This window comes from Rhinichthys klamathensis, unplaced genomic scaffold (assembly GCF_029890125.1).
Source record: "Rhinichthys klamathensis goyatoka isolate OS25496 unplaced genomic scaffold, OSU_Roscu_1.1 h1tg000327l_1, whole genome shotgun sequence".
Classification (NCBI taxonomy): domain Eukaryota; kingdom Metazoa; phylum Chordata; class Actinopteri; order Cypriniformes; family Leuciscidae; genus Rhinichthys; species Rhinichthys klamathensis.
In genome coordinates, this window is record NW_026606842.1 from 267 (window position 1) to 52,829 (window position 52,563).

The 52,563-nt window shown below is 38.5% G+C and overlaps 1 protein-coding gene across 3 annotated transcripts; it reads right to left on the reverse strand.

The window, feature by feature from the left end:
- Positions 1 to 439: 439 nt before the first annotated feature.
- On the reverse strand, positions 440 to 45,041 carry LOC130105738 (rho guanine nucleotide exchange factor 18-like). Of its 3 annotated transcripts, none has more exons than XM_056271876.1 (31): positions 44,936 to 45,041; positions 40,819 to 40,940; positions 39,892 to 40,346; positions 39,578 to 39,728; positions 39,143 to 39,266; positions 38,662 to 38,713; positions 37,923 to 37,967; positions 34,507 to 34,584; positions 34,309 to 34,417; positions 32,855 to 33,056; positions 25,478 to 25,542; positions 25,227 to 25,281; positions 20,119 to 20,272; positions 18,926 to 19,032; positions 18,648 to 18,788; positions 18,288 to 18,538; positions 16,920 to 17,045; positions 15,773 to 15,890; positions 15,435 to 15,689; positions 14,923 to 14,999; positions 14,656 to 14,834; positions 14,494 to 14,567; positions 13,972 to 14,157; positions 13,652 to 13,798; positions 13,176 to 13,294; positions 12,235 to 12,297; positions 11,928 to 11,975; positions 10,116 to 10,595; positions 2,395 to 2,719; positions 1,244 to 1,357; positions 440 to 1,125 (listed from the first exon to the last, which is right to left on the reverse strand). In XM_056271876.1, exons 3-31 carry the CDS (start codon positions 40,056 to 40,058, stop codon positions 992 to 994), a joined length of 4,146 nt encoding a protein of 1,381 aa, XP_056127851.1. In that variant the 5' UTR covers positions 40,059 to 40,346; positions 40,819 to 40,940; positions 44,936 to 45,041; the 3' UTR covers positions 440 to 991. The 3 variants fall into 3 exon arrangements, with proteins under 3 accessions (XP_056127851.1, XP_056127849.1, XP_056127850.1); XM_056271874.1 differs by lacking the exon at positions 44,936 to 45,041 and adding an exon at positions 43,575 to 43,664; XM_056271875.1 differs by lacking the exons at positions 37,923 to 37,967; positions 44,936 to 45,041 and adding an exon at positions 43,575 to 43,664.
- Positions 45,042 to 52,563: the final 7,522 nt, after the last annotated feature.

Below are 52,563 nucleotides of genomic sequence, written 5' to 3' on the forward strand. Positions count from 1 at the left end.
AGTAATGATAATTTGAGGGTAAAATGTAATGAAAATTACATTATAACACCAAAATTGTAATGATACTCATTTTTAATTTTGGGGGGGGGGGGGGGGGGGGGGGGGGTTGAAACTCCTTGAGTTTTTGTGAATTCAATTGCGTATATTTAAACAAATTCATGTCTTAGATGGACCTTTTGATTATTTGGAAAGCTGAAAATATGGCTTATTTAACATCTGAAACATTTGTGTCCTTCAAATTAGTTTAATTTGAATGTAACCTCAAAATATTGAGATAATTTGCTCCATTCTGTTTAAAGACCTACTAATATAAAGATTAAAAACAGAATCTTGGTTTCTCTTCACGTTCGCTGCTTATTTTTTTTATGATCGTTTGGAAAAAATCTTCGACGTGAATAAAACGACCACTGAAATGGATTGAATATTAATTATCAAATAAAAATAATGTATACAGTGTACGGTCAGAAACACAATATCTTGGACAGAATAAACCAGTATGTGAACAAGTATGTGTTACTTAAATTGAAAAACGTTCAATCTATTTGTCTTTTTCCATAAGTTTTCCACAATGACTTTCCAGAGTGACCACTAACTATAATTGAAACCAAACCGAATCCTTCTGCAGAAAATTGTTGTCCCAAATACAGTGTTTGAAATGAAATGGGACATTGACGCTGTGCAAATTAGCTCACCACAACAATACGCGACCAAAAACATCCATTTATCCTTCATATCGCACGTTCGGAGCACATGCTACAGAATTCTCCATGTTAGTTAACTTCACTTGAAGCTGTCCGTCAAAGTCTTTGGGTTTTCTGGACATGCTCCTTTTATTTTTTCGCACGAATTAAAACACTTTTCCTGTTGTTTTTACAGGCTGCAATAAAACTTGTTAGTAGTTAAGACGGGATTAAAATGTGTTCGTTGTGTAAAGAATCAAGACCGGCCGAAACGTCAACGCGAAGTCTTTACGTCCCATCGGATGCTGAGCTCAGAAAAAGATGACGTCCTCCTTGACGGCTTCATCATTAACAGTGTACTGGGAGGTCTGGTTGTGGGTTTTGAGAGCGGCGGGCGCGAGGCTGGACTGGGCGTCTGTGTAAGCGTCTGGAGGGATGAGGGAATCTGCAGGGTGAGCAAACCAGACAACAGGCCTGTCAGCTGGGCCTAATAACTGTTTACACAGCGGGACACGGCCCGTCCAGGCTGAGCCGGGAATGTCGGGTGCGGTTGTTTGTCTTACCTGAGTGTGAATGTTGTGGTTGGTGGGGGCTGATGGGCCGGCGTGCTTTGTGCCCTCCATCCGAATCCCTCGCTGACAGCTTGACGGGCAGCATCTGCTTCATGTCAACAGAAGCTGTGAAAAAGTGAAGACGGATTTAGGAATCAGCAAATTCACTCCCAAAGAACATTGTTAGGTGGTCGCAAACTGACCCAAAAACATCATCTGTGACAATATTTGACAACAAAAGAGACAAACTACCTTCATGCCACAATGAACTGCTCTGTTCGGCACTAATCTTAAAATGGAACTGTCAATAATTTACCCCAAATAAAAGATTCTATTTTTAAAGAAAATAAAGCCTATTTTAGGCTTTACCTTAAACAATTGCCTTTGTTTTACCTTAAACAATGAAACATTTCCCCCCATTTCTCATTTCCGTGATGGAAAAAATAATAAAACAAAGGTTAGGTTGGTAGCATGTAATTATGCATAATTTACTGTTATTACTACAGTATAAGTACAGGTAATTATGTATATCAAGAAAACTGTCAAATAAAGTGTTACCAAAAACAATAAATAAGATAGAATTCTCATTGCTGTAATACAATAACAAAAATCTTATTTGTTCAGACAACTTTTGTATCCCCTTTTATAAAAAATAAATGTGCATTTTCTGAGAAAGCCTATTTGGATGGTTTAAATTTTGCACTGAAAATTTGCAAACAAACACAATTCCCCCCAAAGTTCTCATTAAAAAATAAATAAAGTGAAATTCTCATTACTGTAATACAGTAACAAAAAAACCCCCGAATTGCATTAATAAAACTACATTTTATTAAAAAATAAAATGCTTATTAATTAAGCATAAATTAAAAACATTAAAGTAGTTACAATTATATTTAATTTAAATGTATTCAAATAATAATAAAATGATTTTAAAAAAAAATTTCTTTGCATCACGGTAATGAGAATAAGTTATGGTAATGACAATTTGGGAGTAAAATGTAATGAAAATGCCATCGCAATGCAAAATTTGTAATGTTCCTCTCAAAGCAGCATCCGCTTCATGCCAGCAGAAGCCGTGAAACAGAAGACGGATTTAGAAATCAGCAAACTGGCCCCCAAAGAACGTCATTAGATGCTCTGACACAGACCAGTGTGGTACTGACCCAAACTCTCGGTGCGGTGCGAACTCTTGCCCTTCCCGCTCTTCTCCTTGCCCTTGCTGAGGGCAGCGAGTTTGGTCGGTATCTGCTGCTGGACGCTGCCCTGCTTGTGCAGCTGGTTGGTGGTGCTGATGAGATGGATGGGAACCTCAGTCTTGGCCGGCAGGGTGTTGCAGGAGCTCTCTCGGCGCGAGTGGACTTCAGGACGCTCGGGGTAGTCGGCGGGGGATGCTGAGAGAGTGGCCCGCAGGAGAGACTTTTGAGGAAGCGCCTGGTCCCCTGCTCCGCCGTACAGCAGTTCCCCGTTGAAGCTGGAGGAAACGGAAAGCTAAAACACAAAAGTGAAATGCAAACTTTAGCACCGCATGTGGATAAGCAATTTCAGGCAAAGGGGTTGATTAACACCTTAATTCATCGGATGCATTAGTATGAGGACAAAACTATGACAATTTTGCAAAGATAAAGAGAGCATGCACAAAAAAATGTTAGACCTCTTCAGATACAATCATAGAGAATCGCGAAACACTTGCAGGATTAACTTGTATAAATTTGTACGAAATGTGACAATTTTTGCAAGAATGGGACCATAAATCGTTGAACTGAATGCAACTATTTACACGAATGGAGTTGAACGCAACAAATTATATATGAATGTAATTATGAACAATTGAATTGAATGCAACCATTTACGCAAGAACGGATTCATGAATGATTGAATTGAATGTTACAATTTATACAAGAATGAATTTATGAAAAACTGATTTAAATGCAACAATTTATCCAAAAATGGCTTTACAATGAATTTAACCCTTCCACACGTAAGTTTAAAATATTCTAACTGACTCCCCAGCGTGAGTTTTTCAAGGCGACCGTTATTTAGAACTTGTCACTTTAATGTTTCCATGGTGACGCGTCATTGCTTGTCAACACAGCGCAACCACAACACAGCGCTGAATGAATGATGATCTGCTTTTATGTCATTTTTCCTTTTTTATCAAAAATATTCACAGATGTATTAGCTATAGCATGAAACACTGATATTCCGATTGTCAAATATGTGCAAGTGGATGGGTTTTGTTGTTTAAACATCTTTATAACGATCGCGTTAGTTGAGCTGTATGCACAATGGGTGGCGCCATTTTTGTTTGTTTTACAGTTCAGAGAATCGGATCTGTTGGATTTACAACACGTCATTTCCTCCACTTCTCACGAAATACATGAAAGTAAGTGGCCGGTGAACTGGGAGAAGAATAGGGTAAAATGTAAAGCTACTTACACAATGGGTCTCATTCATGAAACACGAGCAGAACGAATTTTTGTGTAAATCGTGTGTAAAGTGGTTCTGCCGTAAATTTTCGGATTCATTAAAATGTTCGTATTTTCCACATGTTAGTTGGTACGAAAGAAATTGACACCTGCTCCCAGCCACGCGTAAATAGTGCGCTTAACACCCGAACGTTTTGCTCATTAATAAGGCTGCATTTTAATTCACCTTAATCGGGTACATATTTGCACAGCATTTTGAAAAAATATTATATATAGTAATTACATACGGTTTTTCTTAATATGAGAGCCAGTAATAGCATCTGCGATGGTGTTCCTTCTCCAGTTTGAATACTATTTTCCGAAGTGAGCTAATTCGATTTTTGCTCTCAAGCTTAATGTCGAACCATTTTCTTCTCACTTCTGGGAATGTTCGATTAACAGATGAAACTCCATTAACTGCATCTGTAATATGCTGCCAAGCTTCCTTTTTTTTAGGACCCGATACACCACTGTGTACGCTTGAAAATAAAATGTGGCGTTTTGAATGAACTTCTGATAATAAAACTTCAATTTCTGCACCTGAGAATTTTTTTTTCATTCGCATTCATGTCATAATATGATGCCCATATATAGTTGTCAGTCGGATTTAATGGGCGGGATTTATGGTAATTGAGAATGAACGTGCACGCGCGTCCCATTTACGACTGGTTGGAATTCATTAACACACACACACGTTTCACTATCACATCTGACGTTTACGAAGTATTTGTGAATCAGGAGAAGAGTTTTCGGGAAGGTCTCTTTACGCGCAAATCACTCGCATATTTACTCGTATATTTACGAATGTTTCATGAATGAGACCCATAGTGTATCTGATATATGAATAAAACGTGTCGTCTTATTATAATGGAAAGGATTATTATTGCCGCTTCCATAGACATCAGTGTGTATTTTACAAACTCAAAATCATTGTTTTGCTAGTACTTATGTGTATTCAAATGTCTGAAACATAAAATAAACATTATGTGGTTGAAAACACTCAATAGTTGTGATATATGACATGACTGAGTGCGTCCGTCTCTGGCTCAGCGCCAGCCAACGCGCGAAAGCACGTTTGAATTTAGCAGTTGATCACGTGATGCACTGACCGTTCTAATCACACAGGTGTGATCGTACGCGTGAACAAACAAATTACATGAGAATGGATTTGCTAACAACAGAATCAAATACGACAAATTATACACAAACATAAAAACAATTTATATTGAAATTAGCATTACGCAATAATCGTTCAATCCGATCAGATCTTTGTAAATTGTACAGAAAGCCATTTTTTCATAATCTGTTGCACTGAATTCAGTGGGACAACGTACATAAAGTCGATTCATGAATAACCAAGAATTGTACCAACTGCAGAACTTCAAACAATACAGCTGAAATTGTTGATAAATCACTTGTCTTCAACTATTACTTTGAATGAAAGCATCTAGTAAATATTATGGACCAAAAAGTTTGTTGAGACTATTTAAACTCAGCTTCTGAAGAGCAACGTCCATGTTTAAGCACAGGAAATACCGAGCTAATGTGCAATGTAGGAAATCCAGTACGAAGAGTTTGGGATTTACAGGACAAAGCTAAATGTAAAACACATGCTGCTTTGCGTGCGGAACAAAGACGTCTGATGCGCAGTCAACACAGGCATAAAATGTAACACAAATTGAAGACAGCTCCACATGAAAGGTCTAAGTTCAGTATGAGGTGAAGATTATTAATGCACAACAGCCACTAACAGTTAGTGAGCGGCTCCCTCCAAGTCCTTTTCATCCAAAGGACATAGTGTGCAGTCTTTGGATGTTTGTCCACCTGGTGTAAAGAAGACTTGCTCAAGGGCCCAACAGTGATTATGCAATTCCTGGGAAGTACCTAGAAGTAAACCTTAAAAATGTGTTCAAGGAGTTCAAATAATTAACCATGACGTATCAACACACTTGGAAAAGATTGAATAATCATGTCCTGTTCTACTTAAAGGTGCGGAGAAGATGGCCAATCTTCTTCACACCTTAAGATGTGATGGAAACTAGTGCTGCCCTCCTGAATCTGTTCATCATGCTTCAGAAAGTCACAATTCCACCCTCCAATTTCCATAATTTCACCAAAAAAGGGACAAAAATGCTGTTTAGGAGAACATCCAAACATTTTCCTCTGAAATTGTCAATCATCTAGAGGTTGGAAAAGCCTGACCTTCTCCAACTTGCCCAGGGCGACATCATCTTGAACCATGTTAGTTTTCCCAAATGCTGGGATTCCAACACAGATGCTCCATTGTTTCCAGTCCTTAAGGTGCCTTCAGTAAATATAAGGTTTCCAGAGCGTAAAAATGTGCAAGGTTTTCGGCACAAAGACTTGACTGACATCACATAAACAATTAGGATTGGCTGCATTCCAGCGCTGGTATTAATGAAAGGGTGCTAGCAGGTAATTATACGTTGCGGTTTTCCCAACTCAAGACTTCCCTGGATACTTCAAGCAAATATTCATTTGGAGCAACTCTGCTGTGCACGGGCTGGTCGGAAGGGCTCGCTGCTGGAAACGTGGCTCTTAAATCATGGTGCTAAATACCTGTTTCTGAAGGCTTGTGTTGGGTGTTTTTACTTCACGATGAAGCATCACAAAGACAGACTCCTTGGAAACAGGAACGTGGAATATAAATCTTACAAAAGCAAAATATACTCGGCCATATTTAAGTTGTCTCCTTTGAAAAGCTGGACGTCAAATTTAAGGGGAATACACTACCGGTCAAAAGTTTGGAATAATGTTTTTGAAAGAAGTCACCAACTCGCTCACCAAGGCTGCATTTATTTATTTAAAAATACAGTAAAAACTGTAATATTGTGAAATAATATTACAAATTAAAATAACTGTTTTGTATTGGAATAAATTGTAAAATGTAATTTATTCCTATGCTGCAAAGCTGTATTTGGAGCATCATTACTCCAGTCTTCAGTTTCACATGATCCTTCAGAAATCATTATAATATGATGATGATTTGCTGCTTAAGGAACATTATTATTATTATTATTAACAATTTTGAAAACAGTTGAGCTGCTTCATACTTTAGTGGAAACTGTGATACACTACCATTCAAAAGTTTGGGGTAAAAGGATTTTTTTTTTTTTAAGAAAGAAATTAATACTTTTAAGTTCATCAAAAGTGACAGTAAAGACATGTATAATTTTACAAAATATTTCTATTAAAATAAATGCTGTTCATTTGAACTTTCTATTCAAGGAAAGAAAATTATCATGATTTCCACAAAAATATTAAGCAATAATAATAATGACCATTAATAAAAAATGAGTACCGATTGAGCAGCAAATCATATTATAATGATTTCTAAAGGATCATGTGACACTAAAAATTGGAGTAATAATGCTGAAAATACAGCTTTGATCATAGGAATAAATTACACTTTAAAATATATTAGAATAGAAAACAGCTTTTTTATATTGTAATAATGTTTCACAATATTACTGTTTTTACTGTATTTTGAACCAAATAAATGCAGCCTTGGTGAGCAGGAGACATTAAAAATTCTTAATCGTTTCAAACTTTTGACCTGCACTGTATGAGCGAGCGAGCGAGAGATAAGATAGATAAGCAGCACATGAAAGACACAAAATTCGACGTTATCTTAAGAGTTGAGCCCTGGTTTAACAAAAGGAAGTGACTAAGGCAGTAACAAAAGACCAGGTCTCATCCAGGTCAAACAACCCCCATTATATCAGACATGACAGCCGACACTGAGACGGATAATAAAACAAAACAGCGGATAATAAAACTAGTCCAGGAAACGGTTGAAACTCAAAACAAAGACGGACGACACAATTAGGAAAGCATAAAATCGTACTGAAACCGTTAAAACGACTTGCCAAAATGTTTTGTCCATGTGCTTAATCTGATTCATTCCAATGTTTTTAGGTCATAACAAATTCAATGAACACTCACAAGCGCTCAAATGAAACTAGAACATTCTCAATGAACCGAAAAGCATAAGCTTTGTCCTGATAAATCTCTATATATGGCATATGTTTAAACAAGGTCTGAAGCCTGGCACCATGGACAGACGGTTACTATGGACTCATAGCCGTACTAACCTGAGATAAGCCGAGATCACAGGAAATCTGACAAGGCCAGGCATGACCGGACATGCCTGCGTGACCTCAAAAACATACAATGAACAGCAGAGCTGCGGCAACTTACTGTCAGGGGGCTGTTTCTGACGACAGTTCACTTCCATAGTAGGAACAAAAAAATACTATGGAAGTCAATGGGTACCATCAACTGTCTGGCTACCAACATTCTTCAAAATGTCTTTTGTGTTCAACAGAAGAAAGAAACTCATACAGGTTTGAAACAACATAAGGGTGAGTGCATGAAGATTGGGTGAGTTAACCCTTTAACAAACCGCATACATGACTAAATAAAGGAAATAACACAGGGCTTCCTTAAGACCGAGTAGTCAACAAGTCGTTTTGACAACTCGATGACTAGTTGATTTTGAAAATATGCTTTTTCTCTGTCCCTTCATTCATTCTTCTCCACTAAAGCACTGATTCACGCTCATCTGTAACCCAGCAGTGCAAACACACGCCCGGCTGTGGCCGTTTGATTTCGGACCGTAAACTTAAAATGCGCATTCCTCCTTAATGCTGTAAAATGACTAACACTGATCGTAATTGATCCTGGCTGGATTGCATTTCGTTTGGCCACTGCCTATTAAAATCGCTAACGTCACAGCATAACGGCCCATTAGGAAAGTTCCCCGTTTCTGGAGGTTCCACAGGCCACGTCTAAACGGAGGCTGAAAGACGCCTTGTCCAGCGTTCATTTCTGAGGAATCTGTCAAAATGAAAGAGGCTAGTCATCAAGTATGCACACGCAACCGGACAGACAGGCTGTGTCGCTCATATCAGTTTAACGTGACTGAAGGAAAATCACGAAGAATTCCTGAGTTTGACCACAAACAGATGGAGTTAGTCAAACTGTTGGACAAAAATGCATGGGATGGTTTCAGTACCGAGACCTGGAAATCGCACAATATGTGGCTTTTGTTCTACGCTGTTTACAGAGGCTTTTTGTGAGCCGGATAAGACTGTTCAAACAACGCTTGACCGAGTGTCTGCTTTTTTTCCCAGAGAGCTTCTTGGGTAATCTAGCAGACTCATCAGCAAACAGGTAGGGCAGGGTGGCAGGTCGATCAGCAAAGCCACTGCTATGAAACCACACAGTGCCACATTGTTCCCATGGATTGTCCTGTACAGAGAAGCTGAAAGGAGACCGTGGGAAAGGCAGATGCTCTCAGCTGGCACACCTACACCTTGTTTTTATAATAACGTGTGGCACTGAAAGAGAGCGGAGAGGTGACATCATGCTAATTTCATGTATAATGCCATTTCCCTGAATAGCAAATATTCATGACAGATTCGAGTTAAACTTCAGCTTCAGTGTTGCTCAGTTTGATTCCTTGAGCAATCGTTTCATAAGGTTTTGCTAAAAATAGGAATATAAATTAATATTAATTTATATTAGTGTGTATTGTTATATTGGTACATAAAAACTTTTTTTTTTTTTTTTTTTGAAAAATGTTTTTTTTAAATTACATTTTACTGTATTATTTTTAACAACAATGGCTGTTTGTTTGAATTGATGGTGATCATTTCTGACAAAAAAAAAATGTCATTAAGCCATTAATAGAGATAAATATAGAATATTGAAATACTTTAACTATCAAGATTTCTTTAGCTTTAGCTAACTGCTTTAGCAGTTCAAAAGTTTGTGGTCAGTAAGATTTATTTTAAAGAAATGAATACTTTTATCCAGCAAAAATGCATTCCATTTATCAAAAGTAAATTAAAGAGTTACAAAATATTCCCATTTCATATAAATGCTGCTCCTTTTGAACTTTTTGTTCATCAAAGAAATCACGGTCTCCACAAAAATAGCCATTGATCAAATAAAGCCAGGTGAGATTAAGAAACTTAAAAAACATTACAGACACCAAACTTCTGAAGAGTAGGCCTAGATATGCAAATAAACCCGGGTCCAAACTTTCTGGAAACACGTACAACAAAGATTTCAAAACAAATCAAAACTGTCCAAAATATTTGACCATGATGCTAAACACAAAACAATTGTTTGGATGCTTAAAAATTCATTCAAGGGTGAACGTTTTTGGAGAGCGCCAAGTTTTAGGTTTAGCCTGAATATTTTGCATGTAATCTTACATTTTTGTGTCAACTAGTCGAACTGGTATGATGATAAGGAAGTATTTAGAAACCTGTCTAAAGGAACTTCAGATTGTTAAGTAGGTTTAGATTTTGTGGCCATCCAAGAGAACCAAGATTCTTATGGAGACAGACAGTAAGTATGGAAACAACTCGAGTCAGGTGGCATCTCACCTGTCCAACTTCCTGTGCGTAAAGAGCCGCAGTATTCGGCACCGTGTTGTGCTTCTTCAGCTTCCTCTGTTGCTCCAACCGTTCTCTCTCTTTCTCAACCGCACGTGTGGACTCTCTCAGCCTCTCCAGGTCTTGCTGGTACGTCTGTCTTTGCCTCTCCAGTTCTTGCCTGTCCTCGGCCAAACGCACCTCCAGCCGGCGACACTCGTCCTCCTTCTCCTTCAGCCGCTGCTGGTCTGCCTCCGCCTGCCGCCGCTGCCTCTCCCGCTCCCGTTCCCAGCGCGCTTGCTCCTGCCGATGCTGGCTCTGCAGCCGCTGGAAGTTGGCGAGCTCCTCGCGGTGCTTCTCCAGGTTCCGCTGCTTCTCCTGCTCCAGGAGCACGTCGGTGCCGCGGTTCCGGCTGCCGGGACGGTCCCGCTCGGCGGTGAGGAAAGAGGCCCGCTGGAGCTCGATGTGGCTGTCCTGTTGAGAAACTATGGCCTGAGGGGGAAGGAGACAGAAGAGACTTGATGTTTGGATAGTTGTTGAGAGCTTCCTGGTAACTAAGGCTTAGTTAAGCAAGCGGTGTGTTCTCTCAGCTGCCTGTCCTTGTATTTGCTTAAACATGATTCGTGCACTTTGGAAGGCGCTTTGGTAAGAAAGTGTCTGGTAAGAATGTAAATTCAATGCAATGAAAACAGAATGAAAGAAAGAAAGAAAAAAGGCAATTAAAGGGACAGCTGAATGAAGAAAAATACCCCCCCCCCCCCCCAGAACAAATAAAAGAATGAAAAAAACAGAAACAAAGAAACAAATAAAACCAAAAGAATCAAAGAAAAGAACGAAATTTAAAGGACATACAAAAAGTGAATTAAAGACCAAGAAAGAGCAAGAAAGAACGGACTACCATAAGAACATTCAAAACAGCAAATTAATAAAAAACTGAACAAACAAAAAAAGTAAAAATAAACAAATCAAATCAGACACGCCAAAAAATACAAATATAACAAGAGCAACAAACGAAAACGGATGAAAGACAAGATAGAAAATGAAAAGACAATTGAAAGGACACAAGAAAGAAAGAACAAACAAAATAATGAAAGGCTAGAAACAACTGACTGTCATAAAAACAAAACAATTGAAAGAACCAATAAAATAAAGAAAAAACTAAGTACAAATACAGAAAGAGCAAACAAACCAGCAAATGAGTAACAGAAAAAAATCCAGATCAAACTAAAAAAAAAAAAAAAAAGAACAAGAGTGACAGAGAACAAACAAAAAAGAAAACAGCATAAATGAAAGAGAAAGACAATACAATAATAAAAAAAGAGAAAGAGACAAACAACAAACAAAAGAAAGTAAAACGAATGAAAGAATAAACTATTGTTTGTGTGTGATATATATATATATATATATATATATATATATAACTAAACAAAAGAATAGAAGAAAACAGAATGAAAGGAGGAATAAATAAACAAAACAAATAAATCAAAAGACCACAGAAAGAACTAAGAATAAACAAATAATTTGAATGAACAAATGAGCAAATGAATGCACGAACAAACGAAAGAACAAAAGAGCAAACTAAATAAACAATTAACAAACAAAATAAACAAATGAAAAATAAAAATAAAAGAACAGACAAATGAAAGATAGGCAGCTGTTTAACTTTAATATTCCAGATGTTGTGAACATCTGAACACCCCACAAATAAATGTGGCCACAGCATGAGAGAGCTGACAGAGGAAATTCCTTTAAACAAGATTTTATCTGTCACGATTACAGTATGCGTTGGTGTGACGTTCTGAGTGCGGCATCAGTGTGTTGTACCTGTAAACTGTAGAGCCTCTGGGACAGCAGCAGCACTCGCTCATAGAACTGGTAAAACAGGAAAACAAGGGCAGCATTACTGGCAGGATGATTCAATAATCAGAGACATTATTCTCATGAGACACAATGCCACGTTTCTGCCAAATGAAGTATCGCTGCATTGACTGTCGATTAGGTGCGGTGAACGCAAAGGTTACCATCTCAGATATGTACTGGGAGGTGTGTGAGAAACGATATGTGCCTTTTATCTCATGGGAAACAAAGGGAGACATAATCTTCTCAATTCCAAATTGATTTGTGCTCTCACCTCGGATTCTGGAAATTTACAGCTGGACCACATTTTGTGGCAGCCGGGTGAGGAGGCCTCGTCCTGAGAGAGACGACAGATTAAAATGAATTAATTATATCATGTATATTAATAGTTGCAGAAAAAATCCACCACATGAAGAAAATTCAAAGATATTATCATGGTAGAAGAGTAATGTATTACTTTATTATAGTAATAGTTCATTGAAATAACAAACATTTATTTTCATATATTACTGAACCTTGGATTTTTTTTTAAATGAATCCACTATAACACATTAAACTGCCAACATAAAAAATGATGATAAAAACGTTCAAATATTATAATATATATATATATATATATGCACAAATTACTATGTCATTGATTTAATTATATTGTATATTCAATAAAAATTTTATAAACATATATATATATATATATATATATATAAATATACACACACACACAATAATATAAATTGTATTATTCATTCAGTTATACATTTTAGAATGATACAAATAATACACATTAGTGTGTGTGTGTGTGTGTGTGTTAAAATGTACACATTACTTTAGAATTTCTTTATATGTAAAATGCTTTGACTTATATTAAACTGTATATGCATAGATAAGTAATACACATTACTAAAATAAATAAATATATAAATATATATTTCAAACTATTTATTATAGTTACTATATTCTATAAATTAATTATTATATATTAACTACAATAATATACTAAATAATTTAACATCTATATTTCATATATATCATATAATTTAATTTATAGCTTGACAGTTATATATATTGACATCTTGAATGGTGTGAAAGTTTAAAACTGACAAAATTTCTTCCAAATTCCTGCCCAAAACCATATGATGTCACTCTCCTGGTTTAGTAAACATGGGCATGTTCCTGTCATGTGTTGGGCAAACGGCTGCATGTTGGTTCTCTCACCGGCTCATGCTGGTCCTGACACGTGTAGACCTCTTTGAGCAGTGGATCCGAGCTGGCCCTCTGACTCCTGTCCCTGGACCTGCCGGACGCTCCGGGAACCTTCTTCTTAATACTGCCGTCTGATTCAACACACAAATACAGCTGTTTACAAACTTACATTGGGACGGTACATAATAGAATTGCACATTAACGCCACAAACATGTCAGTGACAGAGATTGTGGGTAATTAGGCCTCAAAATACTGCATGCACACATATTTGAAGAGCATCCGGGAACATTTCAAGCACTATTTTCAATATATTATGATGTGAGACACATCTTACCAACAGCGTTGCACAGATATTTTGCGAATTGGGATGCAAAGCCTTTCAAATACGCAATGAATATAGCGATCAAACAACAATAATGAGTCTTCAGTTAATCCCCATTAATGCAACATGTATAATCAGTGTCTAATCATATGTAATGGCTCTTACTCTTAGGAAGTATGGTAGCGATGCTGTCGTATCCGCCGAATGTGTCTGCTCTGCGTGGCAGCAAACTCAAGGACGGACTCTGGTACCCTTCAGTCTGTGGAGAAGTTTCCCGAGCTCCAGATGTCAGGAGGTTCTGAAGGTTCCCCACTACAGAAAGACGAGAGATACGCTTCACTAACTACATTTAGCTCTTAAACAATCTCGTTTGCTTTCAGACGCAAGACTGCATCATAACGGCAGTGCTAAAGACATTTAATAAGTGATTGAGTTATTATTATTATTCAGGCCCTGATCCTGTGTGAGCTGCTCAGATGTGTTACCTTCAGTAATGGCTCCTTTGAGCAGCTGCTCCCCCTGCTGGAGGTCGGAGGCGTCACCCCGCAGAAGCAGACAGGAGCGAGAGCTGGCGTCTTCTAGACCGGCCACAGATTCAGCCAGCTCTGCAAACAACTGCAGTTTCTCTGTGAGGCTCTTGACGATCTGAGCGTCCTTTAATGTCAGGCGATCTACAGAAATTGAGAGTAAAATATGTAAAAAGAATTTAGAAATCTTTAAAGCAATGTCATTACAGTCAGTTTTGTGCACGCACACACACACACACACACACACACACACACACACACAGAGAGATAATAATATATATAAGCATACTTTTATTTTTCTCTTATTTTTGAGAAAAGATACAGGATTTGCAAGATTTCAATAGGAAAATGCAAGTGCGCCCTCTAGTGACAAAAGATCCTACAAAGCTCTTAAAAAGCCATCACACAACATCAAAATGAGCAGAAAAACAAAACAAATGTCATGATTTCTGAAACAAACATAGCACATGTGGCATTTACCTTGAAACTCTCTGAACCGGGTGACTCTGGCTTCCTCTTCCTCACTAAACAATCTCTCTTCTGTATGTGGACAGCTGGTGGACAGGAACCAAGGAAGAACGGTTAAAAAAATGCTGATCGAAGTAAATACTGACACTAATGTGGTGATAGACGGGGACAGACCTCTCCACGGCCTGACGGATGTGGGTGATCCACGCGTTGCGGTCTTCTTTCGAGGCCGTGTGGATTTCGTACATCTCGGGTTCGTTCGAGGAGGCACAGATGAGGAACATGGCCCGCTCCTCGTGAGCCACCTCTCGCACGATCAACTTCTGCAGTGAAATAACTGATGGCTTGTTGTCCTAGCACAAAAACAACACAGATGAGTGCATTAAGATGAACAATTTCACATCCTGTATGAACCAAAAACAAGGTGCATATCGTACTCACCACTGTTGAGAACACATATCTCTGATCCTTTTCTTGCAACAAGACGAGAACATCTGTAAGAAGTATAGCTAGAATATCTGCAACGGAAGCAAAGAAGGATCTCAAATGTCAATTGTGAACCACACAGGCTTATATATGCAGTTGCGTTCCCACCATGAACCTTTGCGTTCGCTTGGAAAACGTTTGAGTTCTCTCGCTGAAGTATTGCGTTCCCTCAAGAACATTTGCGTTTACTGACAAAACATTTGCGCTCTCTAGGAAAAAGTATTGTGTTCCCCCGAGAAACTTGGCATTCTCTCGCAAATCATTTGCGTTCTCTCACAAAGCTATTGCGTTCTCTCAAGAAACAGAGAAATAATATGAGGTGGGAGGAAAAACTATCACATAAGATTTGTGAGCAACCGCAAAGTTTCTCAAAGAGAGAATTTAAAAGCATTTTCCTCCCATCTTATTTTTTTTACCAGCACCCATGGCTTTGTACCTATGTATGCGAATTATCATTTTCATAATACCTTTGAGGCGACCAGATGCGGCTTTCCAGTTTACCAAGCCCTCGTACAAGAGCTTGCGGCGGCCCTGAGAAAGGTCCTCCTTACGAAAGACACGTCCATCTTTGATTTTCCCGTGGGACTTGGGCTCCATCTTGGAAGCAATTTCTCTTAGCCGGGCATCCTTCTCGTAGAGATTGACATGGCCGTCCACCTGACCTATGGTGTCTTTGATTAGACCGAGAGCTTGTGCTAATCCTTCATGTTCCTCTGTCCCGGCTGGAGTGAGAAGAAAGTGTTTATAACCTTGCCCATTCATAATGTTTCATAATAGATATATTTACGGCACAGTAATGACCAACCTTCAGTGTTTTGCAGGATGCGCTCCACAAGAACAGGATACTTGGTGATTCGTTGTGTCACCAGCAAGATGCACTCTGGAACACCTAACCGCCGCACTATTGATAGATTACTTATTTTCTGAAAAACATTAAGGTGAGAAAATTATTCAAAGCAGTGCTGAGGACAAACTAGCAAATGTTAGCAACATTGAGACGTATAAGATCTCAACCAGTGGTGGAGGAAGTACTGAATCTCAGTACTTAAGTAAAAGTACAAATAACCAGAGACATATTTACTTTAGTGAAAGTAGAAGTACCACAATGACAACCCTACTTAAGTAAAAAGTACCTGATTTTAAATGTACTTTAAGTATTAAAAGTAAAAGTACTTGCATAACAATTTATTCTCTTAATGTCTATATTCTAATGATTAATAAAACAGTTAATTCTAACTCATTCAACCTAATACTCATATAATGATGTTCAATATGATGGAAAAGCAGTTATATTTTAAGTTTTTGTCACCATTTCTGAACAAGCTTGCAATTAGGCAATATACACATCAAGCTTACTATATACCCTTACTATATACGGTATATATATATATATATATATATATATATAAACACACATATGTTAAAACGCCGTATATGACGGCGTTTGGCTGTAAACGCGATTCATTTATGGCGTAATTCTGAACCTCTTGGCTTGCCTTACTAATCCTAACCAAACGTATAATACACACGCACCCCACATCACTACTAAACCTACCAATGCGTTTCCTATGCATGTAAAAACTAATTTTCGCGTATAAATTGCACGATAAACACACTGCGTGCTATAGAGACGCATTTAGTGTGACCGGGTTGATATATCTATGGCAACCAAACTTCACTGGTGAGACAGAAACGTGCGATGAACGGACGGTCAGGATGACGTTTTGGCAGGGGAAAAACTGATCAGAAAATGTAACGAAAATGTAACAGAACGTTGTAGAAATGTAGTGGAGTAGAAAGTATAATAATTGCTGCAAAATGTAACGAAGTAAAAGTAAAAAGTTTGCACTATTGATTCTACTTAAGTAAAGTACAGATACGTGAAAAATTTACTTAAGTAAAGTAACGAAGTATTTGTACTTCGTTACATTCCACCACTGATCTCAACACACCCTCATGAGGTTATGGAACTTCTTGTTGCTCTGCATCTGCTCTTTGTAGTAGTTGACAGCTTCAGTGTGCCGACTGCAGAAATCCCCATATCTTTCCTTCATTCGCTCTCCAAGCTCTCCAGAAAACTAAAACCAGATGAACACAAAATCACTTCCTGCTTGACATGTGCTGTTTTTGTCACACTTCCTGCTTTACACTTCCTTCCCAATGTTTTCTTCTTCATACCTCCTGTTGTCACACTTCCTGTCCAACACTTCCTGCTTTCACACTTGTGTCAACAGCATGTGTGAAGCAGAAAGTGTAGGGCAGGAAATGTGAAGCAGGAAGTATAGGGCAGGAAGTGTAAACAGGAAAAGGCGACAAGAGAATGTATGAAGCAGGAAGCAAAAGCACAAAAGTGTAACAACAGTATATGAAACAGGAAGTGTAAGGCAGGAAATATTACAGGATGTTTGAAAAAAGAGGCGAAATTAAATGAAATATGAAGTGGGAAGTGTAGGGTAGGAAGTGTAAGACGGGAAACATGAAGCTGGAAATGTAGGACAGAAGTTGTGAAGCAGGAAGTATGACAAAAACACGAAGACTGGGGCAAAAGTGTGAAAACAAGATGCGGGAACCTGGAAGCAAAAGTCAGGAAACGTGAAATGTTGGCCTTTACAGCAGCAGGAATTGTGGGAATAAGCGTGGGGTGAGAGCGTGACAACAGGATGTGTAAGCAAGGAACCGTAGGACAGGAAAGGTGAAGCTTCAAGTTTAGAAAATGTAGACCAGGAGGTGTGAAGCAGGAAGTATGACAACAGCAGGAAGTCTGGGGCAAAAGTGTGAAAACAAGATGTGTGAACCTGGCAGGAAAAGTCAGGAAACGTGAAATGTTGGCCTTTACAGCAGCAGGAATTGTGGGAGTAAGCGTGGGGTGAGAGTGTGACAACAGGATGTGTAAGCAAAGAAGTGCATAAAACATCCTATTCTTGTTACAGGAAATGTAATGAGGATGTTTGAAGCAGGAAAGGCGAAGCTGGAAGTTTAGGAAATGTAGGCTGGGAAGTGTGAAGCAGGAAGTATGACAACAGCAGGAAGTGTGGGGCAAATGTGTGACAACAGGATGTGTGAAGCAGGAAGAAAAAGACAGGAAATGTGATGAGCGAAGTTTAAGGCAAGAGGGGGATGACAGGAAGTAGGAAATGTTGGGCTTTACAACAGCAGAAAGTGTGGGGTGAACGTGTGAAAACAGGATGCGTGAAGCAGGAAGCAAAAGACAGGAAATGTGAAACGGGAAGCACAGGGAAAAAGGGTGACAACAGGAATAATGAAGCAGGGAACACAGAGCAGAAGTTGTGAAGCAACGGCACTAAATTTAGAGCATGTACCTGGGATATAAGAATATCTGCGAGTTTATGGATGGCATAGTTGTGCTCGCTGCCCGGCTGCACAGACTCTGCGCGCCGCTCCCTGAGGCGGGATAGGAAGTGGTTGTGCAGCTCCAGCAGACTGTCAAGCTGAGGAAACAGACAGTCCAGCTTCCTGTCGTCCAGCTGTAACGTCTCCCGCAGCTCTCGAGCATAAACGCAGAGCATGATCTTGAGCGTCCGCACGTGGTGGATCTCCGTCTGGATGAGCTCTGGAGGAGACAGGAAAAGCTTTAGAGAAGATCTGGAAACACTTGACAACTTACAGAGATAAAAATGCACAAGTTCCCAGAGCAGTGTGGGTAGGTAAAGAACACTAACCATATATAACATCCTGTCTCTTCATCATCTCCTTCGAATATTTCTTTAAGAAGTGCTGATCCACAGCCAGACTCCAGGACTCCACCTCGAAGTCTTGCGCAATGGCTTCCAGCTCCCCTCGCACGGTGGTGTAATAAGCATCTGCACACAAACAAATCAACATTCATTCAGATCGTGAAATACAAAGTGTTGCTCAATGCTTTACAAAACCCCCGTCGTAAACCTCACGTTCTGGGTGTTCTCTGAGTGTTGTTGGGCTTTTAAAATCAACCCCTTACCTTCAACGATGAGCGATTCGGGTACAGTGGAGGCGAGAGATAGAGTGTCGTCAGCCGGGCGCTTCAGCCTGAACCCGTCAACCTCGTCCATCTCTCCTGCGATAAAGCTGCCAGAAAACATGACTATGCAAACGCTGCAGTAATTATGAAAGCACGTTCTTCATTTGCATTGATACATACGCCTCACACTTCTAATGCAACATGAATATAAACAGTAATATTAACACTAAAGCATTATAGATGTTACATTATATTATGCAAACGAGATGGAGCCAGTTTGTGCTTAAAGGGATAGTTCGGCCAAAAATGATATTTAACACATGCATTACTCACCCTCAAGCCGTTCGAGATGCATATGTCAATCTTGTTTCAGACGAACACATTTTCAGTTATTTTAGAAAATGTCTTAGACCCTTCAGTGGATATAATGTGAAGCAATGGGGTCCACCTCCTTCAAGTCCCAAAATGTGCATATATCCTTCACAGAAGTAATCAATCCGGCTCCAGGGGGATAAACAAAGGCCTTATGGGGGTAATCCGTGCGGTTTTGTCGTAAAAATATACATATTTAAAACTTTATAAATGAAAATATCTGACTTCCGGCAACGATCGACGCGCGTTCACGGGTGATGGAAGTCGGCGTACGAGGTATGACGTAGCGTAGGAACCGTCGTGACGTAGAACAAACGCGCCTGCGCAGCCAGAGTGCAGAGCAAAACAAAACTACACTCAGTTCACCCGTGAACGCGCGTCGATCGTTGCCGGAAGTCAGATATTTTCATTTATAAAGTTTTAAATATGTATATTTTTACGACAAAACCGCACGGATTACCCTCAGAAGGCCTTTGTTTATCCCCCTGGAGCCGGATGGATTACTTTTGTGAAGGATGTATGCACATTTTGGGACTTGAAGGAGGTGGACCCCATTGCTTCACATTATATCCACTGAAGGGTCTAAGACATTTTCTAAAATAACTGAAAATGTGTTCGTCTGAAACAAGATTGACATATGCATCTCGAACGGCTTGAGGGTGAGTAATGCATGTGTTAAATATCATTTTTGGCCGAACTATCCCTTTAAGGTGCCTTTATCATAAATCGCTTTTTGATGATAAAGTAATTATCTTCCTTTCTAAAGTAATTAATGTTGGTGAAGTAATGAGAATGTGTGACTGCAGACACACAGGACTCACCCGCTGCTGCTGCTGTTGTGGCTGACTGTAGGGTTGCTGGAGGCGGCAGGTTGGGCGCTGTGTCCTTTGGGTGGAATGGTCATACCTGTAACACAGCGCGACGTTCGGGACGAGCCATTGATGGGAGTGAGGGCAGAGCTGGGGTCCCGCAGAGCTGCAGAGAAACGAGACGGGTCAGTGCGATAGCAGTGCCTCAAAAGCGAGCGAGGCATGGAGTCGAGGAAACGGCAGGTGAGGAAGTCTCGATGGAGGAGTACTCGAACCCCGAGCCTGCGGGACAGACCCGAGGACGGCGGGAGTCGTGAAGTGCTCTTCCTCTGAGAAGCTCGGACTCTGGGTAAAGCCAGTGCCATGATGTCTGACTAACTGAGACCTCACTAACTGAGAGGACGGTTGGTCTTATAAAGAGGAGAGTGTGTTCTAGAAATCACGCGGGCACCTTCCCTCCTGGCCTCCCTCCCATCGCTCCCCTGTTGAGACGGAGGAAGTTTTAATGAAACAGCTGAGAGTCTAAGTCTCACAATCAGATTAGTGTGAGCAAGTAAACCATCAAGCTCAATTACCATCTCCAGGGAGAACCTGACAGATAATACATGATAATAATAATAATACATTCTTATTGAACACGTTTTAATTTAGAAAGAAAAAAATACTAAAATCGTTCCATCTATTTAGGTCTAAAAATGTTGAAAAATCTTTTTTATTAATAATAATTCATAATTTTATTTTTATTTCATTAATAAATATTGTTCTATTCTATGCCCATGCGGCAAATTAAACAAATAATAAATAACCTTACAAAATATAAAATTTGAAACAAATGCTGCATTTATATTAAATACAATTACAATAATAATATATTCTTTTCTTATCTATTGTTATTTTTAATAAAAAAAATATCTACAAATATATTTATATTATTAATAGATATGAATGAATTCAACTTTATTAGCATATGCAGCAGATTTTTTTTAATATACAAATATGAAATCGCAGCTTACATTGAATGTAATAAAATCAGAATAATTCTCAGCCAAAATAATAATAATTTTGGTGGCCGAAATTTCGGTGCTTCCCTAGTTATTTTTTGTAATTGCCATTTTAAACAGGCAACTGGTCCAGTCGGGCAATTCTCTTTCAATTGTGTCTTCAAAAAAATCGACTTATCTTGGTCGAGCACTATAAAATAATTGTATAATTTAATGTGGTATTATTTTTTCAAAATTACTATATAAATTCACTCTTTAGTATCCCATTCAGATGAAACAAGCATTTAGTAAATACATTTATTAATTACATTTGTTACATAATTAAATAAATATGTATTGGTCTCCATCTAATTATTAAATGGACGTGCTGACAAGATTAACAATGCAGCTATAAATGTGTGAAATCACCCATATTCAGCTGCAGCCCCTTTATGCATTTACAAGAAGATGTTCTTGCAGAAGTCTCTGAGTGAAGGAGGACATTTCCAGATGTTTTCCCCTGGGGAGTGAAGCATTACAGGCTTCATCCGCACTTCTTAAAGCAATTCCCACCTCGGCCTCGGTCACAGCGGGAGGTGTTTAACGAGATGTCCAGAGCTCAGGAATAATAACCACACTGGCAAACTGAACATCTGTCTGAACAGAAGGATCCTCTGGTGTGATTTCATGACGAAATCTTACAAAACAAGAGGTAAAGAGAGGCTAGGCAGGAGGAAGCCACTAACAACGTACATGAAATGCTATTCTACTAGATTTGGCATTCTCAATCAGTTTGATCACTGCCTGAATGTGTTGCGTTAACCAATCAGCATCCAGGACTTGCAAGTGCCACTATTATGCTATTTTAAAGGTTCTTAATGTTGTTTTGGAGGTCTCCTACAAGAGGTTTACCTGCATCAAAAGTAAAAAAACACTTTCATTTTCTCATAATATACCTTGCACATGACCACATTTTTCAAATGATTCTCAAATGACTCGTCTGATGAATCAGTCTCTCTAAATCCCTCCTTTCCGCGAGCTACTCTGCTCTGATTGGCCAGATGGCAAAGTCTGTTGTGATTGGTCTACCGTGTACAGTGAGTGTTTCGGAAGCTAAACGCTCATTACCATAACTGAACTGCAGCTCCGTCTGAAGGGTTCCTCAGTTCTCAGTGATAAGACAGTAACAATGACGTCGATTTTACCATATGAATCAGAGCGCGAGTCCGATGATGAAACATTGGAAGAACTAGTTATTCAACACGAACCTCCATCGCAAGGTCGACTTGAGCAGGAAGTTTCTCAGTGATACACTACTCAGTTTGAGGTACATTATATGAGATGTTTCAACTGTGATTCCTCTCCATTAGCATTAACAAGTGTATGTCCATCAACAAAACGATGTGCATATTTCTAATTTATTTATTGAGGTATACAATAACGTTGCATATGTTCGCCCAGCACTAAAGTGAATGACTGATATAACAAACGTTTGTAAAACAAATCTTGCTCCAACCTTTATATTTACTCAAAGTAGTAAGAACGACAGACAATCTGCATTAATAGACACAGTTTTAGGTAATAGTGGCCCACAGCTGCTTAGCAGAAGTATTTCAGTAAGTAATAACGTGAGTTAGCCGGAAACGTACACAATATAAAGCACAGAAATACGTATTTTGAACACCCGGTAGAAAATATATACATCAATAATTATTCACACCTACAGGTTGTGATTCTAATGCTGCGTTCACACCGGACGCGAATAGCGTGTCAGGCGCGAGTGATTTCAATGTTAAGTCAATGCAAAGACGTGTTACGCGCATAAAAAATTCCTGCGACGCGAATGAGGCGTAGAGCGCAGCGCGGTAGACGCGAATACGCCTCATTCGCGCGTCAAGTTCACACGAATGGCGCGAATTGAGCGTCTGGCGCGTTACGCGCGAATGGTGCATTTTCGCGTTTGACGCGAATTCGCGTCTGCCGCCCGAGTTGAAAAATCTGAACTTCTGCGTCAATTCGTGCCGCGTTAACCAATCAGGAGCCTGCTTGCTGCTGTCACGTGGTGAAGTGACAGTTTATAATGTTATTTTATGTTTGGCTTCAATAAATTATTTTGTAATATGACTAAAATGCTTGGTGTGCAAAGCAAATCTTTCACATAAAAACTTGATTTCAATATATGAGAGATACTCATTTTGTATTGAATGCTATTTATTCCATATCTATTCTAGATTATATGAAACATTATTATTCTAATGTAAAGACAACAAACACAATTTAGTGTATAAAAACTTTTTTTTTTATCACAGGACAGGTTTCACTTTTGGAGGCTGGCTCCATTTATTATCAAAACAAAAATAAATGACAGATTAGGTGGGTGCGGGCGAGGGTGAACCTCGCGCCGGGCGGTAGAGCGTGGGCTCGACAGGCATAGACCACTCGAGGCCGAGGCCTTATACGGCCTACGCTGTCCTCGTCAGCGTCCTCACCGTTAGGTCCACCAAACCTAGCTCCTGGAGCAAATTGTGAAACTCATGAAACCCTCCGGATGGTCTGGTAGACCCGAGTACAGCGACGATGTCCCCTACGCAGCTGTTTCTGCTCTCCAAGCGGTGACTCTCTCGATTAATGCTAATGCTAGATAAACATCTAAAAAGTTGGCCGCCAAGGGGTTTCGAAACTTTCGCCTCCGGATTTCGCCTCTGACGAGTCAGTTCAGTGTGTTAATTCACGTGTCAATGGCGAAATTGACGCGCGTAAAAAAAAAGTTTGAAGCGAAATTGACGCGCGTCAATTTCGCCATTGACGCGCGAATTAACACAAAGTGGTCAAGCGTATAACTAGACGTGGCAGGCGCGAATTTGACGCGCTATTCGCGTCCGGTGTGAACGCAGCATGAGGAGCAAGTTGGTCCAAATAAACTGGGAACTGACCCATCTTTCAAGAGCAAGCGTTTTGCGAATCCCTCGTTGAACTCCGAGATTTGAGAAGCAGTCGTCAGTAAAATAACGTGTTGTGGGCTGGTCAAGTTGTTCAGGCGGAAAACGTACAACATAGACAGGCATTATGCAAATCTAGTGACGTAGAACCGTAAAGCTGTAGGATTCGGATAAAAAACGACTCGTATTGGCGGTTCAGAGTCGATTCTTTCTTTTGGGACACAATAACTTTATTTTATCTTGCACTTTCGACTTTACAACTTTGCAGAACGTTTACATTCACAAACAGCTATAATTACACACTGCATGAAAGGGAACATTTGAAAAACCATAATAGGGGCACTTTAATATTCGTTTATTAACATGTGCAATGCAGAATCCTGCAATTGTCCAAAACTGTGTCCAACTTACAGCACGAACAACAGTAAGTCCTGATCAGATTTGTGGGGTAATTAATTGTAGAACCGTGATTAACCTCTTTAGTGCTTCTCTGGTGATGACAAATGCAGGAAAAAACAGCCAGATGACCTTAATTTGCTATCAGGGGACTCAGCATGTGCCGGCCCAGTGTCCATTAAACAGACCATCACACACACACACACACGAGAGGATGGCAAAACAAGCTCCTCGTGCAGCGGCACGAGTGAACTAAACCGAGCAGATTACAAGTGGGAAAACGCTTATTTACCAGACACTTCTTGCAGCAAATAATGAGATATATTATATTACTAAAATAAAATACTACGTGAGAAAATTTAACTTAATTCTAAAGTTAAAAATGTTGCCTTTGCAACAAACTGGTATAAAATAAAGTAAAAACTAAAACTGAAATACAATTCAAATTCTCCCATTCCTCACAATCTTATAGATTTATTGGTGATATTTAGAGTAAATTTCTAGTTTTTGTGACAGAAAAAAACCCCTGATATGATTTAAAATAATTTTGCCCCCATAAATAAAATATAAACCATAAATAAAATATTACACCTTATATTGTCGCTAACTTAATTTTAAGTTTCACCTACTACCTTCAACATAAGATATTTGTTTATAAATGCAAATGAATTTAAACATTTACTGCAAAATTGTTTCACAAGTAGCGACACGCCATTGGTTAAGCGATATGATCCACACACATCATCTAATCACTGATCCAAGTATAATGCTAAAACCATGGTAATTAATCTGCAAATGTGCTTACCTTGACTATACGACTGAGCTGCGGCGTTTGGCGACTTTTGCACCGAGTCTTTTGTCTGCATAGAGCAAAAAACACAGTGACCGGCTTAGTTTATCATTTACAACAAACCGCACAAACTGCCACTCCTCTGACCAAAGATAAAGCCTTTTATTGTCTTTAAGAAGCTAAATTTGATCCAAACTAATACAAAGTGAAGTTTATTCATTTTTTTCAATATTTCATGTGAATGTATAAATGTGCATGAATCTTACCTTGCTTTTACTGCTACACTCGGGCAGCAGGTTCTTGCAGCTCTTGTGGACGTTCACGGCGCAGTCTGTCGGCCCGAACAGAGGCGGCGGCAGAGAGAGAAACATGTTAACACTTTCCTTATCAGAACCAACATGTAGGTTGTCCCGTAAACTGAAATTACATGGAAAGGGAGGGCTCGAAGAACTGGGGCGGATTGTAACGCTACGAGACCGTTATGTTTCGCAGAATACTGCTTTCATTGGGAAAGAACAGCAAAGAAATAATGCACTAAGAAATCTGGCAGATATTTAAAAGCATAATCAGATTATCAGATATCTGTGTTTTGTTTTTCTCTGTGCAAACAATCTATCTGCACAGGTTTATTGGGGGTAAACTAAAGAGCTTTCAGAAGTGCTCATTATCCATTCAAAAAGTCTCTGTCCTGTCCCTGCGGGCCATTTTCCACTTTTCACCCCACAAAGTGACTGATTCAATCCATTTAGCCACAAACCTAATTAGAAACACAACAAACTGAGAGTCTGATCAATGCCACCATCACAGGACATTACGGCAGAAAACACTGACATCTGATGAACTTATACAGAATATAATAAATCTAAACTTGTGGCTTCTAGTTCATTTCTACTGGCTTTGAGGACATTTAGGGGCGTTTACAGTAGAGGTCTTCACTGGTCTACTTGGATCCAAAAACCCAGGGTCCGAACCGAGAGGGTTCAGGTCCAAAACTTTGACTAGTGCCTCAGACACGGGTTGGATGTGATATTAGCAGCATCAGGTCTCCGGAAATTAAAAATAAATGTGTTTTTACCGGACGGACCTGAGCATTATTATTTTAAAATGTGCCAACTTTCCACTATACGTTTCAGGTGTTTAACAGGTATATTTATTATTTAAAATAAATAAATATTAAATAATTATGATAACGAGGTTATTATCCCCCTTCTTCTGTCAATACACACTTTCAGGGCTCCGGTCTAACATTTGAGAGCAGACGCACCGGTGCCACTAAGTTCTACAGATGGTGGCGCCAGCACCTGATTTGGTAGCGCTGGGGATATTTTTTAATCATAAAGGCAATTTAATCATGAAATTACTATTGTTTTGCATTAATAAATGCAGTTACTAATAATATTACATGTTTGTTTATTGGAAATTTGACAGTAAAGCATTGAGCTTGAATTGAGATGCAGATAAAATTAACTTATTAACAACAGCAACGTGCACAAGCCTCATTTTAGAGGCAAATGTTTTAAATATTGTACTCTTATTAAATGTAACATTGTTCTTCTATAGTATCACACTGAACTGACCGACAGCTTCAGTGATTATAAAAGAAGCACTCTTCACTTGCTTTGTGTAAGTCAGTCACAATTTGAAGAAAGAGTTTTTGGTTAATAAGTTTACAGTGCGTATCATATGCACGCAAAAACTATTTTTGCCGTATAAATGGCACGAGAAATAAAATTCGTGCTATAGATACGCACTTTCATGAGATCGTGTTGTATGTTCCCACCAGTCCCGAGATCTTTCTCGCGTAAACGCATGAATCGGATATGGGTCACAATTTAAAGTGAAGAAAATATTTTTTAAAAAGCGAGAGCCGAGGAAAGATTTGGGTGCACCTAAAATGTTGTGCTGGTGCACCTAAATAAAAAAGTTAGGAGCCCCAGTGCAACCAAGGCAAAAAGTTAGTCTGGAGCCCTGAACAGTGTACAAAACAATAGTAACAAAATGGCAGCAGAGCGTTTGCAATATGAAACAAAAGAGAGCGAGTCCACAATACTAGATGGCATAATTAAATTACTGTATACAAAATATTGATTTGACTGAGTTTTAATATTTTATTAGCTCACCAAATGCAAAATTTCCACGAAGAAAAACCGTTCCTAGCAAGCGTGTAGCGCTGCTGACTTCAGTGACCCGAATGAGCCTGTGTTATCTGTTTTCAGCGGTTGTTATCTGAAAATAACTTACCGCTGGATGGCGTGATTGACAATCAGAATCAAGTATTCCACAGAGTCGTGTAATAACGTGACAACAGAACCGGAAGACAATACAATGCTGAATAAAGTCGTAGTTTTTGTTATTTTTGGACAAAAATGTATTTTCGATGATTCTAACTAACCCACTGATGTCACATGGACTACTTTGATGATGTCTTTATTTCCTTTCTGGACCAGGACAGTATACCGTACATACATTTTCAATGGAGGGACAGAAAGCTCTCGGACTAAATCTAAAATATCTTAAACTGTGTTCCGAAGATGAACGGAGGTCTTACGGGCTTGGAACGACATGAGGGTGAGTCATTAATGACAATTTTCATTTTTGGGTGAACTAACCCTTTAAGGAGGCTTTATTCAAAAACACATTCAGCTCAGCGTCGACATCAAGAGAGCATCTAATAACGGAACAGGAACTAGAACTCCACGAGGATCAATCATAATCCTGTTATCACATCACATGATCCGCTCACTGGAATGTAAACGTGGGCCGAACGCAGACAGTGTTTTTAAGGAAAACCACACGTGGTTATTTATCTCACGCTCTGACAAAGACATAAAACGAGCTTGTGTGACAAAAGCGAGGTGAACCTGAGTGGGCGTTAGGTCAGGCATGCGGAGGGGGAGAATCCCTGAACGCAAACTCAATTAAAGCATGTGACCGTGCAGAAAACCCCACAGAGAAACCAGCTTGAAACATGAGGACAGAAGGAACCGAAACATCATCACTCCTCCAAAAACAGACCAAAAAGTGCTTAGAAAGGACAAGAATCAAAACCACAAGAATTCAATTGTCAAGAATACTAAAACATTTACTAATAAAATACATATCTGTCACTGCACAAACATAATCTGCTTCATATATCAGTCATAAAAACCAACATTGGCTGATCTTTAGTCTTTAATAAATCAATGTTTTTGGTTAATAAACAGTAATAATAATAAATTAATTACTTTTTTTTTATTTAAAAAAAAATAAAAAAAAATATAATAAACATTTTTCCTCATGAAAAATAAAAGGAAATCAAATCGATTAATCTCTGTTAATCGCATCTAACATAAAAGTTTGTAATATATATATTTACACGTCACACTTCCATGTTAGATGCGATTAATCGATATGACAGCACTAAAATAAAATTATCTCATAAATTCTTAAGCCAAACCAAGACCAAGCAAAGATTGCAAGACTGAATAATTCATATTTATAAGACAGGATGTAATATTCAACACAGTGTCACATTAAAAAAACTAATTTAATGTTAGATCAGATAAAAAGTATCCTAAATAATGACATGATCTTGTCTAACTATTTTAGATTACAAAATCAAATCTGCATAAATAATGGCATAATAATTAATAATTATTATTATAATAGTGATAATCAATTAAAATATTTACATTACACGTCTATTGTTGATATAATTTAATAACCGTTTTGTTGTAAAAAAAAGCAGAAATTAACAATAAAATTTCAACATTGGTCAAATTTTAGTTTTTAATAATTGGTTAATAAATAGAAACTCAAAAAATATATAATAATAAAACGCCTAATTTTGTCTTTTTTTTATAGCAATATGATAAAAATAATAATAATAATTCATCCAAATTAAGACCAGTAAAATTATTTACCAGTGAATTATAATGACACAGAATGTAATATTAAAAACATTGTTACAAAAAAGTAATAATTTATGTTAAACCAGAACCAAAATATATTAATACAATGATATGATTACTATAATTCACTTTTATTATTCAAGTTATTACGTTAACTTGTATTTCTAACTTGTTGAGGCAACCACTCAGAAGACCCTAGCAACCACAGAACAACCATCCAGAAGACCATAGCAACCACAGAACAACCATCCAGAAGACCCTAGCAACCACAGAACAACCATCCAGAAGACCCTAGCAACTCGTTCTGGTGGGAAACTGGCGTCATTCTTGATTAGTCAGGTCTTATATTGTAAACATGTTAAATCTTTATGCTGAACACAAAAATCTCAATGAATTACAATCAGCCAAATGAACGAGTATGAACAAAAGCCGTCTGAATAAAACAAATAAAACGCCTGCGTAACACTGACCTGCTTGACTAGCCAATGAAACTAAACACAGCGGACAGCTGACCTCTCAGCAAACCCAGCAAACTTTCAACTGTTTTAACGCGACTGTCATTTAAAAAGTTTAAAAAGAGACACCTGTAGCTAAGCAATCACCTGCGTGAAGTAAAAAACAGACGTTTGTAAAGAGTTTGAACGTGTTTTAGCTGCTGTGTGTTTATTAGCTCTGTTAGCAAACACCTGTTGCGCTGAACAAAACTCACCGTTTATGACGCCGTCACGCGCGTTGCGATCGCATCACCTCAAACATCACTCAGGTTACTATGACAGCCACACAAAAACACACAACACATCACTTGGCAACCTAAAAAAAAAAGCAGCGCCAATCGCGACTGATGTATGTAGATTGACTGTCCCTGCACTGCGCCGCGCGGCATTATGGGACAGGAGGCGCATTCCACAGGCTAAGTCCCACATTTAAAGGGACAGGCGCGAGTTTCACTGAATGGAGTGGAAGGAAAGTGTCTATGGTTCGATGAATAATGAATAATTCTACAATATATATTTGTTTAGATATAAATATGAAAATGCTTTTATAAAATATATTAGACCATTTATATATTCTATATATATAACTTAATATTTCCATTAATAATGAAAGAATGAGGTTTTAAAAATTATATATTGTTTATATGGTTTTAGATATATATATATTATTATATATATATTATTTTTTATATATATATATATTCTATCAATCCAACCACTCATCCATCATTTTATGATTCACCAAAAGATAAATATGGAAATATTGAAAAATACATAAACATAAAAATTGTTTATCTGTATGTAAATAAATAAAAAATAAATTTGATCTAAATCTGATATATATAAATACATTTGATCTAAATCTGATACCAATAAATATTCTGATACCAATAAATGTACTTTTGTACATAATTCTAATGTCTTTTTCTAATGTCTTCATCAGCTTTGTTTATACAATAATTTTTTATTATGCGTTTAATCTTAATCTTTTTATTAGCTTTTTTTTATGTCGAACCAAAACATATAAATATATATATATATATATATATGTTAGTGCTGTCAAATTAATCGGGATTAAGTTTTTCTAAAATAAAAGTTTGTTTATATAATATATGTGTATACACACACACACACACATATATATATATATATAATATATGTATAAATATAGCAATATATATACACACATATATTATATAAACACATACTTTTATTTTAGAATCGATTAATTTCGATTAACCATACATCCAACAATTTTAAGAAAGCATAATTATATTTATACAGTGCTGTAATATAAATGTGCAGTAAATATCTTTTTAATTTATATCTACATAATTTCACATATTTCATAAAAAAAAAAAATCCTTGTATGGAATTTAGTTTCTAAAATAAATATACCAAATGTTACAAGCCCTGATCTCCTGTACTTACAAGATGAAGCCATCCATAATTTCATTTTATTAATCCATCTATCCGAATCCATAATTTGCAAATCCATCAAAAGTAATTTGTAGATGATGGCATATGATGCCGCATCAGTGGTCTAGTAATATTTCAGCGTCACACTAGTGATTACTTTATGTCTGCTGTAATAAAGCTGTACTGGTGAACGGTCATGACTGGTTCAAATGAATTGAACACAGGACATAGAGGGTCCTTCCTCTCAATCCTCAAGTCTGAGGAAATACATCAGCATGACTTGTTTAATAAGCAGTGCCATGCAAAAAATCATACGTAATATTTACCAGTCGCCACCAAATGACTTTTAAATTTACAGCTGGTACTGAGCAATTGTGCTTTTGTCACTCTGAATATAAACACATGAGTCACTCTTAGGACATGCACACTGGAGATGACAGTGGAGAATACATTTTATACAATAATATGTGTGTGTGTGTGTGTGTATTTCATTTTATAAATTCATTTTAATGCATTTAATGCATATATACATAAACATTATGACATATTCATATATTTTATTATACTGTATATTAACATTTTATTCAAGTAGTTTTAAGAAAATAAAAATAAAGACATTGCTTTATGTGTATTAAAAGTGTAAAAATATCTATTTTTAAAACGTTCTTATTTTGATAGAACAAAATATGAGGGGATTTCCCATGCCGTTAAGGACTTCAAAGTAACGGACCGTAACAAACAAATGAGTTACAGCAACACTTTTGTTTATCCTTTTCTGTAAGTCTTGCACCCTGCCAACATTGACAAAGCATTAAATATAAAAAGAAGGTTTCCCAAAATAGGGAAACAGACAGTCAACAAATGAACTCATAGTTTCTAAATGAACATCTTCTGGGACGTACTGAAACAACTTTACTTGTGACTTACTTGAAGGGACTTTAGTCATTAAACATCACCAACACCAACACAGTGCTGAAGTAATGACCCGTCATCTTACAACTTAGTGATTCTTAAAGGGACAGATTACCTACAAAATTAAAATAAGTCACTATTTATCATCCTCATGTCATTTAAAACCCATGCAACTTACTTTCTTGAGTGGGAGACAAAGGGAGAATTTCTGAAGAATATCCAGGCTGCTATTTTCCATACAATGAGAGTGAATGGGGACTGCGGCTGTCAAGCTCCAAAATAACAGCAAAAATACCAGCAAAGTAGTCTGATTTTCCTAAATCTTGATCTGTTCCTCACACAATTATCATATGACATCAAAAGACTTGTGATATAGTAATTTAGACTATGTTTATTACACATTTATGCTTGTTTTGGAGCTGGATAGCTCCAGTCCCTATCGACTTTCATTGTAAGATATAGTGCGGTTTGAATATCAAATAAAATAATTTAAAAATCACCTTTTCAAAGAAAGAAAGAAAGAAAGAACGAAAGAAAGAAATTCACAGAGGTTTGGATCTACATGAGAGTTAATAAATAATTGTGGGTGAAGTCACAAGAACATCCTATTTTAAACTCCCTCAGTCACTAGAAACCTGATATCAAAGTAGTCCATCTGCACGCAAACCTGTAGTTTTCCGCAGCACAAAGCTGGTTGCAAAACAGCCAAAGCACAAGCAACGCTGCATCATGTGACTGAACGAGTCAGTAGGTCAAGCGTCTGCTGCTTTATCAGTCCTTATGATCTAACGAAAGCCCATGAAAGATGCAAAAGCCTCATCAAAATAAGAGAGCCTGGGGTTTACTGTGACATGCGCTTTGGTGGGAGAGCAGCGCGTGTCGCATGAGTAGCGGAGCAGATGCGCAGGTGTGTGTTTGCGTTACTCACTCAAACACTGCAGGCCATGCTTCCTCTGCAGGGTCTTGCTGCACAGTGAACATGTCGCCCAGCTGGAAAATGAGCCAGGCACGAGCTGGTGGCCGCTCACACTGCGGCGCCGCACTTTCTCACGCTCTCTCAGCTCTTTCTCTCTCTCCTTCTCTCTCTCTCTGCTTTTCTCTTTGTTCTGCTCTTTCTCTCGAGTCTTACCCTGAAAACAGAGAAATCAAGAAATGTGTAGTGTTATCCTTTGATAGTAACAAAGTTGTTTTTTTGTCTACAACGTGTCATATTTCACAACACATAAATATAATCTTTAAATATCTAAAATTATGATGTCTTCATATATACATACATATCATATATTTATAGCTACATTTTTTATGACTTAAAAGTGTGTGAATCTAGAGAAATAACAGACAGAGAGACAGACCTGTGTGTGTCTGACCTCAGTGTGTTTCCCTACTGTCCACCACAGTGACCCTCAGTAATGTGTGTGTATATATTAAAACACTATGGTATCAAATGTTCACACATATTTAAATTCTTTAAACTGTTAATTTGTACAATTAATTTGTACATTTAAATGTAAGTTATGTTATAACATTTTATTATTTTGATGTCTTTATAATTATTCTATGTATTCCAAGCTTTGGCAATATTGTTGTCTGTACTTGTACAGTCATGCCAATAAAGCAATTTTTAATTGAATTGAGACAGACAGAGAGACAGATAGAGATACAGATAGATAGATAGATAGATAGATAGATAGATAGATAGATAGATAGATAGATAGATAGATAGATAGATAGATAGATAGATAGATAGATAGATAGAAAGAGACAGACAGACAGACATAGATAGACTGACAGACAGACAGATATATAGATATATAGATAGAAAGAGACAGACAGACAGATAGAAATAAAAAAATAAAGAGACAGACAGACAGATAGATAGACAGACAGACAGACAGACAGACAGATAGATAGATAGATAGATAGATAGAAAGAGATAGACAGACAGACAGACAGACAGACAGACAGATAGATATATAGACAGACAGACAGATATATAGATAGATAGATAGATAGATAGATAGATAGATAGATAGATAGATAGATAGATAGATAGATAGATAGATAGATAGATAGATAGATAGATAGATAGATAGATAGAAAAAAGATAGATAGATAGACACATATACATAGATCTAATCTTGTGTTTTATATTTAAAAAAAAGATTAATATACAATTGGCACATTGTTTGGTTTAAAGAACAGGTTAAAACTTCCCCTTAGTCAGCATGAGCAAGTTGAATGTCGTTTTACAGTACATTCAAGAAAAGGAGGAAGTTGCAAGGACACAGAAGTTGCAGTAAAGTTCTGCAGAAATGAACATGATTGTATCCCACGGCAGAAACACCGTCTGAGCATGAGTTATGTCAGCGTGTGTTTGATTACTTTGTCTTTGTTGAAGGATCCAGTCATGCGGTTTTTCAGTGAGCTCAGAGTCCGCTTGACTTTGGTGCCTTTTTCCGGACGCTCCGGTCTTTCTTCCTCTTCCTCGTCTCTACAAAAACACACACCAAACCCAATTAAAATTTAAGAAAACAAGAGTATATGCACTACAAATTGGGTCAAAGAAGGTCAAAGACTTACCCAATGGCGAGAAACTCGTACCACGTGACACTCCCCGTCACCTCTTTTCTTTCTATGCTTGAATTTCTGCGTTTAGCTCTGAAGAAAAATCCAGGATTAAATTAATTCAGTATAAGACTCTCTATTGGTAACATATGTATGCTTACTACAAGAAAACTCTATGTTCGGAATGGCATACTACCATACTAGTCCAACTAATTTTGCAGGATGCAGTATATGCATAACCTACAACTTTGCCAAATTGTACAGTATACAACAAACCCAACGTCCATATTTCCAAACTGCAATTTTACTGCCTATACTGTAAAAAATGATAACATGTTTTTACATTGCTTTAACTCATCAAAATAAGTTAAGCAATTTTCAACTTTTTTATGTTATACGAGATTAAACTAATTTTTTTTAAAGGGGTCATATAATGCCATTTTTGTACAAGTTAATATGAATGTTTAGGGTCTAAATGAAAACTTTGTAATATACTTTTATTAAAAATTCTCAGTATTGTAAGAAAACACTAATTTTACCTGGTCAAAAACAGCTCTGTTTTCAGCATGCCGTTTCAGTGCATATGCCTTTAAATGATATGAGCTTTGCTCAACCTCGCCCCTCTGTTCTGCGGGCGTTTTGACCACTGATCTATATATAATCATTATATAGATCGGTGGTTTTGAGATCACGTGGAGTGTTGCCTTGACAACAGTTTAGGCCAGGGTATATTTTGTAGTAAGAATGGCAGCGGGAGTCTCTGAGGACACATCTGTGCAACCGTATCAGTTTGAACCGGAGTCGGATCCGGAACAAGATGACGGCCGCAAAAGAAGTTCGACAATTAAGGCTCGAACAGGACGTTTCTGAATGGTTGGTTAACGTAATGTCACTGATATATTTTTGTATGTACTGGCAGGGTAGAGTAGTGAGATACGAACGCTATGTGTTTACTGATGTATAGGTTAGATGTTGATGTTACAGTTAATGGTCATGAACAACTTTTTTTTCGTGATTTGCAAAGATTAATATAAAGGCTAATAAAACTTTACACTCACTTCTTCTGGAGGTGCAGCAGGAACACGAATAGTTGGTACCGATTCTTTTTTCAGGAGCAGCTTCTTAGCAAAACCAGCTTTATACTGACCCTCGTTTATAAAGCAGTCTGGTGAGAAATGATTTGCGCAAACATGAACGCATTGACGTTGCTCGTGGGGAATATTCCCTTCGAAAACAAAACTCAGCCACTGTGTCTTCAGCGGTTCGGATTTAGGCACATCAAAATGACGGTGTTCGTTATTACACCCAAGAACAGAACACCACAATCGCTTATACGCCATTCTGCTCCAGCGTATCAACAATAGCAGACTATGATGACGCTCGCTCAGGGCGGGTCTGTGTTGAAACGCTGCTGTCAATCAACAATCGTGGGAGGGGCGTTAAAATTAACATTATGAGGTCATGTGACAATGTGCATACTACATACATATCATGTAGTATACAGTAGTACAGTATACAGTAAGCAGTATGCTAGTATATACACTACCGTTCAAAAGTTTGGGGTCGGTACGATTTTAAATACTTTTAAAAGAATTCTCTTCTGCTAACCATGGCTGCGCTTATTTGATTAAAAATACAACAAAAATCAGTTATAGTATTAAATATTATTCCAGTGTAAATCAGCTGTTTTCTGTGTGAATATATAGTAAAGTGTAATTTATTCCTGTGATCAAAGCTGAATTTTCAGCATCACCAGTGTCAGTGTCTTCAGTGTCAAATGATCCTTCACAAATCAGTATAATATGAGGATTTGAAGCTCAAGAAACATTTATTATTATTATCGCGTTTACATGGACACTTATAATCGGATTGACAGCTCAGTCGGACTAAAAAACCTTCATGTAAACACCTTAATCGATCCGATTGAGCTCGATCCGATTGAAATTTCGATCGGATTGAAAGGGGTGGTTTACTCCTTTTGTAATCCGATCGAGAGAACATGTAAACACTTGATCGTATTGAAAACCGAAACTGAAAGGACTGCGCATGTGCAATGACGTTAAATAAACGTAATGACGTATGACGCGCTGAACGAGCTGTTTTTACTGTTGAATAAAGTGTCATATTAATAAGTTTCCCGTCATTTTAAAATTCTCATTTCACTCGCGCGTCTGTTCGGTGAAGCAGGACATCGTCCCATCAGTCCTTGTTTTGGATTCTCATCCACAGACGACTGGTTTTGGCCGCGGGGAGGGGCATTTTTATTGCGTGATCAATATAAGCAGCACGGCAAAACTGTCAATATGCTCTAAATTTTGACCAGAGACGAATTAAAATTACGTCTGCTGTTTAAAACAAATAAAGAACCAATAGAGGAGAATATTTATGCACGAACAGCGGGAAACTCTGTATATTCGTGCAGTGTGCGCATGTCAAAAAATCAGATCGGATTTGAAACGTGTGACATATAAACGCGCACATCAACCCGATTACTTTATTTATCGTTCATGTAAACACCGTGTTCGAATTCATCAATCGGATTGATTTAATTCCGATTGAACCATGTAAACGCAGCTGTTGTTGAAACAGTTGTTGGTCTGTCAGTTGTAAAGTTTAGGATTCTTTGATGAATAGGAAGTTCAAAAGACTTTTGTAACATTATAAATGTCTTTACTGTCACTTTCGATCAAATTAATTATTCCTTGATAAATAAAAGTATTGATTTCTTTCCTCCAAAAAATAAAAATAAAATTCTCACTGACCCCAAACTTTTGAACGGTAGTGTACATCATTTTTAAGTTCGAAATAGTATACTACCATAATATTTAGAATTTTTTTTCAAATGCACATTTTTTACATCCCACAATGCAACATGCTTGAAAACTCAACCTCAATTTTTACCATCTCTTACTTGTCTCATTATTTTACCCAGACTGCCAGTACAAACAATGTAGCACACATACTTTTTAAATTGTTTCTTTTGCTCATTTAGAAAAAAAAAACGTATTAGTAAGTTTACTTAATTAGTATACAGAAGTATGTAGTTTGTACAGCTCAGTATGCATTACGCTAGTTTTCCATTCCGAACACAGCCTCTTGCTAGCCTGCTGTTAGAAGCGTCAGCTACTATGCAAATGTTTCATGACCCTGTTAAAAGCACGCTCTGGTTTCTCATGCAGGTTTTTGAGATAAAACAAGGACGTCTCAACCAGGAAAAGCCTTACCAGGTTTAAAAATACAGCAAGAGTGGTAAACACAGAAGATAAAATACGTCATACACATGCAAACGTACACAACATTTTAAAGACAGGCAAGTGACAAACAATGCTTTCTATTTTGGGCCTGCAAACCAAACGTGGGCCAGTGGCACTCATGTTAATGTTGTTAGTTTGTAGGAGGGTACGACAGGCTCCTTCACACTGTTTACTTACCCATGATACTGCTTAAGCTCCTGTAGAACTTTCTGTACCATCAGCCTGAGACAAACAAGACACTGAGGCTAAGTATGTGTGGCAGTGGGAGGGCACACGGCGGGCCGCTGTCCAAATAAAACCATCAGCACAAAATCTACTGCCTAGCTCACACATACAGGGGAAGACTACATCAACGGTGGGCTAGAATCAAATCTCCCACAGCTTTCCTTTAGCATAACTGAAAAATGCCCCAAAAAGTTGCAAAAATGCAACGATTACTTGATCTACTGTAGCTTTTTTCCCTTTACTTTCATGTCTATTAGCTTCTATGCTAATCTATATGCTAGTGTGCTCCTAAAAGCTGATATTCATTCAATGATCTTTATATAACCTTCTAGGGTCATAGGGCTGGAGCCTATCCCAGTTTTTAGGCCAGAGGCATGGGAAAGCACCCTGAACCGATGGCAAGTCTATCGCAGGGCTCTCACACATACACACATTCACACATCTACAGTCAATTTTGGCTCTCCAATTCACCTAAACTGCATGTCTTTGGACTATGGGGGAAACCGGAGTACCCGGAAGAAACTCATTCTGACACGGGGAGAACATGCTAGGCAGGGCTCAGCCGGGGCTTAAACCGGGGACCTTTTTGCTATGAGGCAAAAGCGCTTACCCACTGTGCTTCACTGACTCAAAATAATCTTGTGGTGGCAACTATGGTGCTCTTCAGCAAAACATAAATGTGGAAACTTACACATGACTTCGTCCCACCACAGACTGCAGCCCCTCTTCCGACTCCTGCTCTTCTGGAATTCCAAACCAACACAAAGTCAGGATTATGTATACTATTAAAAATAAAGGTTCTTTAATGGTTCTTTGCGACACTTCAGGTTCCCTTTTCTAAGTAACAACAATTTAAGGCTGTATAGGGCTCTTGAGTTTCTAAATGGTTCCCTGGAGGCTCAAAAAGATCCGTTACATTACAGGTTCTTCAGATTAGTGTTTCAGTATCTCGGTTCTTGAAAGCACCATAACATGGTTTATCTGTAGAACTACAGAATAAAGAAGGTATTTGTGTAAGATGGTAAAATGGTAAATAATTCTGTTTTGATCCTAGAATTCCCCCTGACAGAATTAGCATTGCATTTATCTGATTGCTTCAAAGCTAGAGCCCACGAGAACCTGATTCTTTCAGACTGGATTTGTCTGCCTAATTGGAGAATCATTTTACTAACCTCTAGCCTCTCTGGCAGCCTGCTTAGAAGTCTCCAGTATGCGGGAGACTCTGTCAGCTTGTACTTTTTCATCAGTCGCGAGAATTTCAGATCGGGAATACACTGTCCTTGCTGGTGAGGGCGGCTGCAATCATGGTCAAAAACAAACAGTGGGAAAACATTATCAATAAGAGTTATGGCAGGAGTAGCCAACCCAACTTCTGGAGGCCTGCCTTCCTGCAGAATTCAGTTCCTAGCCTGATCCAACCCTCCTGCCTGTTATTTTCAAGTAATCTTGAACACCTTGATTGGCTACAGTAGTTCAGGTGCGTTTGATTAGGGTTGATGTTAAAGTCTGCAGAATGGTAGCCCTCTAGGAGCAGGAGTATGGTTTATAGAGTTATGTGAATGTCTTGCTCTGTTCATACTAAGACAGATTTCAGTAGGGACAGTTACTGTTTTTTGGGGGCTTTCAATTTCCACAGCACCAGTCGTTTCTTCCACTGAGCTTTCGGAGAAGGAGGAAGATGGTAAATGGAAACTTTTGTCCAAACACGGGTCCTCTCTTTCCCCATCACTGTCAATGTCGGTGGTGTCTAGACTGAATCTACATACATAAAACAGTGTTTTCATACATGTATACAACAGTGTCACTATGTCACTTAGCAAACAGAAGACATGTCCTTCTCAGACATTTACAGGAAATAACATAGCATTTGGCTCTGAAAATGACATTAAGACATTGGGACCAGTGAAAAAGTGTGTCTTACCTTCTGCCCAGGTCAATTGGCGACACTGGCACTTCCCAGCTGTGTCTACGTGACGTGGACATAGATCTAACCAATGTAGGTAAGTTATCTGTGTCTGAGTCCTCATCTTGCTCGGATTCCGGATAATTCTGGAACTCTGAAGATCTGATAGCAACCAAGCGATCCATGGCTTCCCTTCTAGCAAAATTCAGAGAGTGGTCTATCTGGACAAGTTGATGGGTGTGGAACTCTGTGAAATCCTGCCGTGATCCACTCTCTGTTGTGAACACAGGAGGTACCAAAGGGGTAAGACCCTTGTCAGAAACAGGTGCAGTTAAGACAGGGAGTCGCACGTCTGGTTCATCAGTGGATCCAAGCTGCAAGTCTCTGTAATACTCAGAATCTCTGAGAGAAGAGCAGAGCTCTAAAAGGTCCTCCTCACTGCTGCACTCGTCGCTCTCAGCCAAGAAGTTCCTCTGAAAACGGGAAACCCCAACAAGGTCAAGTCTAAGTGAGTCTCCTGCTAGTGTCATTCATGGACTGAAAGTGGAAGCAGTCAGCTGAACTTCTTGTGTGATGAAAAAAGCACATAGTCAACTATAGCCAGTCACATTTATCCAATACTGTTACAAGGACAATCCCCATGGAGGAACCAAGGCATTGATCTACACTACTCTTTTAACTTCAGTTTCAGTCTGTTCCTCTCAGAAATCTATTCAGATGTTTTATACGTAGTGCACAAATCATATAGACTATTTTTGGTGAACCTGATTGTGCTGGGTCAACATCTTTGATGATCCTGGAACAACATTCCTGGCAACCAATCAGTTTGAGGATTTAGGGCTAATGATGTGGTTAAGTTTAAGACTGGGTTAGGGGCTGATGCATCATTCTCATCAATCAACTATTTCCCCTAGTTTAATGGTTAGGTTGTGTTTAGGGTCTTACCTTGTCCTCAGGAGAACTGCTGAAGAAGACATCTTCTGGGATGGAAGCCGGGGACAAGGAAGAGGAGGAACTGGGTGCCGAGACCGGGGCACGAATTTGAGTGCATGGTTTGCAGTCTGAAGCTGAAACACAAACAGTTCCACCATGAATTTTGCTAGGAATATTATCCGCAACTGTGAGAACTCTTGTTCTTGTGTTGCTTTTAATGAGGTGCCTTATCAAACATATTGTTGCTGTCACTTTCTGTGGGCCAGAAAAAACAAATAAAGAGTGGTGTGACATTCTGGATATCTAATTGCATCATATCTCTTGTTTATTTCTGAGGATTGTGACAAAGCAATAATAGAGATATGGTTCTGGATAGCCAGTATGACGGCATACCCTAAATAAAAACCTTCTAACTTCAAGCAGCTACTGTCAGAACTTATCAGTGGCTTCCATTAACTCTAGCATATTACATCAACACACAGCTGGAGTTAGTAGAACCTGGAAGCATTTCCCTGTAAACAGAAGATCTTAATCTGATGTGAAATGGAAGCACTAGTTTACAGAGGCAAAACTCTGTGTTGTGTTTGATAGCAGGTATATGATGTGGTATATGAGCCTGATGTCATAGGAGAACCTATGGTTCTTCAAGAAGCCATCTAAATACTTCTTCCAAAGAACCAATAAATACATGACTTTTCCTTTACTTGGAACCAATTCGCCGACCTGAGGAGCATATGATTTTGAAAATGAACTTGCTTATTCTCCAAAATAGCCATATAACCAACTGTAGAACCCCAAAGACCCTGTATTTTCGAATATAGACCCAACGTTCATCATCTTTTGAGATTTGCAAAGATTTGGGATCACCATCATTTAAGATTTACAAAATTTTCCCTCAACTCTTAAGAACTTATCTTGGAGTTAAATTAAGGCTCATCAGAACTGGGGCATTGCTGAAGTGGCCTTTCCATATATCTGAGTACCTGTTGATTTGATAACGACAATAATATGGACTATGACAAAACCCAGACACCAAAGTCCAAACCAGAACCTTTCTCCTTCACCGACTGCATGTCCTTAAACGATGGATGAATGAAGCCTACAGTACTTTCTGCCGTAAATCATCTCGGCCCTAGACGAATGACAGAGTCTGAGTGCGGTGAGGTGGTTTGTATCTGAATCAGACATGTGATATGTAAACTATAAGAGCACCATGATGCTTGTCATGTTCAAATATCCTTTTATGGCTGCCCCCTTCTTACCATATGCTCCAACATGAATACTTAAAAGGGGCCTCCCAGCTTTTACAAGGGTTACTGTAGGTCTACCGCAGAAAACTTCTGTTTTTCACACACTCCAATGTCTGTGCACACACACTAACATGCAAAATTGTATTTTGGTCGAAAAAAAATCAAACAGGCTCTAAATAGCTCACCCGTGCCATGCACTTGAGTAGCCGAATCCGTGGAGGAAGCTAAATGTTTGCCAATAGCAATTTGCAGAATTATGTTATGTGAGTCTTGAGCTTTTCCAAGAGGATTACGGGGACAACCCCAAATCTGTAAAGCAATGCAGAGCTCCATGAAGTTACCTTCTCTAAAAATGCACACAATATTTTGAGCTTCATTAACAGATGCTTTTCATCAAAAGCAACTTGAGTACACTAATTTGAACTGGTGTGACTTCTGTTAGAACTACTTCTGTTTTTTGAGTCTGTCCGACTGTCTAACTATCTAGATAGACAGACAAATAGATAGAGAAGCTCGATGTTTTGGAGCAAATGTGCTAATGGCTAACAGCTAAAAGCATGTTTTTTGTTCTGTTTTTTTTTCTGTCGTTTTCTCTTGTATCTGTGTCAGAATTTAAACTTACATCACTTGATGAGCTCATGGCTCAGAGTATTATGCACTATCCACTAGACTTGTGTTATATTTGAATAGTTTTGGAGTCCAGTGATTTCCAATTATAGCTCAATTTACTGTAATAACACAATCCTACACAACTGTCAGGAGTGTGAAATGTGGTTTTGTCTGTGCTAACACACAGTCAGGTGATGAGAGCTGCATGCAAGAATGCATCCCGTTTGCAGTGTGACCCGTCCTCTTGAGCAGCAGTGGTCTGACAGACCACAAACTCATGTACCATCACATCAGTGACATACTCAACCACATACAAACAAAGCAACTCTCAACTATTTATAGTTTAAGGATGAAACGACCACCACACCACTGCACAACTCTAGATACACATGGCTGATTTTGTTCACTTCAAAAAGCCAACACAAAACAATATACCATAGTTCAAAAGAAGCATTTATGGTTACACTTTACAATAAGGTTCATTAGTTAACATTTGTTAACTACCTTGACAGGAACTACGAATGAACAATACTTCTACATCATTTATTAATCTTAGTTAATATTAATTTCAAATGTACTAATACATTATTAAAATCAAAGGTTGTGTTTGTCAACATTAGTTAATGCAGTGTGAAGTGTGAGTAACATGAACAAACATTTAACAGCTGTATTTTTATTAACAAATATGAATAAATACAGTATCAAATGTATTGCTCATTGTTAGTTCATGTTAGTTAATACATTAACTAATGTTAACTAATGAACCTTATTGTAAAGTGTTACCAGCATTTACTTTATATATTTATATATGTAGGACAGGTACTACCATGTTTTTTGGTCAGAAATAGCAAAGAAAGAGTGGAAAAGAAAGATGCCAGAGATCCAGAAAGACACAATCATCCTCTCTACCTCTTTTGAAGGACCATCGTTTCATCCATGAGAATGAGGGCCAGGAGTTGTGGAGAGGTGGATCTGCCATGTGGACGGTTCGGGTCTCTCCCAGAGGAGTTAGTGAGTGAGATATCAGAAAAACTAGAGTCCCACAGCAGGATCAGAGGAGAGAACCGCCGGGAGATTAACTAACATATGATTTAAAGTCAAGAGGCACGGCAGCGGGGGCTCACAGCGAGAGAGTGGGAGGGATGAAAGAGAGAAAGGAAGCACCACTGGATCTGAACAGGAGGGAATTAATTTTAACGGTACAAAAAATGGTACCATGGTACATTGATGGTAAATAGGTGGTAAATACCATGGTATTGTCCCTTAAAAGATTATTTGGATACTTAAGTCACACTTATTTCATATTTATTGTTTTGTTTTGCAAACATTCATCTTTTCTGCTGACATCATCAAGGCCAGTTCTTTTTAGACTCCTCCCCTTCAATATCCTGCCATATAGAGATACTTTTCACCATCCAATCAATCATGGTCTTTCCCTTTTAGATAACCTTGTTTTAATCCGAAATATCCCAGATTATGGCAGAAAAATGTAAAAAATTTCATTTTAAGTGTGGCCTAAATGCCCAAATACGTTTGGGGCTAATGTATATACCACGGTATTGTGTAAATGGTATATTCATACATCATTGTATTTCTATCAACAATATACAAATAAAGAAATACAAATACCAAAAGTACTATGGTAATACCCTGGTATTCTTTGAAGTACCATGGAGTACCATATAAAATCATGGTACAAAAATAAATGTCAAAGTAATGTAGTATTGCCATCTGATACCACCACACACACCACCCCCCGAAAACACAGTAATACCATGGTAATTAATTTTTTGCAAAATGGACGGAAATGAAATGTACAACTGTGTGTGATCTGGTGTACAAGACTGAAACTGGAAAACACAATCTGTGATGCACCAAAGACCGTAATGATGGTTGCTTTTGAAAAATGAGCTTTCTTTTCAACCAACGTCTAGTATGATTTTCTGCACTTTGTCATGCTGTTGCACCACACTGATCTGCACTTTACAACAGCATTTCTGCTTAGACAGTTCCTTAAATGAAACCGATGGAGCAATAATGGCAGAAAGCACCAGTGAAATCCATCAAGTTGAGATAATGTTGGGTTCTTGTAGGTCAAAATATCCAAACTACACTCAAAACTCGAGGTTAAACCCATTAGCTAAAGGTTGCATGATAGCATCTCAGCTTATCTGGAACTGATTAAGATCATGAATTACCAGGCACAGATTCAGTTTAAAATGAGCACTTCTTGTGTATAATCTAAAAACTAAATGTTTTTATGTACTCACCCCAATCCAAAGAGATAAACAGCAATCCACAACTAGTAAAACGTCCTCCTCTGAGGCTCACACAACCGACTTTTTGCCAGCTGAAACGTCTGAAAAGAGCAGAGAGGCTGTGTTAACCACAGCCTTAAACACACAACACTGCTACAACTTCCTCTTCACACAGACATCTAGCACATGCACATGGCCTTTACATGAGCACCCATACGGGGCCCTTCTATTCGGACGTGATACCATCAAAACGTGTTGATGCGGGACGTTAGAATTCAAACAGTAGGAAAACCAATGTCTTTTGCATGTGCATGTGATGATGTGATAGTTGCAGCATTCTCACACAAATGAGTGCAGGGTTTGGAAAAGATAAGCGGAACTCAAACACTGGTGGTTAACGTGGTAAACTAACCCCTTTTGAAGAGTTTGTTTTGCTCAAACTTGCTACTCTTCACACTTTAATGACTACTGACTTTCCTGCTGTATAATTGCAGTACTTCTCTTTTGACGAACCAATATAGAGAGTTTTTTTTAAATAATAACAGCACTGAGCATCTTTTTATGGTTTTTAATCGAGTATCGTGTAAATATGGTATATGAATATGGCAACCATTCAGTACCACAGTATATGGGTGTTAACTATATAAATAAAAACTAATAAAATGACAAAACCTTCTTCAACTTTGGACACTGTGTTGGACAATACTCTCTAAAACAGTGTTGTTATTGTAGTCGGTAATGGTAAAGAAGCTGAAATAAATAATACAACTGTAAATAATGAGGAAAAACCTAAACTTAAACAGAAATTACAAATGTTGTTAGCCAACTAACTAACTAGGTAACTAAGTTACTAACTAACTAAATGCTGAATTACTAAAATGTCTAAAACTTCTCTGAAAATCCATTAAAGCTGTATAAAAATACTTTTAAAAAACTGATAAAAAGACAAAACCAAATAAAATTACTAAAATTAAAATACTTTTTACTCTCACTAGTTGTTTAATTCATAACACTTTACAAAAAAGTTAACGTTAGTTAACTACATTAGTTAACATGAAACTATGAAAAACAACAATGAAAAATACTTCTAAAACATTGATTAATCTTAGTTTATATAATTTCAACATTTAATAATAAACTCTTAAAATCAAAAGTTGTATTTGTTAAAGCTGCAGTCCGTAGCTTTTTGGGGTCAGAAATTATCCAAAATAATTTTTTGAGCAAATAAATAACCAGTGTTCAAAACTATCTTCTTGCCTTAGCTCGATTCAAAGCGGTAAGCTTGTAATAATGTTTTTAATTCCAGTGGCACTGGTGGATTTCCACGGGAGATTCCAGCATGTCTTTGCGTCATTACGTCACATCTGTACACATAAAGAAGGAGTCTCGGCTAGTAGGCTATATTGCGTCATTACGTCACATCTGTACACATAAAGAAGGAGTCTCGGCTAGTAGGCTATATTGCGTCATTACGTCACATCTGTACATATAAAGAAGGAGTCTCGGCTAGTAGGCTATATTGCGTCATTACGTCACATCTGTACACATAAAGAAGGAGTCTCGGCTAGTATAAACTATATTGCGTGCGAGGATGTTGGAGGTGGAGATTTATAGCCTTTTCTCACAGCACTTGATATAATTAAACTTATCAATTTGATGGCGGATCCAGAAAGATTCAAACGACAAATCACCAGTGACAACAGATTCACCCGCTGTAAAATGCAAAAGACTTCGTTCGGACTTCGGAGTGGCTACAGTAGGCTTGCTACGGTAGTCGGTGTTACCGGTGTTACACGGTGTTCAGGCGCAACACCGGTTTCATCACTTGTCCACCGCGACACCGAAAAAAATAAATATATATAGGCATATATTTATATATTTAACGCAATTACGCAGTATCCGTTTTTTTCGGTCACCCGTTGACTACCGTTGTATGATCACGCTCTTATTAAAGCTGCTGTAGGTAACTTTTGAAAAAATGTATTTGCTAAAACTGTCATTATGTCCTGACAGTAGAATATGAGACAGATAATGAAATGTAAAATGTTTTAATGTAAAAATCAAGCTCTTCTGGCTCCCCCCAGTGGTCCTATTGCCATTTGCAAGAAATACACGCTCCCGGTCAGAAACAACCAATCAGAGCCAGGAGGAGTGTCTTAGCAGTGTGAATCACGCTCGTGTACGCGCTGATCACACCCCTCTCTTGCACAGCGCGAGCACCGGAGCGCGAGCCGTCGTTCAAACTCAAGATTGCCGGCGTGCTGCAGCTGTGCTTATGACGGAGAAACAACCTAAACTGCCAAATCTCGAGTGACACCTGCTCATAAAACAAAGAGGTAAAAGGAAAAAGACCGATGACGATAAACAAGCGAAAAAGAAAGAATTACACAGAGCCCATTGACTCGGTGTCAAAACTCTAGCCGCATAACATGTAGATAAAATGTCACGCACTCTGCTAAGCAACAATTGAAACCTGCTAATTCACTGGCTTGTCATGTTGCTGAAATAATGTACTAGCACACCTTATCTAGCATTACATATTGCTAGAATAATTACTTACATACTGTAACGTTAGTTACCGTTATATTAACGTTATCTAGCTATTTGTAACTTATAATGCAACGTTATAAAGTTACATGTAGGCTATTGCAAAATACATAAGGATTTGAGGACCAAGTTTGTAGTCAAAGTATGGGCAGGCCATTAGTCAATGTAAAGCATATTGTTGACGTTTAGTCCCTATTAGTGAATGTGCCATATAACTTTTTATCCGCTGTTATGGGTGGCCCTGTTTACTAGCCTGCGCGTTCACGACAGGCTCCGCTGTGGAGGACGAGCTGTGGAGGGAGGGCTGTAGCGCAGCAGAGAGCAAGGGGGTGGGACCTGTAAGTTGTGCTTGTTCAAATTTTCAGGCTAATGCCGCGTTCCAGGCAACCTGTAACCCGTGTTTTTCCAACTCGTAACTGGGAGTACATCGTTCCAGGCAACCTGTCCCAGTTACGAGTTGAAAAAACACGGGTTACAGGTTGCCTGGAACACGGCATAAGTCAACGTTTTCTCAAAACTCCCTACTGCAGCTTTGGGATACTCCACCGGTTTTTCATATTAAACTATGTTATTCCCTTAACTAAGACGAGTTGATATCTATCTCGTCTCAGTGCGTGCACCATCGCTCGCACTTGCTATGGTATTCCGCCATACAATATAGTCATCAATTTTAAACGCTTAGAAAAACACAACGTTTTATTTTGTGTCACCAGCCTAGGTCGAGTTACACTACTCGAGTAACTGTGTTTAAATAGGGAAAACGAGGAAGTGTTTGGTCGCTTCTCTTTTTGGCCCATATTTAATGCACTGGGCTAAGCTAAGTGCTAACATAGTTTTGCGGCAATACAGAGCGATATAGTGCACGCACTGAGACGAGAGAGGTATGTATCAACTCGTCTTAGTTAAGGGAATAACATAGTTTAATATGAAAAACCGGTGGAGTATCCCTTTTTAATGTGAATGATATTAAGCGCGACAAGACTAAAGAGACAGCGCTGTTCTGCCTACGCACACACACGCACGCGCGCGCGCCCGACCCACAGAAAAGACGCGCGTCAGTATCGAGTTGTCTCTCGGGCTTGAACAAACCATAACACACACAAATTATGCCAAAATGTCAGTTTTGTCGAGTGTCCTCATAAGAGCAGTCTTAAATGATTTAAATAAAGTCTTAAATTAGGCCTAACGTAGAGATTTGTGAGAAAATGGGACGCGTGTCGATCGCGTCTCTGTCAGCAGCTGGTCTTAAAGTGTCATTAAAGTTAATCAAAGAACAAAGGTAAGAGAGTAAATGACTCACTCAGACCCGGAGCCAGGAGGATTATTACACCGGCAGCCTAATAATCATGAATGCACACTGCTAATATTTAACACATCTCCGGCGAACGGCTTCTTCACGCAAAAGAAAAACTCTTCATGAAGCGCAGTGAAATTCAGCGACTTGGCGTTTCCTGATGGATCGAGGTTGTTCGTTAACTTAATTGTATACGTGCAACTCACGTAGCCATATGACACTGACAACGCACTGACAGACAGAACAGAGCAGGTAATATTTAATATGAAACAAAGTCTCAACTTTCAAATTTGGTCAGTCAAAGAAAATTAAACAATAGGCCTACCGTTTTGTGGCTCTAATGTGTCGTGAGAGATTTCCTCAGTTAAAGACAAGTTCAAATCCACCGACGCTAATGTATATAAGTGAAAGTGAAGTGCACCAGCTTTTTATAAGCGATGTAAAAAAAATTAGTTTCGGTTTCAAATGAGCGGCAATTCAGCGCACAATACCAAAACAGTGTTGCTCCGCACGACCACCATTATGCATGCATGCCCGTGCAAACGCGCGCATTTTACATGTGCCTTTAAATTAGCGATTTAAAAGCCCCCGCCGGTGATACCGGTATTACCGGTGTTGTAACACGTCGATTAACCGGTGTGAAAAAATCCTCACCGTCACATCCCTATAGGCTACTACAGAAAAAAAGAGAGTGCGACCGGACCCATGCGAAAACAAGGATAAATATCGGAAGGGCATTAAATGTAGTCACGCAATGCTGATGTTGAACATTAACAATTTGAGAACAAATTATAATTTGCACGGTTTTACGTGATATGATAAGCGATTGTAGATTTAATCAGCGTGATTTTCTGCAATGGATTTTTCCCCTTAACGTTAGTTGATCAGAACCAGAACAAAAATGGATTGTTACTTACTTGTTCAGATGACATTTTCCGGTGAAAATTGTTATGTTAGTCATACTTCCAAAAAGAATAATCTGTGATTTCTGAATGCCAGTATCCACACCAGCACGGTGACTGACAGCTGCACATTCTCCTCAAACATTGGATTCATCCGCGCTGTGCCGTGCCGAGGGTGTCGAGGCACAACCCACGTAAAGTTGATAATTCCGCGAATAACTGCAATTGCAGATGTCAAACAAAGATGGCGACAAAGAGGAAAAACTGCGGACTGCAGCTTTAATAATGGATTTTACATTAAGAAAAGTTGTATTTTTATTATTTATTTAACGTTTAATAAATACTGTAACAACTGTATTTTTTATTGTCAGTTATAGACCCCTTTACAGTTGGTAAACATGTGAAAAAATGTTGTGGGCGGAGCTTAGGTGGAGGCCACTTTACTAACGCTAGTTAGCAAGTTTTGTTAGCTTGTTTTTAAAGTAACAACAGGTAGTTTTTTGCTCTCGGGCTCCCCCTACAGTTGGGAAACAGTATTGTCCTCTACTACTGTCGTAAACTCTGTCATCCTACATGCACGTGCAATTGTTGACAACCAGGATAGCCCTGAACACTGTAGGAGGAGGTCACATGCAGGTGTTCTGCTTGCGTCGCGTGTGAAATGTCTTCATCCCAGGTACAGTGGCATATATTTCAGCATGTCATATGAATATAATTTCATGGGTTTTATTTTTTTTCTAACGACAAATGATCGCGATGCTCACGTTTACAAGCCAGCGTCATTATAGTAGCCTAGTCTATTGGTTACCGTTTTACTGGATCTATATGATACTTCAATGCAATGTTTGAGTGGTTGATAATAACCATATATCGTCAATATTATAATATCAAGCTACCATAAATGAATCTGCAAATTTTACAAATCGATTTGCATTATAGCTTGAGGCAAGACAAATAAACAAATATCACAGACATGTTAGGTATCCTAAAATATGATTTTATTAATAATCTTCCTCCTTTCTTTGTACATGTTGAGTAGACTACACTTTTTAGGTCAAACATTTGCTATTTGCATTTCATCGATTGCAAAGTTCAAATCAGAACGAGAATACTAGCGATAGCTAACCATCAAAAACTAGAATATCGTTTACTAGCTACCAGATTGATAATTCGCTACAACTCTAGCGAATTAGAGAGGTTAGAGAGAGGCATTCTTTTTTCGATGGGGGGTTCGATGCTCCCTGCACACGCAAGGTCTCTCGCTCGCTTTCTCTCTCTCTGCCGTCCGCGCGCGTTGGAGCACTGTCTCGCGTGCGCGCTCGCTCTAGATTCCGGGAGATTTGAACTAATTTGCGGTATAACTTGTCGATCACGAGTGGCTCAACAGGTAGATCTATAGATAAACTCATCTTTCAGGGATTTGACCGACCGGGTTTACATTACATTACATTTATTCATTTAGCTGACGCTTTTATCCAAAGCGACTTACAATTGCTATATATATGTCAGAGGTCGCACGCCTCTGGAGCAACTAGGGGTTAAGTGTCTTGCTCAGGGACACATTTGTGTCACGCAGTGGATTCGAACCCGGGTCTCTCACACCAAAGGCATGTGTCTTATCCACTGCGCCATCACCACCCCAATTTACAATTGACAATTGGGTTGACAATTTAGCGTGAGAAACCGGGGGTGTGGCGTACTTGAGAGCGTGTGAAACCAATCAAATGCGGGTGTCTCACGGCCAATGCGTGAGAGTTGGCAGCTCTGCAATGTTGATCCTCGTTCTGCCTTTAACGCGATCACTTTCTCTTTTTCTCTTTTTGCTTTGCTCCGATAAAACCTTTGCTTTCTTGTTTTTCTGTGCTGCTTCGGCCATGACTATAACATTTGGCTCGCAAGTCCGATTTTAAGGAAGTGGGGGTGGTGGTGGAGGTGACGTATATGCCGTAAAGCAGTCGAATTTTGTAGTTCTCTTTGTTCGCCGGTTACTACCCGAAACCCGAAGTTTAAAAGTACGATTAAAAACGCTACAGACCCCGTCAGGCTATGGCAGACGTGTCATTCAACCTATTGTAAGTCGATGTACCATCACAAGAGACTTGGAAATATATTATGAAGGTTGAAAAGTTACCTGTTGTTACTTTAACAATGACTGGAGAAAATCAGTGTAATGTGTATGTGTAAGGTCACTCACTGTCCAGGACCGCGATTGTTATTTTCAAAAGTTAATTTTAATGGACGGAACCAGATTGGCCAACCCGTAGCCACACGCTCAGTTGCTCACTCAATGCATGGACGATCTGACAGGATTAACGTTACCTCGGTTGAGTGGCCTGACTTCCACACCTACCTTATAGAGAAACCGATCGTAAAGAAAAACATATATAAAATCTTTAGATCCCAATAACTATGTGCTGAATGGTCATGTACAATACTTGTGTGTACGATCCGCAGTTCTGCCTAGCCAGCGCCAAGAAGACGACAATGTAAAGAATGACATTACGGTGCGATTTTAATGATGTGAATATTTTCTAGAAATAAAAATTCCAGATACAGCATATATATTTTTAATCGATTCTTGCACCAAACAACAAGATGACATTTAATAATAATAACAATAATTTAAGCTCCTTATTATGTAGCCGAATCTGTGCTGGTTTGTATTAGCCGCCTCCAGTTTTCACTTCGTTTTGCCTCCAGCCAGCGCCGTGACGTAACTGTGACGTCGGCGCAAAAGGGGTCTATACTACGGGCTGTTGAATGCTTGAATCTGATTGGTTGATGAACGTTCTAAGGTGTGCAATTATTTAAAGGTAAATGCACGGCTAAAGTAGTTCCAGGCAGATCTTGACCGCATTATATCACTTCGCCAAATATCACTTTGCCAAATAATTTCA

Excerpts from the sequence above, each read along its gene's own strand:
- LOC130105738 (XM_056271874.1), bottom strand. The coding sequence starts at position 43,644 with ATGGCAGATCCACCTCTCCACAACTCCTGGCCCTCATTCTCATGGATG. Across the intron at positions 40,941-43,574 it reads ACGATGGTCCTTCAAAAGAG|CTTCAGACTGCAAACCATGC; the intron begins GTAGAGAGGATG and ends TTTGTGTTTCAG. Across the intron at positions 1,126-1,243 it reads ACCACAACATTCACACTCAG|ATTCCCTCATCCCTCCAGAC; the intron begins GTAAGACAAACA and ends CTCACCCTGCAG.